Genomic DNA, 60935 nt, shown 5'->3' on the forward strand with positions numbered 1-60935 from the left:
GATCGGCAGCAGGGAGCTGCACATTCCCTAATGTGGCCTTGTCAGCCAGCTTTCTCCAGGTTTTCTCAAAAACTGTAAATTGTTCAGGTTGAAATAGAATTTGACCTGAGTGTCTGATATCAAATGGAGAGAGCAAATCTGTATTTATCACCCTTATTATCTGCATAACCTCAGCAGATCTGAGCCCATGTTGTGCCACCTTGGATTGCAGATCCTGGGCAACCTTCCAAGCAATCACCTCATGCTTGTCACGCTGACCTGAATTTGAGAGAGCCTTATACACTGGGAAAGCTTGGATCTCCCCTTTCGGGGAGTCACTACCATCCTGAACTTCTGGCACAGCCTGTGGATGGAGTGTAACACTTCCCAATGACTCCCAGAATCCTCAAATCTATTTGGCATTCCAAGTGTTTCCAATAACCCCCAGTCACCCTCCTCCAATGCTTGCATTTTAACTGGCTCTGAGAAGCGATTGTAGTGGGTCAGACGCACTGTTACCGTGCAGTCCTGAAAGGTCCAGGGGCAAGACCAGAGCAGCCTTTTCCTTTGCCGCCCGGCTACAGCTGCCTTATGACCTGGGGCCAGAACCTCATCTGCCTCACTGCCTGACAATGAGTCATCAGGCAAAGGCAACTCTGAGATGCTGGGAGAAAACAGAGGTGGATGGAGAGGGGCACTTTGGATAGGTTGGCTAGCGGCAGAACAGACAGCACAGACTACAGCTGGCTGCGCTGCAGTTTGAACAGCAGCCTCTTTACGGGATGCCATCTCAGCCAGTCCCAACCAAACCGGTACTGCAGCTGCTGCAACTGTCTCTGGGACTGCAGCCACGCCTGGCGCCGCGCTCGTCTCCTGCTCTGCGGCAGCGTTCGGCACCGTTGCTGGCCCCTGCACTGCAGCCGTGCCTGGCACTGCCGCTGGCCCTTGATCCGCAGCCACGTTTGGTGCCGCTGCCGAAACTGCTGCTGTTTCTCGCTCCCCAGCCACATTCGGTGCCGCCGCCCCCAGCCACGGCTCTGCAGAGTCACGGCCGCTTGCGGGTTTTCCCGCAGCAGCGCTACTTCCAGGTTTGCCGCCGGCCGCGCTGCTTCCTGGTTTAGAGCTGCGCCTCCCGCAGTCGGCGCGGGCCAAGCTGGCGGTGCCGGCCCCGCGCACCCCATGCGGCAGGGTGCCTCTGGCATCCGCAGCAGCTGCTTTTGCAAGCTGAGCAGTTCTCACAGCTGCTGGCATATGTTTGGTAACTCTGTCAGCATAGGCAGATACTGTATTAAAAGGTTGACAGCTCGGTTCTGCAGCGGTGCAGGACAGTCCAGCGCCAAGGAGGCAGTGGACCACACCCAGGCAGTCTCGGTGCAGTCACCGAGCGCTGTGCCGGCTAAGAAGGGACATCCGGGCGGCTTTTGCTCCGTTGGTGCATATGCAAACGGACTAGGCGCCGCCATGGTCCAGTTCGCTAAGCCGCTAATTCACGGCCCTGGATAAGCCGTGGCTGCCACCGAGCCGAGCAGCAAGGCATCCTGCATGCCCTCCCGCTGCCCCGACACCCCCGCCTCTGCCGGCACGGGGTCCCTAGAGGCTGTGGAGTCCTGCGATTGTGCAGGGTGAGGCGGTGCAGGCTCTGCCTGCGGAGCTTGGTCAGCAGGGTCCCTTTTGGACATTCCTCTGTCACTCATCACCGAAATAGGCGAGCCAGCGCTGCTATCACAGTCAAGGTCAGTCAGCAGAATAAATAATGAATGCCAGGTTTGGTATAATTCTAACACTGCTGGGTCCCCAAATGGGAGTTCGTGCTGGACAGCATAGCCAAGTTTCTGCCATAAGGCAAACTCCAGGGCAGTATCTCTGTCCATGGAAACCCCTTTTAAGGTAGCCCAATCTAGTAATTCCCAAACTGAGTTTTCAGGAATGGAGGTGGGCATTATACTAAACACACCTTTCCAGACCATTACCACAGCGTTGTTTTGTGAGCCGCTGTTCGCCATTTCTCAGTCCCATCGGACCTCCCAGTCCTGGGGGTGAAGGGGAACAGCGTACCTCTAGAGAAATTTGGCTTGGCTTGCAGCAGCAAGACACGTCAGAGAGTGCAGATCACGTTGGGGTCACCATATATTACTGCAGCCCTTTGCCCTAGGGCATATCACTGTGTCCCACAGCCGGAGGGAGGAGGAGGAGAGAAGATCCAGCAGGCAGTGTCACATGGACCGCTGCTGTCTACAGCCCGGGCTAGCTCCAGTGGTGTGTGACAGGAGTGGGGAGCAGCCGGAGGCACAGAGCTTTAAAGCGGCTCCTCTGAAGCCTCAGTTCTACCTTGTGGAGCACCGGCTCCAGACACTGTAGCAGTCAGCAGCCCCCGACGAGGGGAGAGATAAAAAGTAGCGACAAGGCTTGCCCCGGGGGCTAATCCAACTTTATTGAAGGGAACTCGCAGAGGACAAGCCCCTCCTGCAGCGCTCCCATGCCTTACAAAGGGGGGGTGAACAAGGGGAGTACACCAACCAGGGACCAATAAGCGGATTAGGAGGGAGGGACGCTGAAGGGATGGACTCACATCTGGTCCAGCAGTCTTGGTGGGTGGAGGGAGAGGGGTCACATGCCCCAATGGGGCGTTGAGGTTTAGGGGATTTCCAAGAGGGGAGGTATCCAAGGGGGCAGGATCTCGGGGGACTGATGGGGGCTATATAAGGGTAATTAGGGAGGGCTCAGGTGATGGACACCGAACCTTCGGGAACAACAGGAGGAGTTTGGATGATTGATAGGGAAAGAGCCAGAACAAGGGGAGGAGAACAACCATATAGGGAGCACCGGGCAAGTGGCTTGGGTCTGGGACAAACCAACTGGGAGTAGGAGTGGGGAAGGTAGGGATGAACCACTGGGGTACAGAAAACATATGAAAATACAATAAAAACCTCGCATCACCACAGGCAGGAATTGTGCAGCAAGATTGATTTATTTAATTATTTTACAAACTCTTTTATAGACTTTTTTCTTCATAGTCTAATTGGACAAAGGATCAGCCATCCGTTGGGGTGATTGGCTAAAATCCTAAAATATCCATTGTCAAAATATTTTTCTACTGTACCATAAACAAAGCTTTTCAAGGTTGCAGATGGTTTGGTTGTTTACATAACTGCTACCTCTTCTGTGAGAAAGAAAAGTCTCTCATGGACTTAGAAAATAGCAAGAAAATCCTTGCTAGAGGCATTTTTGTATCTACAACTGTCATAGGTTAGCAGGCATAGTCCCAGAAGGGATGTCCTTGCTAAGGGGTGCTTACAGCTTCCTCTGGGACCTGATAGAACCTATCAGCTGGCCAGTTTGAATATGGACAATTCTTTAAGCCACTTAAAGTTGTGACCGCCTCTGTGATACACACTTAAGAATAGACAAACTCCCCCCCAAGCTCTCTCTCGTTTCCGGCGCTGGGACAGGTGGCTGCAGGCCCCATGCAGGGGCTAGCAGGCCCGGCCAGGCCCTGCTTGGGCCAGGCCGGGCCGGGCCACAGCCAGCCTGGAGCCATGGGCCTGTTCCAGCCATGGAACCCCCCCCACTGCCTTGCCGTGGGCAGCCAGAGAGGCTCGGAACCACCCCCCTCCACTGCGGCCGAGATTCAGCAAAGCGGCACCTCTGTCCGGCAGAGGTCAGGTGACCAACAGCGATAAGCCACATTCCAGCTGCAAGGCCGAGGTGAGATTAACCCTTTTAGTGCTGTGAAGAGCTGAAAACCTGAGGGAAGAGAGAGAGGAGATGCTTAAAGCTGAAAGTCTGCTGTGAAGCTATGATATATCAGAGTATCCTGTTGTAATTTCATGAAGATCTGGGGGGTGGAGTGTTCAACTCGTAAGCAATAGGCAGATGCTGCCGCAGCTGTAATTTCATGAGAAGTTTGGACAGAGAGAGATGAACCAGATGAGGACTTTTGCTCCAAAGAGGAAAGGAGAAAAACCTCAATTCCTAGAGATGCTTCCAGAGATAGTCTTAAAGATGAAGATGACCCTTTGCTCCCAGGGAAGGAGAAGGGCCTCTGTTTTTTTTGTTTCTGAACAGCTCAACCTTAAAATTGTACCCCAGAAAACTTTCAAGAGTGGACCCTCGAAAGCAGTTGCGGGAAAAGCTGCAAGTCGGGGGAAGGGACTCACATTGCGAGCAGAGAGACTCCTCTTCCTGAATGGACTGAACAATATTTGGAAGTGGGTGGCTGTCTCGGTGTGATACTGTTTTCATAGCACAAGCAAAAAGAGACTTCTCTTTCTAAATGGACTGAACAAGGTTATTATGGAAGTGGTACACAGACTGAACATCTTAAGGGTTGTCTTTACATTGTCAGTGGGAGAAGGGAGGAAGGTGGGGGGAGGAGGAGAGTTCTAAAGGTGGTATAATTTTTTTTTTCTTTTCTTCTTTTAGGTCTGTTAATAAACTTCTTTATATTCATTCAAGTTGGTGCCTGCTTTGCATTTCTCCTAATTCTTATCTCACAGAAGATAAACAGTAATGAGTATTTTAGACCAAACCACTACAACAACCCACCAGTAAAGCATCTTAGTAAACCTTCTGAGCCATGCCAAAATATGGACAGGACAACAACACAGGACTACCCAGTGGCCATTTCCCAAAACAATGCTTCAAAAAAAAGTTTCACATTGCCACAGGATAAAATGTAGTGCCTCATCACAATATTCCTGAAGGCAAGGGAATCTGCCCTGCGGCAGATTTAGGCACCCCTAGTAAAGCCAACCAGCACTCCAGCAACAACAGTGAATGGTTTATTTCCACAGAGATAAACAAATTGGTGTGAAATGTGCTTGCACCGCTGAGATGCTGCAGTGTGCACAGCATCAGCAGAACCCACTGACAACAGCTATCTCATTACAGGGTATTTTACTGCAGGAGCTGCACAGGTATAAATCCCAAGTTTTGAGCCATGACTGTAGTTAAGTCTGTGCCTTCATTTTTCTGTGCAGCACAAGGATATTGACTGCAGAGAGAAAACAAAGATGTTCAGTCCAATACTTCATCTGCAGGGGAGCATTTCAGCTACTGCATCCTGAATAGGTAACACCAAGATCTGTTACAGCAGAGGCAACTGATTCTGAGTAAATACCATAAGGAAGGTAAAATTCACAAACAAAATGCAACACAACACATATTAGAAAAGAAACAGGCTGAGCTCCTTGAAAGGTTCACAGCCTAGCTCCTGAATAGACTATGCAAGGTCTGCCCAGGAATGCCCATGCTGACCACAGAGATTTACTCTCTTCAGGAGCTTTCCAAGGTGGGCTTCATTTAAAGAGGGATATTTGACCACAAACAACAACAATCAGAGTGTAGCATTATGGTATCACTAGTTCTAGTCCATCTTCTTTACAGCATAATGCCATGTAGAAGTTTCATTAATCTGCATATACATGTTCTGTATCCCTCAATAGGTCAGCCTAAATTTTGTGTATGAGAAAGAGAGGGCACAGCAAAGAGTATCAATACTGACAGAAACCTGGATCACCATCAGCTCTCCTGGCTGTGCCCCAACACTGATAAAACCCTGCTGGTTGTTGCAGGGGCAGTGGGGACATACTATTTTAATATTAAAACTTGATTCTCTATGTTTCGGCAGAAGTTCTCAGCAGTGTGTAATCCTCCCTTCAAGGAGACCAAATGAATTAGCGTGAGGTAGGGGTTATAAATAACCGGTCATCAGTATTGGCAGGGAAATTATAGGTGTTTGGCAGCAGGATAAATACTGGAGGTGAACCTGGCCAATTGCTTTCGAAACTCCTTATTTACTGCTGGCCCCAGCTGCAGGCTCTGATGGCTATAAACATTGCCCTTGAAGAATGGGTTGGAGATTCCACAGAGCATCTGTCCATAGGGTATAGAGGCAAACCCTTACACCAAAGAGAGAAATGCAGTATCGAAAGCAATACAATAATATGGGGTGTCTGTGTCAGTGAAACTGTGCTTCATTTGGCTCAACACATCATTGAAACTTATTTCCATGAAACAATACAGAAAGGGTTTTCAAAATATCCTTGAAAGGCTCCTGGAAATAGTTGTGAATGTCTGACAAGGAAGCACAGTGAGTACTCCTCTTTGTGCCAGTAAAACCAGAGGCACAGGAGCAAGCCCTGAATGTCTTTCCTCCAGGGTTTTGTTGTCTCGGCTCTGTGACAGTGTTTTTTATGTGATGACTGGAGCCTGCACAGCTAGGAATTTGTGGAGCTTTATGAGGCAGATACTCCATTTTCTTTCAAATGCCCCAGATATCTGCTCTCTAGCAATCCCTTCAGTGCCAGGGAGAGATCCTTAGGGAAGCTCTAATCCAAGCGGTCAGGCAGAGAGCAGAAAACTGGTTCATTTCTCTTCAGAAGCAGAGGTTGCAATGCAGACAGTCCATGGGCTATGCCTTGCAGGCTGTCCTGTCTAGTCCATGATTAAGGATGCAGTTAATGGTCGTTTGCCATTCCACAGCTGAGCAGGATCACTTGATGTCCTGGGTGCCTTCCTGAGGATGCTGAACACTCTGTCGTGCCTGGGTGTATTGTATCAGACCCATTTAGCACTCTGCCTCCCTTCCTGCCTTGTCACACTTGCCACTATCTGGCACAGGGGCTCTTGCTGTTTCTTTCCACTCACATGTCCTGGGCACACCAGCAACAGTTGATTTTCCTTGCAGGGGCAGATGTGAACCCAGGGAGAAACAGCCATTGCAGTGCAGTTGCCATCCTTCTGGGATGTTCAGAGCCACGCTGGGCCATGCAGGGATGCCCAATAACTTTGGCGGTTGGGGCTGGTTTTGCTTTTCTTTTTAATTCAGGGAGGAATTTGGAGCATATTTTAAAATTATTTTTAGCATACATTTAATATTTTTATATTCAACTTCATTTCCTGGGCAGCCTATGTGTCTCCGTGGGGGGTTGTGCTTTCTCTGTGACTCCTCCTGGCAAAGAGTCAGTTTATTAAAAACTGAAATGAGGACTTTCATTAAATGAGAAAAATCATGTCCATCCTGTTGGAGAGGAAAGTTTAGTAAGAAAGTTTCACAGATATGTAAGTTTGGCAGAAAGATCTGGGAATGTAGAAACTGGGGATGAGATAGAAATGAAAGCAAGTTTTGATACAGAGTAAAAGATGTTTTGCTGAAACACTGATCACTAAATAACTGAGAAGGCAAAGGTTGGAGATGAGTTGGAAGGAGATTTTTATGAATAGGACAAAGGTATGTGACTACAAGCAAAGACATGTTTTTCACCAAGTAAATAAGTCTTAAGAAAAACAAGTAAATAGAAAACATGTCTTTACCAAAAAGAGGAAGATGGCAGGCAAACAAGAAATGCTGATGTAGGAAGAAGAAGAAAGGTCTGAGAATTTTCCACTGTAAGCTTAAATTGTAACTTACTTACTCTTGTGATTGGTTAATAATGACTATAATATGGCGATGGTAGTAGCTATGATAGGCTATAGGCAAATGTAAAGGTATTGTGTATGGTGCTTATTGGTTGTTATGTATTAAGATACTCTGCAAAGAAAAGTATGTAATGCTTAGTAACTTGAACAGAAAGTGGCTTCAGGTATGCCTACAGCTGGAGCTGGCAGCTGTAGGGCTGGCTCTGGATACCCACTCCCTGAAATGCTGTAACTTCACCTATGCAATAAACAGCTTTCAAGAGAGCTGCCTGAAGTCCAGACATCCTTCGTGAAACTTTCTCCTATACATATACATTCTCCTCAGAGCTTCTCTGTCTCAAGGCACCATTTCAGAGCTGCTTAACCCTTTTTTTAGTCTCCTGCATGAACTTTTTGTGTGTGGTACCCCAGAGGCAGTTCCCAAATACCATGGGCTTTTCAGGAGCAAAAAAGACATTGAGGTACTTCCAGTGACTATTTTTTTCATCAGAAGACTTAGCATTAAAAATGCACATTTCTGACAGCAGCACCTTTTACTGTACCTACCACATTATGGATGTCTGAACAAAAAAACTACTGCTTCTGCCTCACTGCATCTTTCCTAGTTGCCCGTGGTGCTGCTGATGCCCAGGAATGCAGCAGGTATGATGGATGCTGCCTGCTTTTTACTATGCAGCTCCTGAGGTGTAGTGAGGAATTGCACTTCAATACAGTGCATCTAAATTTTAATTGAATTGTAGCCTGCAGCTAAGTGGAAAGATATTAAAATGAAATTTCAGTGTTTCACTCCAGAGTTGATGTTCCACCACACCTCTGAAATAACTGATCAACTCTCCCACTGTCTCTGTCTTCACCCCTGGTTCTGGGAGACCCTGCCAGCCGCCTGGTACAACTTCCCAGGCAAGTCACAGAGAAGTGGATCTTGTCCCAGTGATACATGTTCAAACCACTGCCTGATGCTGGCAATGCTGGACCACATGTGTTTCCTATATTTTAATGAGGATTACCATAAGGACAACGCTTTCCAGGTAGGCCCTGAGTCTAACATGGGATTGTGGCAGTGTAACCTGAATCTACAAGAAAGCCTGGGTTTTGCAATGTCACTCCATCCTGGTGCTGCCAAATAGGTGGCAGAAATAAAAAGGTAATTGATTCACCCATCCCTTTGCCTTTGGGGTTTTTGGGCACACAGCACCCCAGAGACAAGAGCAGACAGGATGCCTTGTGGTGCCTCCCTGACATCTTGCTGATACATGAGAGGTTCTGGTGACTGTGGGAGTCAGTGGACGACCTGGTCTCTCCCAAGCAGCAATTTAATATAAACTTCTGCTACAGCAACTACATCCACTGGTCCAGGAGTGATTTAGCTCCCACCACGAGTGCTGTTGTTCTCAGTTACTCTGTGCAACACAAACATGGAAAATGTGCAGAGGAGGCTTGTAAAAGCTGCTGTTTTATCTGGAACAACATAAGAATGCAAAAAAAGCACAGTCAGAAACATGAAGCAGCTATAAATGAACAGACACACCCTTGCAAGAGTGGAGATCCAATAAATATTTGAATATACTGACCTCTGAAATCAAAATGTTAAAAATGGTCTCTAGCTTTTGGTTTTCAGAAAGGAGAGTATCCCGTTGCCAGAAGATTCCTGTAGTATTTGAGAGGTCACCATCATACCTACCAGCTGATATGAACCTGCTGCTCACCAGGAGCAACAGGGAATATTTGGGTTTTGCAGAAGCTGCTTCCCACAAGGTGTATTTGCAGTCTCCACATCTGTCCCTGCTCCATCCCTGTCCCCTCAAGCTGCAGCAGGAGGAGAGGGCCCTTCTCCTGCACCCCCAGCTGCGTGTGACAGCAGGTGAGGAGGAGGAGGGAAGGGCTCTGGCAGCTCTGCTCATGGCATAGGAGGAACAATCACATTTCCCTACGGAAAAGGTTGAGGTTTTTTCCCAAAGCTTTGAAACCATCTGCAGAGCAGGGATGTGGCCCTCTGACCAGCCTTTGTTTGTATTACTTGTCTATGTGAAGTTGCGAGTGTGGGTGCAACACTGCAGTGCAACACAGCTGCCCTGTCACATCCTCTGTGGGGACTGAACTCTCCTTTTCCAGACAGTTCCACTGCCCATCACCATCACTTAGCCCAGCACACTCCTTCTCCATTTGCATTTGAAGAGTTTATCTGATATTTTAGACTTGAAGTGCGGGTTGTCTGTGCAAAGTGTGTTGGTTCCTCCAGCTCTATCGATGTCACAGAAGAAGCTGTGTCTTCATGAAACTTGTCCCACTTCCATTCTCAAAACACCACAGGTCCAGCAGTGCCACTGCTAAACATTTTCTAGCCGCTTTTCTGGTTTTCCTGTTTTTTCAGAGAGCTTCCTAATTTAAAGAAGGTCATAACAGTATAAAAAGAAACATTATATTAAAGAGCAAAACTTGCTCAGTATGTCTTGCTTCACTGTTGGAACAGGAACCATTTTTCCAGTTGCTGGTACATCATCAAGAAACTTTACAGACTATGCTGAGGCCTCCACCAGGGACATTGCTAATTCTTGCTGCTGCTGCTTCTACAGCCTTGGCCTGTAAAAGGACATTTAAAAAATTATTTCTACAAAAGCTTTTCGTTTCTATGCTACAGCTTCAGCTTTTCAGGCTATGCTCTCAAATAGGAATTCCTTGCATTCCTTGCAGGAATCTTTAAAAGAAAATGGAGTTAAAAGTGCACAGTCCAACAAGTAGGACAGATGTGGCCAACACAAACAGGGAGAAGACTATGGAGGAAAATGCAGTCAGAAACAGGGTGTAGTATGTCAGCCTTGAGATTCTGACCTGGAATATCCTTTGATCTCTGCTCCTTCTGTCCTGTTCATCTCAGGCATGGCTAAGCCACAGGCACTAACATGCTCCTGCCCTGCAGCCATCCAGCAGCGCTGAGCTCCATCCATACTGGGGGGTTGTATTAATTTGAAGTGCTTCAAGTTGCTCTCATATTTTCACATCTCTGTTCAAAGCATTTGCCCTATTTTGATTAAAATGGAGCATTGCATGGGTTGGGCTCTGCTGCTTTGGGCATCTGCACAAGGCTCAAGGAAACTTCAGGGAAGAGGGATCCCTTCTCAACCCCATCAGCTTTACACTGAGATTCATTTGAAGGTACAGGTACCATCACAGTATGTAATTGTGTTTACAAGCATGAATGAAACTCATCAGTTTTACTTATTATTTCAAGTGGTTTGGTTTTTGCTTGTTTAATGCTCCATAACTATTGTCTCTGCTGCAGAAGAGACAAAGCTATAGCTGTGTTTGCAGACACAGCTATTCATATCTTGTAATAACACTCCTCAGGATAAAAGGAAGGGTATGAAACCAATAGCGTACAATTAGGACAAAGACAAACCTTCGGGGCCTTTCTGCTCAAAAGCTGTCACTAACGTTACCACCTCACTTTTGTTTTCTCTGCTGGATTGCTCCTCTGCAATCCCTCAGCCAGATCGTCTTTATTCTGTTTATTTGAGCTTAATTCAAAGCAAAAGGAGTCCATGTTTTTGGGGACATCCGTCCCACTTTCGGCACTAGAACTGCTGACACCTCTGAGAGCCCAGTGATAACAAACCATTTAAGACCCTCTGAATGCTGGGGAAATCAGAGCCAGCACCGGTCAGGTCACACCCAGCTCTGCCTTTATTGCAGGTCTCTCTCTCTGTGGCCACTATGGGTTGGATATATCCCAGCCTCCTGGTCGGTGTGAACCCCCTTGCTGCAGAGGGATCCCCAAGGGAGCAAAGGGAGAAGAGACTGGTGGAAATCCAGACACATCTGAGCACTTGGCAGGTACTTACTGTGCCTTTTGAAATGTTTCCTCTAACTTTGAAATCACAGCTTGTCTTTTCAGGAGTTGGTTGAGATACTGCTCTGCTGCCCCTTGGATGTTTTTTTCCTTAACGATTCCCTAAGGAGAATTGGCTGACAAAAATAAGTACTTAGTAATTCTGTGGAAATCAGATGTGGATGCTATTCCTTTAAATCTCCACTGCCAACATGAATACACGTACTCCTAGCATGTATAGAGTTCCTTGTCCCCACTTGTATTCAGATGATTTTCTAATTTTTTCCCTTGCTATTAGCCTGTCTGCAGAGGATTCACAAACAACATTAGAGGTCCCACTCCTTAAAAAAAAAAAGTCTGTCCTAAAAGTGACTTGTAACGAGATGTGCCACAGTGTGTTACAGACACACACTGTGCTATTTTTATCCCTCCCTGTTTTCATCAGTGATTAAAGCTTTTATGATGTAACCCAGCACTTTGAAAGGGCTTCTGCTGTTCCACACCGCAGCACCACAGTGCTCCATCCCACGTTAATCTCTCCCTGATTGCAGGGAGATGCTGCCCCAGAAGCTCTGAGAGACAGAGCTGCGCTTCGAGCACAGCCGCCACCGCCTTCAATGGGTTTTGTTTTGAGAGGTGCCTCCTCTGGATAGGGATGAGCTGTCTGGGGTGGTCTTCCAGGTCCCTCTGGGCCTGAAGGAACACAGTTCAGGCCAGGAGATATAGGGGGATGTTCCCAGCCCGCCCTTGCTTTGTGCCTGCTTGCCAGTTGTGCCCCCCCCCCCCCAACATCACTGGCCAAACAGCTCTGCAGCTGCTGGGAGACTGAACCTCTAATCTTCCCCTTCCTCTTTTTCCTACATTTCTCCCTTCAGAATACACGCAAAGGTTGACTGAAATGGTACTTGGTTTAAAAGAAATAAAATTACATTTCCTGATAAATTTTTCAGAAAAACATGAATTAAAACTCCCACAGTATTGTGTAGGATTTTTTAAAAAACACATTTAAAAAAAAAACCAAACAGCTGTCCATATTTCAAACCCCAATGCTTGTGACCAGGATGAGGGGGCAGAGCAGTGACTGTGTGTTTCCCAGTGCATTCCCTGTTCCCACAAGCAGCACGCCTGGGGCTGGCCAGTCACTCCTGGACCCACCTGCACTTCCCTGGCTTCTCCCAGCGCTCAGAGCTGCTGCCTCAGCACCAGCAGCAGGAGGGGGTGCATTGGACCTAGATAACAAATACGCCTTGTTCAACAAACATTTGGCTAGAAATGCAGACAACGTAATCAAGACACCCATCTGCTTCAGAAAAGGCTTCTGAGGAGTTAAGGTACGCCCTTGCTACGTCACATATCCAATTATAATTCAGCTACCTCCCCCTGGGAATTAGCATAGAAGCTAATCACTATGTAAACTGCAGAATGTGTGGGATGTGATGCAGAATGTCTTTTATCAGCGCCAGGGCTATCCCTGGGAATGGGAGGGCTCAGGCACCAGTATGCTCCCTGCAGCAATTCCATCTGCTGCTCCTGGATGCTGGGTGTTTGGGGTTTTTCATGCCCCAAGCCCCGTGGGGTGGACACCACAGTCCCCTGAGATAGCTGTGGTCTAAGGTCAGGTCTGCTCCTCGCTGTGGGTGGGGAAAAAAGGATGCCAGGGCTGGTGGTACCTGACAACTTTGCAGGGAGTGGCACAGGGATGTACAAGGAGCCAAACGGGGAGGAAAGCTCCAGCCACCAGGGCTGACCCACTCCTGGTACACTTTGGGATGCACACACACACATATACACCCCACCTCCCACCCAGAAGGGCAGATTAATTCACCCTGAGCATCACCAGAGCTTCTGTAATACCCAGGGCCAGCTGTTGCTCTGTAGATAATGACAAGTCATTCCCTTCCAGAGCAGCAGCTTCCAAGCTACTGGACAGGATAAGGTTGGTTTTTTTTTTTCAATCATGTTGAGATTTTACTTGCTCTTAAAAGGTGCAATTGCAAGAGTATGAAACAAATCTACACATATGGGAGAAGATGGTGCAACTTCATTTTGAGCAAGCCCTGGGAAGTCACCATTTCCTGTCCCAGAGCAGTGCTAAAAAGTTTTGCCATTTCCCACTTTACTCTTTCTTTCTCTTTAATTCTACATTTAACAAAGGCACAACACATGCCAAATGGCCTGTCCCCATCACTGCTGAGCTTTGCTGGGCAAAGAGCTGCCCAGGCTTCATGCCCTGAGTCAGCTCTCAGCTCCCACGAGGCTGTTCAGGCTGAACCTACAAACTGGGGCTTGAGCTTTGCTGATGGACAGTGAGGCCCAGAATATGGTGGCATTGGGGATGGATGGGTGTCAGCTCACCAGGATATTTGGAAGGACATTTAGAAGAGGGTATGGGTGCCTTTGTATGCTGTTACATTACAGAAAATCTGTGGGTCATGTTCCATGATTCCTGAAGTCACACTGCAGAGCTGCCTTTGTCTTTCTACAGCCAGGTATAATTTGTGGTTTCTTGTTGCTAGTATTGGCCCACAGCAAATAAGCAGCAAAAGTCCCATTAGCATTTTCCCACAATAGCCTCCTTGAAGCCAGGATGGTGGTATTATCTGCATCGGAGCACCAGCCAGTCCCTGAGCCAGCCCTGATGTTCCCCTTGATTAGGGCCATGGTGCTGTACCAGGGGTGCCTGTGCCCAGCACAGCACTGCTGCACTGGAGAGCCCTGGGCTGAGCAGCCAGGCACAGTTCCATGCCAGAGCACTTCACATTAGTGGGCTCAAAGCAAATATTGCCGTAGTTTCACATTCCTGACTGACTTTGTGTCAGACTACATCAGCATAAGAAATTGGACGAAGCCTCCGGTTGAAGCAAGATGGTTGTTATTTAGATCTAATGAACTGCAATAGGCAGAAATGCATAAATCATTCCTGGCCAAGGAGTAAATCAAATGTAAGTGCCTGAGATGACACTAGAGCTTGAATTTTAATCTGCTGAGGGCCAGATGTATCCAACAAGAGTACAAACACTGTTTCATGACAGGCTGCTTTTCCTGGCACCCAAGTTAAATGCTTTAAAACACTGACTGACCTATGCTTTCTGCTGAGACCACGGCTCTGGGACAGCCACCCCCTGTGAAAGTCTCTGACTTGGCCATCACCTATATGGAGGTGAACAATCACTTCTACCTGTAATGTGGACAGTTCCCTGTACTGTGCAGGGTTTTGCTTTCAGCCTCACTGAGCTTCCTTTATTCAGTTTTTAATGAATGGGAAGTAATTTGAACACTGGTGTAACCCCTTGATTCAGCGGAACTGCTGACACAGACAGGACTGGATCTGGCCTGACCCTCATTAGCAGAAAAAAGGACAGATTGTCACAGTTGCCATCAGAAGTCCCCACCTGGCCCTGCGACTGCACCCCAAAGGTTTCCATCTTGGACAAATAATAAATGCAAAGGCCAGCCTCATATCTTCCCCTTGAAGACTAGACAAAGCTATGTTGAAACGAATTAAATCTGTTTGCTCTCTTTTGGTGATGAACTTGAGGCTGATGAAAGTGAACTCTTTTTAGTGCTAGCTAGAGGCACAAGTGAATGGCTGGCAAAGCATGGAGTGCACTTCCCTGCCCTGCCAGTGCATCCAGCCAGGACTGCACCACCCTGGCACAAAGAATGCCAAGAGCCTTGATGCCATGCTCTACCTTGCTGTCTTTTATTTACAGTATGCACTTCGATGCCTGTTTCACAAGGAGAGGCTCCTTCCAGCTCAGAGCCCCCTTGGGTAGGTGAGTGCCTGCCTTTCTTAGCCAGTGCCGGGGGATATGTTGCTGTGTTCAGCAGTGGGGTGCTGGCATGTGAGCCACATGGGTCTGCTCCTGAAGGAACACTGCTTTTCTGCCTTGGAGCAGCTCAACGGGAAATGCCCCAGGTGCAGCTGCCTCACAGTGCTGTGAGGCAACACTGTGACAGCATGGCCACGGACTGGAGAAGGAGGAGGAGTCTTCTACCTTTGGTTCAAGGTTGCCAATAGTAGCATGAGCATCTAAATTGGCTTCTGCTGCATGTCTTGCACCTTGCACCATGGGGTGGGGGACGATGTCGATACTGGATGAGCTTCTATTTCCTCCAAGTGCTCTGAGGGCTGCTGCTGATTTCAGATTTACTTATTGTAATGTGTCCTTTTCTGTGGGCATTTGTCTAGTTCTTTAAAGGCTATGGTCTGACATTTGGTCTTTACTGGATTCCACGTTGCTTGTGAGCATAAAGGCCCTGTCTGCTTAAATAAAGTTTTATCCAAGATGCTATTTACAAGTTTCTCCAAAATGTCAATATTTGCTTTTCCTGCAAGCTGGCAGGGTGTATCACACTTACTGCTGGATAGCACTGCAAACTACAGGTGCTCAGTGTCCAGCCAGATGGTGTTTCTGAGCCCTGTGAGAGTTTTTCTGGGTGCTGATGTCCTAGGGAGCTGCACCCTGCACACCCAGCTGTGGCTCCTCCAGTAAGGATCTGGCTCCTTTATTTCAACATTTATACTAGCAGTTACTCATTGGGCTTTTTATACACAGATATTATCTCTTAAACTGTTTTCTTCTGTTCCTTGACATATTTCTTTGTGCTGCATGCATGGAGCTTTTCTGTCTGGGATATATACTCAAAACAAAATGGGCACATCTTTCTTTATGACCTTGGTAGAATCCACTGCTCATTTGGCTGTTGTAAAAACAAATGAGGAGTTTAAATCTGGAAGACAGGAAGATCCTGTCTTGTGTTTGCAAGCAGAGTGAGCAGGACCCTATTGGAGGTATCAGCCCCAATGGCCAGAGGGAGTTGCGAGTGTGAAACGGGGTCCCTGCCTGCAGCAGCTGCAGATCCAGGCCAGCACAGGCAGGCTTATCTGCCAAATGGCACAGTTGGAACATTGCTCCATGGGCTGCAGCTGCGCCCAATCTCCTGGTGCCAGCATCGCCCTGCAAGCACTGTGCCAGGGAGGGACAGGTCTCCATGGCTTTGCAAACTGCCTTCAAAATCAGGTATTCAGACAAAACTCCAGCAGCCTGTGTGGCAAATGCTTGGGGGCCTTATACTGCTTTGGCTCTGGAGGCAGCAGGACTGCAGGGGTCTAGCAGCAGACATCCCCCTGCCTGCAGAGTGACCCTTGCATTCACACATGCTCAGTCCCCTGCAGCAGTGTCATGTGCTGTGGCACTGTGGAAACCCCCAAACTCCAGTGGCAGGAGGGGGAGACGAGCTATGGGTGCCATCCTCAGCACAGCACCCAGCACCAGACACCCTCCTGCCCCTGCTACCCAGGGGCTGCTCTGCAACAGCGCCAAGGAAGGGGGGATCTGTTTCCATTGCACCAAACTGCACCTATTTCCCCACAGGAGTATGTTTGTCCAAGTCATTCCCCCAGAAGCAATAGTGCTTTTCTGTTATACCAGAATGCCCTTTCCCTGCTGCCTGAGGAAGTGGGCAGTGAACTGTTGTTTGCTCTGCTTTAAGACATGGTGAGGGGAGATAAGCACCAGACAGCAACCTAAGCAGCACAGAAGCTCTTTCCAATAGACAGTGGCCTGCACTAGACCTCTGCTTTGTGCAATGAATCACTGTCTTTCCCAGAGATATTATAAAACATGATTTCCTTAAGTCCATGATATTCAGGATACAGAGCTAAACTCTCAGGACTTAATCTATTTAATTTGCCCTGTGATATATATTCAAGAAAACAAAGACACACTCATAAGAGTTAATCCATTTTAAATTGATTTTGCCTCTCAACCTTTGTGAAATATCTGTGCAGGAGAGCCTGGGGGCTTTCTGCATTTTTTCAGTTAGGAAAGAGCCAAGTCAACCAGACACAGGGCAGATCTCAGCTTGCTTTATTGCAGATGTTCTGTATTCAGTATTTCAACTAGTACCCAAGAACCAAACTGTTGGAAAGGAGCTGGGAAAAGCCACCAGAGTCTTATTTCTTGCAGAGAAGATAAAAAAAACCCCTGAGAGCTGCTGCAAAGACGAGCGAGTAGAAAGGTCCCAAGGGAGTGAGCATACTTAAGCTCAGCTCTCATGCGGAGGCAAATAAATGACTTTAAATTGCTTCCTTTGCCAATCCCTGAATGGAGGTGTAGAATCACAGAATGCTTTGAGTTGGAAGGGACCTCAAGGACCATCGAGTTCCAATCTGCCTGCCATGGGCACCTCCCAGGTTGCTCAAAGGCCCATCCAAACTGGCCTTGAACGCTTCCAGGGAAGGGGCATGATTAATTTTCACATAAGGATGGCTTTAGTTATTGGATACAGTGGCAAGACATGGTGCCTTTCCCCTTGGAATATCAAACCCGTGTTGACTCAGGGGAAGTAGTGGCCCCAAAGCCTCCAGCGGGATTTGATACTGGGCTTTCACTGTGCGGCTCAGTCGAGGGGAGCCAGGCTCTGCAGAGTCCCCCGCAGCCGCTGCGTATCACTTAAGGGCTCTGCGGACACCACGGGGCAGCGCACATCCCGTGGAGCCCCTCGCTGCTCGGTGTCACCGGCCCGGAGCCAAGGTGCTGCCGGTGACACCGGCCCGTCCGTCGCCCATCGCTGCCGGCTGCACACGGCGGGACCCCAGCGCCACCCTCTGGGGACGTGGCCGCAGCCACGCGGTCCCGGCTGCTCTCCCGGCCCCGCCTCCCCTCGCCAGCAGGGCCTCTGCTTCCCTCTTCAGCGTCCTTCAGCGCGGTTTCAGGGTTTAGCCCGTGCAGAGCACCAGGGACTGGGGCTGGGGCTCGCTGCAGGATGGGACTCCGGCTTCCCGGAAGCGCTGGGGATTGAGCCACCGCGCCTTTGTGCTGCCTTTTCAGCTGTGGAAAGAGGATATTTATTGGTCATGTCAGAGCCAGCTGTTATAAAAAGGTGTATTTAAAAGATTCTTAAATCTCCCTCTCTCGGTTAAGAATCTCAACCTTTGGTTTGATCTTTTCACATAAAATGAGTTTGTTTAGGGTTTTTTTCTGTCCATTACCCGATCAGGTCCAGCTCAAGAGAATCACCTCCAAGAGGAAGAACAGAAGGTCACTGCTACAGAGGAAACCTTGAAGAAGTGAGACATTCTGTAGCATAGTCCTGCGCAAGTGCTGCTCATACCAATAGATATTCTGACAACAAATTGCCGTCTAAGTTTAATAACATGTTGCAGATGTGAGCAGTTCATATCTGCTTATAAAAGACTCCTCTTGTTATTTATTGTCCCTTTCAGGATTAGCTGAGGAAGGAAATGGGAAATTGTACTCACTGGCATGTCATGAAGCTGGTTGAGAGGCTGAGGAGGAAATGAAGCAGAAGCCAGCTGAGAACAACACCTTGCCATCTAACCCCACAGCGTGGTTTTGGCCCATGTGAGGAGCCAGGCAGCTTTGACTCAGCATTCTTCGGGTGAAAGTTTAAAATCAAATCAGCACAGCAGCGAGCATTTTTGCTGCTTCCTCCCATAACCACCAACTCCTTCCTGCCAAGTCACAAGCTTGGATGGAGGACCCCACTGCAGAGCTGAAGATGGTGAAAGACTCCCGGTTGCCCCAGACCAACAGTGACAATGTGCCATGTTCTCCCCAAAATTCAGCAGTGATGTGTTCCTCCCCATTCTCATGAGGGTCAGTGGTGTTCTGCATGCTGGGGACACACAGAAGGGAAGGTCAAGCATGCTGCCTTCGTACTGAAGAGAGCATTTCCCTCCTGCACTAAGTAAGTAGCCCTCTTGTTTTTCCGGGGGTCATGTGAGGCACAGAAAATTCTGGAGGAGGCTGCTCCTTTGCCTCCACTCCTGACTGCTTCCCTCCCATTGTTGGCAGAGCCAGAGCCAGCACAATGGGGAGAGCTGGTCTTGAACATGTCACTGCTGCTGCAGAACACTCACCTGAGTGGGTGCTTGGCCTCTGAGCGGCCTCTGTGCAGGGAACTTGATGCACAGTCACAAACAGGTATTTGTGTGGTGTTTCTTTCCCTATACCAAATGAACATTTGCCAGAACTCTGACCCTGCAGTGCAGTATAACCATTGGCAGGGCAGTGATTGTTGTGGGTATGAGCTCCTAAATCCCAGCAAGAAAGAGAGAGGTGATTGCACAGCTTTTACTGCTTTGCTGCAGTCCTTGGCCAGTCCCACCAAATCAAACACCACAGGCTATCTGGAATGAAAACATCAGCTCCACACAGGGACCAGGCATCATCCCTGGGATGCACCCCCAGCCCTAAGCCATCACAGCCCAAGGTTTTAGCAGGAGCTGCTTCCGTCCAGGAGAACACTGGATCTAAAATAAGCTACATTTCCTTCATTGTTTTTTGGCTTGAGCTTCTAAAAGTTCAAACTGTTTCTATTTTCCTGGTGTTAGTCATGCACACCAATTGGGAGCCTAACCTGTAATTCTGGCTTTGCTGCTGCTATAAAACATTCACACTGCGTTCTTCTAAACCAGGAGCAGAAACCTTTAATTTCATTCCACTAGAGGAGTTTAATCTAGGACTATGACATTTCAATTACCTAGTAATACATATTTAACACTCCCAAAATTAAACCAAGAGAAGGAAAAACGTAGTATATAAGCAACTACAAGGATTTTATTTACAGCCAGTAAAAACTCTTAATTTAGAACAAACATCTAAACAAAGACCTTACAGCAACTCCTTCTGCCCATTAGGCTGCATATTTTAGGGACTTCTGTTCAAAACATAATGTCTGAGGTTTTAATTTCTCCATAGTTTAAATTTTTGGCTGATAAGGGACAGAAAAGTCTAAAATATTGAAAATTTCCCTAAGATGGGAAAACCATTTCTGCAGGATGCTGGTCCTACTCCGGAGCACACAGATGTTCCTCATCCAGAGGAGTTCAGCGCAGCAATACAGGAAACCACTCAGGTTGTTCCCATCACTGCCAAGGAACACGTGCTGGTTTTCAGCCTAACCTTCCATAAAATAATGGGATAAACAACAAGCTGGTAGTTTTGTCTGTCCCACGAAGAACCAAGGCTTGCTACTCCCTCTTTATCTCCTGGTAGCTATAGGTCCTCTTTTGGTCTTCAGTGGGGCTGTGAATTCCCTTGGGCAGGGTGTTTCTCATTGCCCCATGCTGGTGCAGATGCTGGTCCAGCAAGGTGCTGGTCTAGAGCTTGGCAGTGCTGTACCGAAGTATGTGAAGTGCTCCATGGCTTGGCTGTCTTGAATAACTGTGTCACTAAGAAATATATTCAATTTTATATTATTTAACATCTCTGCTTTCTGTGCCTCCATAGATGGTTGTTTATTACCCACAGCCAGAGATGGTTTTGGTCCTCAGCACAATAAATCAGGCTCTTTTTAGGACAGCCTCAAGAATTTCTGGAGTGGTTTCAGCTCCCCCAGAACCACAGTGTGACTCAACATAGTGAACAGAAAACCAGACTTTCCCAGTAAGCTCCTATTTCTACACAGAAGTTACTGCTGGATATGGGTTGGTTTCTTTTTCATGGTGGTTGGTACTGGGGATCTTCAGCCTCTGGATTAACCTTGCCTTGGAGCAGGGCATTGCAGGGGAAGCAGGAGGCAGTCCTGGCCCTGGAGAGCCCACAGAATGGGTGCCCGGTGGGCTGAAATGGTCGGCAAGCAGGGGAGGGGCGATGAACAGCTGAGGGATAAAGGAAGAAATCCTGCCAGGCTGCAGGGATTTGGAAGCAGCCTTGTGGAGGCAGATGTTCAGCGAGGTGAAGAGCTTCCTGGCCTGGGCTTATGCATGCACACTGGCCCACCACATGCAGGATGCAGCTGGGTTTCTGCACTGCCTAAATATTTCTGGGATTATTATTATTATTATTACTTTTTAATCAATGCAGGAAATTAATGGAGGTGAGATTGGAAGCGCAGGTGTCAGCAAAGGAGCTGCTTTGTTATTTCTGACACAGAGCACAGCAGGGACTTGGAGCTGTTGGATAAACCACAACAATATCAACAATAGTCTTGGAGCTTCTTTTATTATAAATGACTACTGATGTCTCTATTAGCTTCCACAGCAGATATCAACACCTGTAGCAGGAAAGAGATTTATACCCAATAATAATGAATTCTGTGTTAGCAATGGGGACTAACTCAAATACCATTAGCTTTGCCTAACAATAAAACATAGAGGTCACATGGTGCCCTTTGAAAGCTCTGATGTGACTGTTGTGCGAAACTCACCATACTGCTCTCCTGCCTGTCAGAGCATACAACCATGTTAATGTGGTCCTCAGCAGTCTTTAGAAGAAAAGTAAAGACTGAACTTCATTAAATATAATAGCACATAATAAGCTGATATTCATTTATTTAATCCTTATGCTATGAATAGCAGATATTGACCCAAATGTAAGAATAGCCTTATCCAGTGTTCTATCACCCAGCATTAATCCTTATCAGCTTTGTGGTCATGTTCAGAGATCTCCCTTGGTTATGTTTCCTGGCCACTATTAAACAAATAAATTTCTTCTGCTGCCTATAATTAAAGGCATATATTCAGCAGCAAAGAGGCACAAGTGGAAGTGTACAGCAGGACACTTCTGCACCCTGAGTTATCCTTCACATAGACCATGATGTTAGAATAAGACACACTCCCTGCTGGCAAGGAAAACGCAGAAAAGAGAATGAGATTAAACACTGACAAGCTGCAGTGCAACCTCTGGGGTGCCGTAGGGTTACCACAGCAAATACTTTGACATACCAGCAAACACTCCTGATCTGGGAGAGCTCAGGCTCATTTGACTCCAACACCACTGTTTTTCACTGCTGTTATTCCAGCTTTTACTGCCACCCTGCACTGACACCTCTCTGACACCACCACCACCACACCACCACCTCTCTGCCCATCTCTGTGCTCTGTCGACACCTCTTCTTGCACCAGAGTAAAGCTTATCCCAAGGAATTAGGCAGGTGGTTCAATGACTAGGGTTTTTTGGGAGATTCTTTCCATAAAAACTCAGAAGGCACATTTCAGACTTTTCTCCTGCATCTGTCCACCCAGGTTCACAGATATTCACTGTGTGCTCTTTCTGGGCACTGGAAAGAGCAGCAATGAACAATTTAATTTCCTCTGGGACCCGGAGTCTATTAAGAGAAAAAGCAGCAGAACAAATCACTAGATGTAAATAGTAATTATCATCAAAAGCACAGATTATATCTATATCTATATCTATATCTATATCTATATCTATATCTATATCTAATCTATATCTATATCTATATCTATATCTATATCTATATCTATATCTATATCTATATCTATATCTATATCTACTTGGGTTAAACTAATCCTAAGGTTTAGGCAGAAAACCATGAAAGCAGGAGAATTCAAAGCTGGGGCTGCCATGGCAACCCTGACTCATGCCATGGTGATTGGGCATTGCAGCATCTCCCTAAGACCTCCCAGCAAGTGCTGATGTGTGCTCTTCATTTTATAGGTGTTCTGTGGACAGGTAATGGAGCTGGAGAAAGCAGCTGGTGCGTTTGTGGAAGAGGATGCAAGTTTTGAGGGAAGAACTGGAAACCCAGATCTGGAGAGTACCAATAGAGGCACAGGCCTGATAAATCTGGGCTCACAAGTGAGGCTGCACATGAACTCCTGAGCCCACAGCCCCAGCAAGCCATGGGACAATGAGAAGCTGGTCAGGAAGACGAAAGTTTTAGTAGTGAAGCTTGGAATACTGAAATCCCATCTGTGAACCCTAAATCAGTGCCAGCTCAGGCATGGGTCCTGCCCGCAGAGCTACAACTTCCAGGTCCTGCTCTGCCCAGCAGGTACCTCTGTGCAACAGAACAGCTTCATTTTCCTCCAAGGAAAATTTCTTACGGTCATGGAAGTCCCTTCATACCACTGCATTCCATTTGCAGTTATTCTGTGGAGGAATTGAGTCTAAGCCAGAGACCAAGGGCTGATAAAATCTCAGTTAAAAACAGTTTGACCTGCTGGTTGTAGCCCAAGAGAGTCTGGGTTCTCCCTGCACCACATTAGACAGGTAGTGCCCAGGAGAGTAGCTACAGATTATTAAATAGAGGTGTGATGACCAGGAACTGGAGTAGATGTTTTCTTCTTCTGACTGGCTTCATGTTAATTGTATATATAAAGTTATAACTTCCGGACTCCACAGTGTCTTTAGAAATCAGGCTGATTTTTGTGAGCATTTTTAGAATGCAGCCGTTTCAGTGTGTATTTTGTCCAACATAGAAGATGTATGCAACATAATTCCTCCACTGTAATGTTGTCATCGTTTTTATTTCTCTTTCCCTTTCAATATAAGTGTTCTGCAAAATCATGTTAATAAAAGATATGTATTTGTTTCTCTTTCAACACTTACATTAATTTTGGATTTTTGAAATCTTCACAGGTAAATTACCTTTTAAAATCTGACAAAATTCACTTCAAAGCAAGCCGCTCACAATTGTTCCTTACAAAAACAGCCAATGCATTCTCTTTCAGTGTGCATGCCAGCATTCATTGCTTTGATCATGATTTTTGGTGAGCTGCTATGAAGAACAAAGGTAGATGTTCAGAGAAAAACACAACTTCTGGCTCTGCTATACATTCATACACCAAGTCTGGTTCATAAAATAGCAGTGTGCTTTTAGGCATCTAGAGACAGAGTATAGAGAAAACAAAAATGTAACAATTTTATATGCATCCACTGAGCATTTTCAGACAAAAATAAAACATGGAAATTTGGAGGACAGAACATTTGCACTGGTGGCAAAGCTGAGACACAACTCATCTGCACATGCAGGAACTGTCAGCATGCCAGGAAGAGTGATTAAACATCACGTCTGTGTAGTTAAATTGGTTTGTTTGTGAGAGCAGATGATACAGTGCAAGTCAGAGCAGCAGGAAAATTCTTTGAATAGAAAGCCATGCACAGTCTGAGTTTTGGGAGGCCACCTCAAAAGACAGACAGGGCTTTCTCAACTGTTTCTTAACCCATTCAGCAGGCACTGAGTCTGCACTTCACCTTTGATTTAATAGCTGCACTTCATCCTGCTTCACACTTTGGGCAACTGACCGTAAAAATAACAAGGTTATTTCACTTCCAACAGAAAAGGTTGATGCTCTGCTTCTGGAAACAGGGAAATCCCCCAGACATTGCCAGTTTTGCTCAGCCCATCCTGGCTCCTCCTTGCCAGGGACCAGTCATTGCTGTTCAGTTCCAGGTACCATGTCCCTACACCTGTGGGATGGAGGCAGGGATGGAGGCAGGATCCAGACTGGGCATACCCTGTGTTTGGAGCAAAAGGGCGGGTGGACGTTAAACCTCTTCTTCCCACCTTTTGAGCCATGGGAAGGAGCCTCACTGCTGGATTTTCCCAGGGTGGATCTGGCCTTTGCAGAGAAAAAGCAAGCCAACCACATCAGTTGCATAAAGCACACCCTGCTAGGCACTGCCAGGCATGGGAAGTGCATCTCCATAAGGAAGAAGTGCAGGGGCACTTCTCACTAGTTTGCTCAATGCCTCATCCAACCTGGCCTTGACACTGCCAGGATTGGACATCCATGACTTCTCTGGGCAACCTGTTCCAGTGCCTCACCACCCTCACAGTAAAGAATTTCTTCTGTATATCTAAACTAAATCTCTCCTCTTTCAGTTTGAACCCATTACTCCTTGTCCTATCACTACAGTTCCTGATGAAGAACCTTCAGAAAAAATAAGTCAGAAGACCTTCTCCTCTTAGTCACAACAGGAAAAGACTGCCCAGTCCATTCAGGGAAAATATTTTCCAGATCTGCTTTTCAGTTATGTGGGATATTTTCTTTCCTACAGCATGCCTCATGCTGAGCACTTCCCATGCTTCCAGAAAGAAAAGGCATGTGTTATAGCATCATGTGCGCCCTATCAGTCTCATAACCTGCATGAAAACAAACCTGTTTCATAGCTGCTGGTGTAAATAGCCCAGGCACAGGGCTTGCAGTGTGACTTAGTAATAAGCAGCTGGCAAATGCCACTGTCTGTTTCCACACCTGGCACATACAGCCACAGACAACATTGCCGTATCTCTCTTTGCTGCCACACCTTCTTCAGGAAGCATTTTGCTTTACATATTTTTGCCACTGTGTTTTCTGTGATCTGATTTGCTATTTATGAGGTTTTTATCACTGCTACCCAGGTGCCCAGAGCATTTCCTAGTGCAGGTTTTCCACTCCCCTGTGCCTGGAAGTGGGTGTTGGACCACGTTTTACCAGTTATCTCTGTGCTTGCATTTCTCAGTGCATTTCTTCACCCCATTGCAGGATGATTTGAGTTCCCTCATAGCATTTTGCTAGCTGGGATCCTCCCTCCCTCCTCCAGTTTCCCCTGGTCCTTCTCTTTGCCAATACTCACCAAAGTTGCTCGCCCCTCCTCATCGTCCTGTGACCCTCCTGGCACTTCTGCACCATTTTGGGTGCACACTGCACCCTGTGTGACCACGCTTCACAAAAAGCTGCCTGTGCAAGACAGTTGTGAACACACTAAACCTCCCAGCAAGCTCTCCCTGGGACAGCACAGTGGCCAAGGTGACACTGTGATGGCTGTGGTGGCAGGTGCCAAGGCAAGGTGCCTGAGTGACAGAAGTGATTCAACAGTGGTTTGCAGAACTGGGCAGGAGTGGTTCTCACAAAAAGAACCAGAAATCATGATTTACATCAATGGCTTGTCAGACAAGTTGGCAAAGATAGATGCTCCTACATGGTGCTCAAGGTATGCAACTTTCCTGTTTTCCTGCCTCTCTCAGACCTGCACAGGCTTGGTGCTCAGGATTTTGAATCGAAAGGGACTTACCCTGTTTTATCTAACCATTGGTGTCATTCACAGTCCCACATAGTTGTCACATCTGGTCATCTTGGTCTCTTCTACTCTCACCAAACTCTGTATCCCCAGGGAGCAAGGTCATACAGAGAAGCATCTCCAAGCCATGCAGGAAACCTCAATGTAATTCTTGGTTCAGCTACATGTTTTGGGTTTCACTTTGACTGTCTTCATCCCATAGTAGACCTGGGGCCAGCAGGTCTTCCAGCACTTGTGCACATTGCTTCTCCATGTGCCCAGAGGGCACACAGGAGATTGCCCACTGTCTATGCTGCAGGACGGAATCAGCTCCAAGTCATCCCTAAAAATACTTTTTGCCCTTATGTGGATACAAATATTGCTGCTAGCAAGAATTTTTCTTGCTTCTCTCTAGTCCCGTGAGATACTTTTCTCTCTCACGGAAGATATTAGCAGAGTTCTATAAGCTATGAACACCTGCGACCTTGCAAAGCTTTATTTATGGTACAGTAGAAAAATATTTTGACAATGGATGTTTTAGGATTTTAGCCAATCACCCCAACGGGTGGCTGATCCTTTGACCAATTAGACTATGAAGAAAAAGGTCTATAAAAGAGTTTGTAAAATAATTAAATAAATCAATCTTGCTGCACAATTCCTGCCTGTTGGATCTTTCTTCTCCTCCCTACCACTGCAGGATACCATAATATGTGGTGAACCCCGACGTGTCCTGCATGCTGTGAGCCAAGCCAAAATTCTCTAGAGGTGCACTGTTGTTTCCCCGCCCTGGACCGGGACGTCCGACGGGACTGAGAGAATGGCGAACAGCGGTTTAAAAACGGACTCTGTGTTACCAGGCTGGAGGGGTGTTTGCTGTTCAAAGGACACCTCTGTTTCTGAGAACTCATTCCGTGAGGTATTAGACTGAGCTATCAGGCATGGATTCTTACCGAACTCGGAGACCGCCCTGGACTTTGGGTGGTGGCAGGAGCTCAGGTCTGCTCTATTTTGCGAATTCCCGTCTGGGGATTGGTCAGTGCCGGAATTACTACGTGCTTGGCAGGGTTTGTTCAAACTGCTGATAGAGTTTACATGTCGCAGCAGAGCTGGCTCGTCTGTTTCAGAGGCATGTGATGGAGAGATATCTGAAAAAACCCCCCCGCCTCCACAGGCGGGGGATGCCGCGGAGCCTGCACCGGGTTGTGATGCGCTGCCGCAGGACCCCACGACCCCCGAGGACCCCATGCCGGCAGAGCAACTGGTGGGGGTGTGTGGGCAGTGGGGTGGCGCGCAGCCCGCCTTGCCTTTTGGTTCAGCAGCGGCCGCCACGTTTGCAGCACCGCAGTTTAGTGGGCTCGCGTCTTGGGCCTCCATGGTGGCTCCTAGCCTCTCTGCGCAGGCACCTGTCACGCCGAGGATGCCCGGATGGATGTCTCTGGCTGGCGTAGCACCGGACAGTGCTGTGGAAAAGCAGAACCAAGCAGTCGACCTTTTAATACGGCACCTGCCTTTGCTGACAGAGCTGCTGAACATATCACGGCAGCTGGCGGAGCTGCTCAGCTTGCAGAAGCAGCTGTTGCAGCTGCCGGAGACGCCTCGCCGCGCGGGGCTCGCCAGGCCCGTGCCGCCCGCGCCGCCCGCGCCCCCCATGAGAGACGTGGCAAACCTGGAAGTAGCGTGGACGGCTGCTCCCAACTCAGAACCAGCGGCGGTGGCGGTCGCGGTGTCAGCGACTGGCACTGCGCCTGCACCCCAGCCGCCAGCGGAGCCAAGACCAGGGAAAGAAGCGACGGTCATGGCAGCCGTGCCCCGCCCAGCAGCGGCTCCGGGCACTGCCGCGGCACAGGAGACAGCGGTGGCTCCGGGTGCGACAGCAGCACCGGAGACGGCCACAGCAGCCCCAGCGCCAGATCGGTCGAAACCGCCTGAGATTGCATCCCCGACAGCGGCTGCAGTTCACAGCCCTGCACAGCCGACTGCAGCCTCTGCTGTCACTTCCTCTTCTGATCGGTCGACTCTTCCCCGCCCACCTCTGCTCGTTCATGGCTCCTCAAAGCTACTCATACCCAATGATTCATTGTCGGGGAGTGAGGCAGAGGAGGAATTGGCCCCGGGGCGTAAAGCCGCTGTATCTGGGCGGTGAAAGAAAAGGCTGCTCCAGTCTCACCCCTGGACCTTCCCGGACTGCACTGTGACAGTGCGTCTGACCCACTACAACCGTTTCTGGGAGTCACTTAAGATGTGGGCTCTGGAGGAAGGCGGTTGGGATCTATTGGAGACACTGGGGATGCCAAGCAGATTTGAGGATCCTGAGAGTAATCAGGAAGCTGCTACACTGCATCCTAAGGCTGTGCCAGTAGTTCAGGATGGTAGTGACACCCTGAAAGGGGAGATCCAAGCTTTCCCAGTGTATAAGGCTCTCCCAAATTCAGGTCAGCCTGATAAGCATGAGATAATTGCCTGGAAGGTCGCACAGGATCTGCAAACCAAGGTTGCACAACATGGGCTCAGATCTGCTGAGGTTATGCAAATGATAAGGGTGATAAACACGGATTTGCTTGCTCCATTTGATATCAGGCACTTAGGTCAAATTCTATTTCAACCTGTACAATGTGCAGTTTTAGAGACTACCTGGAGGAAGTTGGCTGATAAGGCTGTATTAGGGAATATGCAGCTCCCCGCTGCTGATCCTAGATGTGCAGTGGGGACGGATGCTCTTATGGGGATTGGCCCCTTCTCTGATCCCAATCTCCAGGGTACCTTTCCCTCTAGCGTCCTGCAGCAAGCTCAACAGGTCGGCATGGCTGCCCTGTTGAAAACCATAGAGTTGTCAGCGCCCAGAAAGCGATATACTGAAATAGTTCAAGGGAAATCAGAGTCATATCTCTCTTTTGTGGAAAAAGTCGCTGCTTCTCTTGAGAAGCTGGCTGACGGTTAAGGCAGATGTTGTTAAGGCAGTTAGTGAGAGGTAACACGAATGAGGAGTGCAGAAAAATCATAGATGCCTTACCAGGAGAACCTGAGGTTACAGATATGGTCGAAGCCTGCGCTAAGGTGGGATCTGGGAACCTGAAAACATCTGCTTTGGCTGTGCTTCTGCAGCCTGTTCATGCATCTTCTGTCATGAACCAAAGCAACCCAAACAGGTGAAAAAACAGAAACGGCCTAAGCCGAGCCAAAAAGAGAACACCCTGATCCCCCAGTGCAAGAGGTGTGGCAGGCCAGGGCATTGCTCAGACTATTGTAGATCTCAGACTCATGCTGACAGTCAGCCTTTGTCGGGAAACTTCTGCTGGGGTGCAAGGAGGGGGAATTGCTCTCCGATGCAGTCGCTCCCCCAGAGGGTGGCATAGGTACAGGCACAGGCCTACTCAGCCACCCTAGAGACGGCACCCAGGGATCAGATGGTTTTGACGTCCACACCACAGCTGCGGTCGTCTTAGACTCTAGCGGTATTTATAAGGTTCCCTTGGATGCATAGGGACCCTTGGCCCAGGGATCCAGTGCGATGCTGGTGGGAAAACCTGACATTACCCATCAAGGAATCTTAGTGCACTCAGGAGTTATTGATGCTGACATTACAGGTCAGATTCATGCTATGGTCTCCACGCAAAAACCCCCTGTCACTATTCTGAAAATACCTGCCTTGATAAATTAGTGGCTTTTAAGTCTTGTGCCCCCAGGATAGAACAACAAATTCACGGAGATAGGGGCAGTGGATCTACGGGACTTCGCAGGCCTTCTGGACTGCAGACATCTCTGACCAAAGGCCACAGATGACACGTGCCCTGATCCTGCCGAACGCCTGTCTGCCTCGGACTCGGCTTCAAGGTTTGATTGATATGGGTGCTGATGTAACTATCATCTCCTTCTCTGCATGGCCTCCCTCATGGCCTTTAGCCCCAGTGGGATCGGCCATTGCAGGATTAGGAGGAACCACACAGAGCTATTTAAGTGAACGGCCTGTGGTGGTGAAGGACTCAGAGGGGCACACAGCTACAATTAGGCCTTATGTTACTACCACTTCCCTTAACCTTTGGGGGAGGGACGTGTTGGCAGCTTGGGGGGTACGGATTGGGACAAATTTTTGATAGGGGTCACTGTGCGTAAGGGCACACAGTATCCTACACTGCCTTTGCAGTGGCCGACTAACACACCAATCTTTGAGCTGCAGTGGCCCCCACCAAAGGAGAAGTTAGACGCCCTTCATCAGCTGGTTCAGGAACAGTTACAGCAGGGGCACCTTGAACCTTCTACTAGTCCCTGGAATACTCCTGTTTTTGTAATTAAGAAGAAATCAGGGAAATGGAGACTGTTGCATGATCTCCAAAAAGTTAATGCAGTAATGGAAGGTATGGGGGCATTTCAGCCTGGCATGCCTTCTCCTATTACCGCCAGCCTGGTTCCTACGGTATATCACCGTGTCCTGCAGCCATAGGGAGGAGGAGGAGAGAAGATCCAGCAGGCAGGAATTGTGCAGCAAGATTGATTTATTTAATTATTTTACAAACTCTTTTATAGACTTTTTTCTTCTTAGTCTAATTGGACAAAGGACCAGCCACCCCTTGGGGGTGATTGGCTAAAATCCTAAAACATCCATTGTCAAAATATTTTTCTACTATACCATAAACAAGACTTTTCAAGGTTGCAGGTGGCTTGGTTGTTTACATTCCCTGCCACCACTTCTGTGAGAGAGAAAAGTCTCTCACGGACTTAGAAAATAACAAGAAAATCCTCGCTAGCAGCATTTTTGAATCTACATTCTCCCACCATGATTCCTATGAGGTGGGACATCCTGATCATTATTTGAAGGATTGCTTTTTCACAATTCTTTTGCATCCTAATGACAAACCAAAATTTGCCTTTACTGTGCCTGCCGTTAACAATGCTGAACCTGCTAAGAGATAGCAATGGAAGGTCCTCCCTCAAGGGATGAGGAACAGCCCAATTATCTGTCAGTGGTATGTCGCCCAAGCTTTATCCGGAGTTCGCAAGCAGTTTCCTGATGCATGCTGCTACCATTACATGGATGATATCCTGGTGGCAGCGTCCACTCGGGACAAGCTGCTGAGAATACAGCCTCAGCTGCTTGCTGCTCTGCATGCCTATGGATTAGAGGTAGCTCCGGAGAAAGTTCAACAGCATCCTTTAGGAGTAAAATTTTAGGAGTAAAAATTTTGGACCAAACTATCCAACACCAAGAGGTGCGATTCCCGGATTCGATTAAAACCTTGAATGATGTTCAGAAACTTCTGGGTGTCGTCAATTGGATACAATCTTATTTAGGTCTAACCACGAAGCAACTTGCTCCGCTTTTTAATATTTTAAAGGGGGACCCCAATCTGAATTCACCTCGGGAGCTAACTCGGAAGCGCGATGAGCGCTGCGGGAGGTCCAACGGGCTGTTTCCACTCATCAGGTTTATCGAGTGGACCCCTCCACTGCTATCACTGTTCTCACTACTATTCCAGACCTCCATCCTACAGGTATCATTGGCCAGTGGAATGCACAATGGCCTGATCCTTTGCATATCCTAAAATGGGTCTTTTTGCCTCATCAGCCAAAAAGGACTGTGACCACAGTGTTTGAACTGGTCACTTCTCTGATAATCAAATGCTGCCAATGGTGTTTGCAACTGATGGTGGCAGACCCTGCAGTAATTGTCATTCCAATCTCGAGGGAATACTTTGAGTGGAGCCTTATCCATAGCGCTCTTTTGCAAAGCGCGCTGCAAAACTTTTCAGGGCAGATCACTTACCATCTGCCCAGCCATAAATTACTGCAGTTGGCAAAATCGACCATACTTTCCTTGGGGCCAAGAAATAGTCAAGTGCCAGTGCAAGGACTCACTGTCTTTACGGATGGTTCTGGGAAAACAGGGAAAGCCATTGTTACCTGGAAGGAGGGATCTGAATGGCAGGTGCTGAAATGCCACGAGTCAGGCTCTGCTCAGTTAGTTGAATTAAGGGCTGTTACCATGGCTTTTCAGCGATTCTCACAGGAACCTTTGAATTTGGTTACTGACTCTGCTTATGTAGCAGATATAACCCAATGCTTGGATTGTTCACTTATGAAGGAGGTGAACAATGCGGCTCTGTTTTCACTATCACAAACCTTGTTGTCTGCAATTCAGGCTCGAGTGCACCCGTATTACATTCTGCATATTCAAAGCCACATCGATTTACCGGGTTTTCTAACAGAAGGCAAGACCAGGGCTGACATGCTGGCCAACCCTGCGTGGGTAGGGCCTCAGCCTGACAAAATTGCACAAGCCAAGGCATCGCACGGTTTCTTCCATCAAAGTGCACATACCCTGCAGAAGCAGTTTCATTTAACACCAACTGAAGCACATGACACTGTCAGTGCTTGTGCTGACTGTCATGGACTCGCTGCACCTTTGCCACCAGGGGTAAACCCCAGAGGGCTAAAAGCCTTGCAGATTTGGCAAACAGATGTAACGCACATCCCCGAATTTGGCTGGTTTAAATATGTGCATGTGACTATTGACACTTTCTCCTCAGCTATGTGGGCTACTGCTCACACTGGAGAGAAGGGCCGTGATGTCATTGCCCATTGGAAACTGGCTTTCTTGGTCCTGGGCGTGCCAGCTTCTGTGAAAACTGATAACGATCCTGCCTACGCCTCGGAGAAGACGCGGCAGTTCTTGCACCTTTATGGGGTGTAGACCATACCTTTGGTATCCCACATTCTCCTACTGGCCAAGCCATTGTCGAACACGCTCATGGTGCTTTGAAGAATGTTTTGGAAAAACAAAAAGGGGGAATGCATGGAGAAACCCCACAGAGCCGACTAGAAAAAGCTTTGTATACAATTAATCACCTTATAGTACCACAAAATTCAAATAATCCTGTTATTCTGAATCATTTTCTCTCATTGCAGTCTTCAGGCGAGACACAATTGCCCTGGGCAAAAGTCTGGGTACGGAATTTACTCACTAACCAGTGGGAAGGCCCACATGAGCTTATCATTTGGGGTCGTGGGTATGCTTGCGTTTCCACAGATACTGGGGTACAGTGGCTACCTGCAAAATGTGTTCACCCTGACCTACAGCACCAGAGGCAGAACAGGCAACCTCTAAATGATGACCAGAATGCCAACCATCCAAATGGCGACCAGAATGTAGATCATCAGCCTAATGGCTCTTCTGATGATGACCAGGATGTCAACCATCAGGTGGATGGTCCTTCCACAAGCAGAGACTGAACTTTAAATTTCTTGTTATGGAGTCAGATAGTTGAAGCCCTTAAGGCTATATTTAGAATTAATAACTGATGTAAATTTCTATTTAGGATTAATACCTAGTAGAATTGTTATCTTATAAAACAAAAAGGGGGAATTGTGGATACAAATATTGCTGCTAGCAAGAATTTTTCTTGCTTCTTTCTAGTCCCGTGAGATACTTTTCTCTCTCACGGAAGATATTAGCAGAGTTCTATAAGCTATGAACACCTGCGACCTTGCAAAGCTTTATTTATGGTACAGTAGAAAAATATTTTGACAATGGATGTTTTAGGATTTTAGCCAATCACCCCAACGGGTGATCCTTTGACCAATTAGACTATGAAGAAAAAGGTCTATAAAAGAGTTTGTAAAATAATTAAATAAATCAATCTTGCTGCACAATTCCTGCCTGTTGGATCTTTCTTCTCCTCCCTACCACTGCGGGATACTGTAATACCCTTATTTTTTTTGATGTAATGATAAAAACCAGTTTTGCTTTAAAACCTTACGTCCCTAGGTGACCAGATGAATCAGGAGACTGGTGATATTTTGCAGAGGCTGAAAATCTACCTTGTATCTGTCTGCAGTGAGTATATTAAGATTTAGTGGAGCAAAGACCTATCTGCCAATATCAGCAGTGCTAGCAAATGAGCAGCAGAGAGGGACTCCTATGATTTCTGAGCCTCTGAACCACAAAAGCAGCAGCAAACTCACTCAAAAACACACAAGCCTTTATGCTTGAAGTCACCCTTGCCATGGCAAAAGACCGGGAAACTTCCACACATCAGTGGTGATTTTGGTAAGATGGTCCTGCTGACACCACAGAGTGCTTGGGACAAGCTGATACATGAGCTCTGATTCATGGGAGACCCTGGGGGAAGTCCATGTCCAAGCCAAAGAAGCTAAAAACTCTCATTACCTAGTCAGGATCAGAGAGGGTATGAAAGACCTTCAGCTGCTGGGCACAGGACTCAGCTATGGTGTACTGGGATCAGTCTGCACTCACTTGGGTGTGAAATGCTGTCATGGGGTGACTTTGTGATGCATATCCCCTATCGCTGCCCCATGCCCAGGAATTAATTTTGTGCCTTTCTATGCCTTTAAACTGAGCCCGAGAGGGGGAAGGAAAACCTGAGCAAAACTTCTTCAAAGCAGTTTGCAGCTTGTTCAAGGTCACACAGAGATAGCGACTTTTTTTCAGCTGCAGCAGGGGAGCGGGAGAGAAGGGAAGCACCGGCTTGCTCTTCTTTCCATCCAGCTTTAGGCAGTTTTTTCCCCTCAGCTCGTTTTCCTTCAGAGAGTTGAACTTTTGTTTTCCTGGGACTTCATTTTTTTCTCTTTTCTTTCTGCTGGACTGTTTCAACATCAGAATACATTGGGAGGACTTTCCACCAAGGCCTTGGCCCTGGAGGTGGGCCCACCACCCCGTTTCTAGCTCCAAGGAGGGGGAGAGAGAGATCTATGGAAGGACTCTGAAATTTTCCCAGGTTTCTCTCAGCAGATCAAGAGCTTTTTATTATTTAGCATCATTATTTTTTCCCGTGTGTTTGTTAAATAAATAGGTTTTATCTCTTTCACTTTCCTTTGAGGAAAATTTATTTTTTCCCAAACCTGGTGGGGGAGGGGTGGTAGTGCCTTCTCTCAGAGGATATATTTCTAAATTTGACCAAACCGGCGCAAATGCATAGGCTAATGGTTGAGCAGGACATGGAAGTCAGAAAACAATTCAAGTAATTCAATTGTGTATGATTTTATGTTAGCAAATCCTAGCAAATGTACAATCTGCTATATCAAGGAGTCTGCCATTCATAAGGATTTTTACCTATGATCTCATCTTCCTCTTCATGTGGGTCTGGCTTTGGGAAAACTGGGCCAGGGACAATATTGAATGTAAGTCTGAGGATTTAACAGCTCCTTACAGAGCTGGCCATTGCAGTCCCTCCAAGCCAACACATGCCACTTCCATGGCAAGGTGAGATGAGCCCTCATGGCCATGCTGGTGCTCATCCCTGCCTGCATCCTGGGAAAGAGCTGTGCCAGTTCTGGGGAGAAAGCAGCCAGGCCATTTGCAAACACTAATTATGATCTTTATCTTCTGTCTTGGGAAACTTTGTCCCTGTTACATCCAATTGTCCTCTTGCTGATCTTTACAAGCAACACAGATAACAGCAGTCAGTCAGCCTGAAAACACTGCACAGCCGCAGCAATATCCTGCAGCAGCAGCAGCCAGCATAACCCCACCAGGAACAACAACTCCTTGTTCTGGCTCTGTCTTGGCCAGTGGGTTTCTGTCTGCAGTGATGCTTAGATAATGCCTTAGTAGCCACTATTATGTTTGCCTCCATGGACAAATCAGGCTGGACTGCGTTACTGTGGAGCTGTGGTTATAATCCTCCTGATCTAGGGGCTCTATCAGCCTCTGAGAAGCCACTCTGATGCAAAAAAAAAGGGGGTTTGGAGTGGAAAGGTCAAGACCACTGCAGTAAAGCTGAATTTTAATCATCGTGTAAGACCTGACTAAATACCAAAACTGGCCTTTTATTTGAGTATTCCTTAATTCAGCAATGATGTAATTTCCTCTGCCTAATAAAACATGAAGTCATGCAGCTACCATGAGTGACAAACTGATAAACAATTCAAGATGCTTTTCAATAGCCTTTTTCTCCAGTTTCCAGAGCCATCTGCCTTCCCCAGCTAAGGTTACATCATTACTGACTTTAATAATTCAGAGGCCATCCTATGTACTCTAATGCAATTGTCATGTTTGGCTGTCAGTTACAGCAGGAACTGTGTGCAGTGAATAACAAGTCAGCAATTTTCTGTACCAATTATTTACTCAAATTCTTCAACATTGAGAGCTTAAGGTGTATGCTAGGCTCATTCTTCCTTATTTTTAAAAAGAATCAGAAAAACTGCTCATGCATTTCCAGTGAGTCTCCTCCCTATCAGCACTTCTGCGGGTTTGGCTGAGAAGCATCATGATTTTTTAAGGGAATCAGACGATGTGGCCTCATGTCATCTGCATGTGCAAGGACACGTGTGCATGTACATGCCTGCATGTACATGCCTGCATGTGCACAACTACCTCTGTGTTGACCATTTGACAACAGTATCTGTCTCAAATACATTAAGCCTTTACTCATTTTACAAAAATAAGAGAATAGACAGAGAACTCCAATTTGTGTCAGGGCTTTTGGAAACTCTCTGCTTGTTAGAAGTCAGAAAAAGAGCTGTAACTGAGCTAAGGGAGCCAAAGAGCAAGGGGGACAGGACGTCAGTGCAGAGAATGTGGAGGGAAGCCAAAATTTATGCCCAGCCTGCCACTGTCACACGTATTGTTGAAGGATTAAGTGTTTTGGCTCAGGAACAGGCACATATTGCTGAGCAAATATTAAAAGCAATGCAGGCTTCAAGGGGAAGCCTCTTTCCTCTGGGAGTGACTGTTGATCACTTATAGTTAGATGGGGGGTCAAAACCGACCAGAAGATCAAGTGAAAATTTATGGAAGGAAAATATGAGGAAAAACAAATAAGGAACCATATGATTTAATTCCTGCTGCTGGCTTAAAGCATTCATTACAGAAGTCAATGAGAAAACTTGTTTAAAAAGTTGTCATCATTTTGTCTAATAGACTATCTTAATTCTCTAGCACCTGATTCTATCACAGAATCCTTCGGTTGGAAAAGACCCAGGTGGGGGTCAGGCTCTTCTCTCAGGGAACCAGCGACAGGACAAGGGGACAAAGTCATAAGTTGCACCAGGGGAGGTTTAGGTTGGACGTTAGGAAGAATTCCTTCACAGAAAGGGTGATTAGACATTGGAACGGGCTGCCCAGGGAGGTGGTGGAGTCACCGTCCCTGGAGGTGTTTAAGAAAAGGCTGAACGTGGCACTCAGTGCCATGGTCTAGTTGACATGGTGGTGTTGGGCCATAGGTTGGACTCGATGGCCTCAGAGGGCTTTTCCAACCTATTTGATTCCGTGATTTAGCGATCCTGTGGTTTCGCGAACGGCCGAGAAGCGGCGACTCCCCTTACCCACCTCACCGCGGTCGCCAGGGGGCGCTGCAGCGCGCGGGGGGGAGCCCCTCCGGCCCGCCCCCCTCGTAGTTCCGCGCGGGCGGGGGCGGGGTCGTACCGCTCTCGCGATACCCGCGCGGCGCCGCCCGGCCCGCGGTGCCCGGAGGTGGTGGCTCCGCTCCACCATGGCGTCCGACAGCGACACCGAGGAGTTCTACGATGCGCCTGAGGACGTGCATCCCGCAGGCTCTCCCGCGCCGTGAGTTCGCCCAGTCCTGCCCTTCCTCCCTCCCTTCTTCTCTCAGCGCGGCCCCGCGGTCCCTGGGCATCTCCCGGGGGTGAGGGTGGGGGAATGGGGGGGAGGGGGGTCAGCGCGGCCTCGCGGCCCCCCCGACAGTTCGGGGTCTGCTCGGAGCCCGGAGGATGCGGGGAACCGAGCGGGGCTCGCTCAGCACTGGTGCGGGCGGCAGTGGCCGTGAGAGGATGAGATCATACCTGCCTTCCTGAGGCGGGAGCGGGTGTAGTGCTGGGAGGAGACGTGCGGAGATGGAATCGGGACCGACAGAAGTAATCCCTGAAATACGATAAAAGTAACAGGTTTTCTGAGGAAGGAGAAGCGAGCGAGCTTTGTCAGCAACAGGCAGCTGTTGCTGAGTGTAGAATAACTTCTGGTGTGCTTTGTATTTTGTTTTTAGTGGTGTCTTTAATACTTTTACTGTTTTTCATGGGGATTGGACTAGATTATCTCCAGAGGTCCCTTCCAACCCTAACAAATCTGTGATTCTGTGTCGATTTGATGCTTCTTGCCTTTAGCCAGTTGGTTCCAGTAGTGAAGATTTACCAGCGTTTTATGAAGTAGATCCCAGTGCTGCTGCCTCATAACTACCCCTGACACCGTGTTGCTGGTGTCAGCCAAATATGCTCCCTCTTGTCGTAAATCTCTCTTTCTGGTTGTGTGCTGGACAGGTTATGACTTGTATCAGTTCTGTTTTTCGTGTAGCCTGGACCAAACTTCTGCATTATTTTACTTGGTAGGATGAGGTTTCACATGGCTTGTCTATAGAGCAATAGATATGGACTGTGGGATCTATGCATTTGGAGCTTTAATAATGGACCAAGGAGCTTGTTTTAAGCTGTGACTCAGTGGTCACTGGATGCCTAAAATAAAGGAAAGACTAGGTCTTTTCTTCTCACCTCACATCCTGTATCAAAGTTTTTCTGAACTTAGCTACTTAGCTGTAGCCTGGTGAAAAGCACATATTAGCATTCAGTTCTGCAAGATGTGATAAGCCAAATTCACAGTGCTTGTACTGAAAGGAGGTTTTTCTCTAGCTGCTTACCTTCTTCTGGGAATAGTGATCATCAAACTCTTCTCTGAGTTGCTTTAATGCGAAGTAAATTGTAAACAGCTGAAAACTAGAAACAGCAAAAACTGTTCAATAAGTTAAAGCAGCTGCAACCTGTCAGGCTTGGGACAGGAGAGGGTGAAGGTAATGGATTTGTGTAACTAGAGGCCACAGACAAGAAAGGGGAAGCAGACCTTTTGGTAGAAGCAATCTATTAAATCTGCCCAACTGCACTTCCACCTTTTGTCTGATATAGATAATGCCATGTGTCCTGGCTTTGCAGGTTTCCACCACCTGTATCTAAGCAGAACTTGATAATATGAAGTCACTCACTAGAAATTAAAGTGAAATATGCTTTTAGTTTCTCTAGTGCTCTTCCATAATCTGTAATGATGCATCATTGACTCTAGTCAATAGAATTCTGTGAGCCTGAGTCAAGTAAGGAGGTGACATCCATGAGCTTAGTTTGCAGTGCAACTACTGGTCTGTAATTCAGTCTATTACTGAATCTAACAATATGGACAGTATTTTCTCAAAATAAGCTTTGAGATTTTATAAGAGCAAATTTCATGTGTGCATTGGACACTTCTAGGAAGCAGGCTGGTATTTTTTTACATGTGTAATGACGTTGAGTTGGGACCACAAAAAGAAAAAAATCAAAACCTTCTTGTTGCAGGCAAAGCAAATGAAAACAAGTGCGTGTTGCCCTCTGCAGTTTCAGATATTTTCTCCTGCATTCAGTGTTCTGATGATCAGCAAAACCAGTTGGGAATCCTTTTTGGCAGCACATGCTATAACCAGTTTTTAGCAAAGCAGTGTAGATATATTGCCCTAATTAAAAATGTGGGGTTTGTAGCTGCCTCCTTCCCTGGCCTATGTTCTATGTGGGGAAGTCTAATAACTGCTGATAGAGAAACTCTGAAAGTGGTGTCAAGTGCTTGTGTCAACTTGATGACTTCTTTACTGTTTGTTTTATTGTCAGACAATTGTCTGTCTCCACACCTGTAAGAGTGGAGTTTTCAAGTTGGATGTAGGCTCCCAATTCCCACTGTTAAGTCATTAAATTACTTATGCTTTAGTCTCTCTCAGGGAAAGCACCATATCCTCATCCTCAAGTACATCCGTAACTGATGCTTTTTAAGAACAAATTAGCAGAAATTACAGAACTTGATGCAAAATGCTTCTTTCAAATTAGAATGGTGTGAGGTAGTAGTGCTCCTGGGGTAACACTTCTGGGGTGATGACTTCTTTAAGGTAAAGTGTGTTTGGAGATGCTTTGAGACTACTGTATCCTCTCTGGCAAGGCCTTTGTGCTTCCCTTCTGCTCTAGATCTTGCCATTTACTTGTAATTCTGCTTTTGACAGGATATGTGGAGACTGTCTATTTGTTGGATAACTAAGCCCAGAGTAAAAAGGGAGAGGTAGTGTGACAGAAGATGCCCCTATGTAACCTCTGTCACTCGCTTTAAAAGCACTATAACCATGTGAAAAATTAGGAAAAGATGCTGAAATATAGAGGCCTGAACAGTCCCATGCAGGAGGATATCAGTTTTGAGAGAAGGAAAGCATGAAGTAAGGTACACTTGGTTAGATGCAGGCACATGACAGACCCTCTATATTTTATTTATAGGGAAAGTGATCCACCCAGTCTGAAACTAAAAACTGCCAAACCTAATAGGTTGGACTTCACGTGCCTAACAGTGAGGGGGGGCAAGTTTGTTCCTAGTATACTTGTGTCCTAAAAATTTTTATGAGAAACGAAACAAAAGAGGTGGTGTAGGTAATGAGAAATGTCCTCTGGTACTTTTGTTTAAATTCTTGACTTGTGACTTCAGTAGTCCTGTCTTTTAGAAGTTGCCTTGATGCTTTTCCTGAATAATCTAGTGTTCCTCTGTGTAGGAAGACAGGTTAAGTTGTGCCCCACTGACATGTGGGAGGTGCTTAGTAAAAGTTTTGTGTATGTGAGTATTTTAGCCAACGTGCAGAGCTGATCCTGGCAGCAGATAGATGGAGTGTGAAGTGTTGGTTGTGTTCAGTGCTGCAGATGAGTTTCTGCACTCAGTTTGTTGAAGCTCCCACACAGGAGCTTCCCCAGGGCAGCCTAAACAGTGCATTGCAGCTGTGAATCTCTGTAGGTTTGAACATGTGACTGCCATGGAGAGCTGCAGCAGGAGTAATAACAGCTTCCAGGGCAGCCACAGGTTAGAGGGAACATTGCATGCAGGACAGTGGTGAGCAGCTGGCTATTGAACCTTTTTGTTCTGTACAGGGTACAGCTGCTATGTGTGCACTGCAAACCTCTTCCCATCTGCCTGCTAGCACACCTGCTGTATAACAATGTACATCCTCCCAGGAAGGCAGGCAATGTCGGTTTGGGATTTGCCCATGGCCAGTATTCACACTGTTTTTTGTTTGAAGGGCTGAAAGTTTTGTTTCCTGTCACAAAACTTAACAACATGTTGAAAAGGTGAAGCCCACTTCAAACAGATGCTAGGCTGGAGCTACCTGAATAGTGAGAATGGGAGCTTCCTGTGGTTTGGTCACTATCAGGATGAGTTTGATAGTGGGATAAACAATTTTTTAAAAAGTGTCTTTGTGAGTTTATTCGACTTTCAGACTAATCAGACATCTGTTTGTGCAGGTGAAATGGGATATTTCTTTGAATTGCGTTTAATCTTTGTAGATAACCTTGAAGCCTTCCTTTGTTAAACTGGTGTAAAAGTGGTATCATGTAAGATAATTTAGAAGTTATGTGAAACGTGGTCTAGAAGATGTGTTGCTATCAGTTTATAAATCCCACATTTTAATTTGTACAAGATTAGTTTTTGCCTTATGTTTTCTGTGGCATTTGTCAGGTTTTTTGTGCTGCCTGACCTTTCAAAACCAAATCAATATTTGATCTTTGGGTTGATCTTATGTAAAAATTTCCAGACACTTTTGCCACTGTATATACTTTTTTTAAAAATGCAAGGATATCACGTACTGCATCCATAAAACTAATGGCCTTCAAGTAAAACTGGTGTGGAGAAGGCTGCTAAGTTCAGGTGGTTGGGCAGACAAGACCATTCCAGAGTCATGTTGAACTACAAAAGATTTCAGTTACCAAGCTGGCTGACTTTGTGTAAATGTAGTAGCACATAAGCATTAACTGCTCATGACTAAGGGAGTGGTGGTGCTGACAGACACACAGCTCAAGTAATCTCAGGCAAGGCACTGTACTTACCTGGCTGTATTACAAACTGATCTGAAAGTCGGGTTTTTGCTGAACAGTTGTGGAAGCTTTGCAGTATTTTAAAAGCATGTAAATTCCATGGTAAAGCTTCTCTTTAATTGTGTGTGTGTGTTACATCAGACTATCAGCACGGTGTTATGTTCTACACCTGCTGGTTCTGTAACCCTTATCACTCAAGCAGCTTTTTCCCAAGGTAGCTGGATAGCCTGAGAGTGGAAAGTAACATCTGGTTTTGAGTGTAGATTTTCTGAAAAACTAATTAGCTAAAGAAGTCTGAAACAGTAGCAGTGTATTTTGAACCTCCTATTTTAGGTAACCAGCGTAGGAATGAGTTGCCTGTACCAGAAGTGAGGGGCTAATTAGTGGGAAGTGTCACAGTAGAAAACTGAAATATCTATTTGCAGTTGCGGGATTTGTCTTAGGTTGTTAAATCTAAGCAGTGTCTTATAAAATAGGACCCTGGCTGAAGCCTAGGCATTAATGTTGTAATTATAAATATATTTCATTGTTAAAGTAATCTCGTGGATTTAATAAACTGTGACATATTTCTGCCACTCCTAAGGAAATCTAAGAGTTGATAGTTGAACTGAAAATGGTTCAGTAACCAGAAATCCCACTCAGGCTGCGGCCTTTCCCAGCAGTGTGTTTTGCAAGACAAAAAGTGTATTTGTTTTTGTGGTCAAAAGATTAATTTTTCTCTTTTTTTGCACATTGGGGTTAGAGCCTTTTAGGAGGATTATACCTCAAATCAGTGTCACAGGTATGGTGCACCTGAAGTGTTAATGTTTGGACAGAAGCATCTCGGTGTAACATGTTAAATTAGTTGCAATGGTAGAGTGTTTATGTACCAATCCACTGTACTTTCTTGTTTACTTAGGTCTGCTGTATAAATGGGATCTTCACTTTTTGTGATTAAATGCTTCCAGACGGTAAAGAGAAGAGCTGAAATTCTTAAAACCTAAATGGAAATAGTTGTGGGTTTTTTTCAGGAACTATTGTTCCTTAAAATGATTTTGGAGGCAGGAGAGGCAAATGAGCCTGAGATCTCGATATTTGTCTGTATTGCTTGGTGCCAGGTGATACCTGGTTGCAGAGTGTTGCTGATCTTGGTAGTCAGCTGGGATATGTGTGCAATCTAGGTAGTTCATTTGGTAGTGAGCTTTTAGGGAATTAATCTGTAACTTTGTCAGCCCAGGGTGGAAGAAGCCTGAAAAAATCATCTGGTCCAACCTTTCCTTTATGTATCGGTAAGATTCTATAGTCAGAGTAAGCAGTGTGACTCACTATTTAAATATCTTCTAGAATTGTGACAGTCTTGTAGAAGATGTAAATTCAGGATATAATAAGAGCTGACCATCCACTAATTGAATTGACTTGACAAGAAGTAATTATTTGATACCATTCCCCTAAGATAGCTTGTTCTTTCATGTAATTAGTGTAATGAGAGGTGGTGTATGAGTGGTTGCTAATGCAAAGTCACTGTTTTACAGTGTGTATTTTGGAAAGTAGTGCACGCTGGTTCTTTCCTGTTACAATGTATTTTGTCTCTATTTATACCAAATGTCCTGATTAGAAACAAGATCTTAGGTTTGCTACAGAGTCTGAAGTGCAAGAGTGGCTGTGATAGTGTCAACTCTATGGATCAGGATTCAGGCACTTGATTTGCAGAGTATTTGTGCTTCTGCTTTCTGAGAGTTTTTGTTTCTTTAATGTCCACCCAATGCTTGGCATACACATGCTAATTTTAAATTCTCTGTAATGCAGAATATTTTTAGTTTTGTACTTGGAGTAACATCTTTTTATTAGAAAAGGTTGATAGGTGATTTCTAGAAGATTGTGCTGACAAACTCTCAGAGTTTGTAGAAGCTGTGGATCTGTGTGTGGTACAGAGTAGGGAGCTTTTACAGAAGCAGTATGAAAAACATTCACTTTGTTGCTCATCTAAACTACCAAGTATACAGTTCCTGCAAAGGAAGGCTGTGTTACAGACTGTTTAAAACAAAGCTTACTGCCTTTGAACTCTACCTAAGTCTATCTTCTCTTTCTAACAGGTCACCAACAAAAGTTGGAACCCATGTAGTAAAGGTGAGTTTCTTCTTAAAATCAGTCAAGTGCTTGTTGATGAACACAGGGTTGAGTATTTCCACCTAATGTAGATGTGCTACAGTAGCCCTGACATCTGCACACAAAGGAAATTATAGACTTTCTTTGTTGTAGGTAGCAATTGTGCTTGTCTTGAAATTCCAGCTTTCCTTTTATTTAGGGTATGTTACAGTGTCTTTAAGCTCATTTTATTCTGAAATGTGTATGTGCAATTTAATTAAGCTGTATGTGATTACTAAACTGCCCTCTTTCAACTGATTTGTGAGTAGTAAGCAAGCCTCTGCAGCACCTGGGTTTTGGTCCTGATTTATATGAAATAGTTGATTGTGCTCTCTTCTGTCTCCAAAATAAGAAAAATCTTAATGTTTGTACTTCAGAAGCCTCTCCTCTAGGTTATGTGGAGATAAAACACTATATTTAGCTTAATGAGACAGCGTTGCCACTTCCCACACAGGTAATTGGTATTCTGTGCATAGTGACAGCGTGGCTGAATCCAGCACACAGTGAATAGGTGAGGAGCTGGAACCTTGTGCAAATAACACTCATTTCCTGGTCTCAGAAGGGCCAAAGGTGGTGCTATAGAACACTCTTGTGTAACAAAGGCTTGTAGTTTTGTCTGCAAAATGTTGGGAAATCCTGGTGAAGCTAGTGTTTCTGAGCTGTCAGCAGCAATCTGCTCTGAACCAATAGTATTTTAACAGTGATACCTCTTAGGGAACAGAGCCTTACCCCCCATTTTGTGTTCTGTTTAATATCCCCTTAATAATTAAGTATTACATGTGTAAGCCTTTCAAGAAATGTTGTTTTATCATTCTCACTAAACTTCAAAACTAATGTCTTCTTGAATTACTAGCTATGAAGCTCTCTATGTTGCTATTAGATTTTTTAATTTTTTCACATATCTTCCTAAATCACTTGTTCAAAGCTAAGTTTCTGAAGGTGGAAAAAGTAGTAGCTTCTCTGCTTGGTATCATATCAGTTCAGTGAATGTGTGACTAATGGTATAGTTTGTCTTGGAATGGGTAAGAAATATTTCCTAAGTTCAGAGTTTAATAGGTGTGTGAGTTAATGTCAACAGAATTGGAGGTTAATATAATGGGCTTCTGTAGGCACTGATTATGCTTAAGTATTTAAGCCATCATACGTTTGAAGATAGATTTTTATGATCAGGCATAGTAGAGCTTGCATTTAGATTAGAAACACTTTGTGGCAGGAGGGGGAGGGAGTGGAGAGGGAGGCAGAATTTTTCTATAATTGCAGCTGTCTGCACAATATGCCATTTCTTTAGGTCAGAAATCTTCAAGATGGATGTCAGCAAGAGTTTGAGGCAGGGTGGGGTTTCAAACGTAGTATGTTAGGATGCTCTAGAGATTGATTATCTGAGAGTCTAGACAAAGTCTAAGGAGAAATTTCTTAAATATCTGTACTAGACAGTCACTAAATAAGAAAACAGGGACAAATGATTGAAAATACCCTGTTCTAGTTGGCTTCACTTTGAGGGCTACTGGATCTCTGCAGAACTCTTCCAAAGTCAAGAGTTCCATCAGATTCCACTTTAGATATTGCTGATATGTATGCTTATAGACAATGTGATGTTGTGACCTTTCATTGGACTAAATGGTCTTTAAAGGGGTTCTTTTTCTAACCCAAACTCTTTAGGATTCTAGTAGTTCATGTAGAAGAGAAGGTGTATGATGAAGTTCTTATTCGTCCATATCACCTGAGGTTAAAGCAGTATCCTATGGTGTAAAATACTTGTGGTTCTGAACCTAAAATTTTCCAGGAATTGATTAAAATGTTTTCTCACAAATAGAATATTTTCAGTTCATCTTATTTGGATTTTGGAAGGATCTGCATGAAGATGGCTGATGGTTAAAATTGACAATGTGCACTGAGAATAATTGTAGAGTGTAAGATTCCATGTTAGAACCTCAGAAGCATATTTGTAACCACTTAATAGAGCTGCCTGCCTTAATTCGGAAATGTCTAAATAGTTTCTGCTATAGGTGGCTATTATACAGTTCTTGCATCTTTTCCTAAAAGCCGATAAAGAAAATAGAAAATATTTTAATATCGAATTTCCTTGCTGCAGATTATTATATGTGTTTGTTTCTCTAAACTTCATGCTGCCTTCAGTTTGATTTTAGTTGAGGTTGCAGCCTCTTATATATAACTGCCTATTTTGTTGCATAGTGTGCAGCCTTTCTGTGCATGACTGTGAAATACTCCTCATGTGTACTGAGCATTACTGTTTAGGCATCTGACAGTGAAAATGTGGCAGATTTCCTGTCCTTTATGCTATTTAATTTATTTGAGCTATATTTTTGTTAGATCATCTTACTGAAGAAGTTAGTACCATCATCTTATGACTTTTTTTTCTGTAGGATATGGACAATAAACTACACAAAGCTGGAAATGAAACATTTGTACAAGAAATGAAACAAGATGATTCAAAAGAGGTTAGTTAAATATTGCTTTGAGCTTCTAGCATCACACTGAAAATAGAAAATAATTTAGTGATCAATATTCATCCTGAAACTACCGTAGGTTAGAATTATTCGTTAATGTTTGTACGAATGTTCATCTAAAGGGTAAAAACCAAACTTAAGTGTTCTAAAAACGTATTTAGGATTCACCAGTGTTGAATTATTTGTGTAATTTACAGGATCATATTTAGCAGTACATGAGAACTCTGAAGAGTGAACAGCTTTTGTTTCCTAACTTTCTCTCCAAGTATGTTAAAGAAGACTGGAAATTAGTCATTTTGTTTTTATCTTTTGAATATGCCCATTTCTGCACCAAGTTTCTGGTCTCCTTTTTTAAACCAAATGCATTTCGTATATAAACCAACTCTTCAGTGGAAGAGTTCTTGTGAGTATTGTGCAGGCTGACTGGTTTGTGTACCCAGGAATTGCCTGCTGGTGACTGGTAGAATGGTTTTGGTTTGTTTCTCTAGATCATTGACAGTATTATAGAAGAAAGCCAGAAGGCCCAACAACTAGAGGATGATGCTTTAGCATCTAGAGGAAATGAATTGACTGTTCCAACTTCAGATGCAAATCCTTGGATTTCTGGAGCAGGTATCATTAGTGATATCCCAGAAGTACTAGCTGCTAAAATACCATTACCAGAAGACACTAGAGAACCAGAGGATCAGAGTGTGTGTAAGGACACTGAATTGGAGTCTGGGAAGCTTTTGTTTAGTTCTGAGCAAAAGGAATCTCATAAACTAACAAAGGTAACAAATGCAACTGACCATAAAATGGATGAAACTGAAGCACAAGGAGAAACAGCAAAAAATGAGGACATAGCAGACAAGAAAGAGGCAAATACTTTAGAAAAAATGGCTTCAGATTTATCTACCAAAGACCTGTCTACAACAGAAGAAATGCCCCCAGCAAAGCCACCAAGGCAGCTGATGGTAGAGCCTGACATAGTTGCAAGCACAAAGAAGCCTGTACCAGCCCGGCCCCCGCCTCCCACAAATGTTCCTCCCCCAAGACCACCCCCCCCTGCACGGCCAGCTCCACCTCCCCGGAAGAAAAAGAGTGAGCTGGATTTTGAAGTGCAAAAACCTGTTTTAGAAGGCAAGTATTCTATTTCAGATAGATTTATTTATCTACAGGGTTACTATTTTTGTGTTTTGAGTGAGGGATCATTCAGTCTTGTGATTTTAGTTTAGTTGATGGGTAAAAAAATCCTTCAACAATCTTAGCTTATTACAATGAAGTAATACCCTTCTGCTTTAGAAGTGTTCCTCATTCATAGACTTTCTTGTAAGTAACACTTCTTACTAAAAATAGCTGTAGCTATAGCAAGGAGAAGTTGACTCATCAATACATAAGCTAAAAAACAGTTACTTCAAATAGAATGTGTGCGATCTGTATTTGCATAGAAATGCAAGTCAGGGTGTGGACTGAGGTCTTATGAAAATGAGTAGTCCTGGGCTACTAGGGAAATGACTATTAAAAAAAGTTCATGAACCTGAAGAGGCCTAGGTGTGAAATCATGCCTGAACCTCCAATTGTATATGAAATACATGGTTGGGAGTTGGATTTGGTGGCAGTTGATCTTTAAAAAATACCCAGCTGGTCAGAAAGGATGTTCAGGACTCTGATGTTAGGATTTGATGCCTATGGCAGGTGTTATGCTCTTCTTTCTAATAAATCTCTTTTCAGTTTCTCGAGACAGCTTCATAGCTGGTGGTCTTTTAACTTCAAGTTCAGTGACAGAGGGTATGCCCAAAGATTCTCAGCCTTCTTTGGATTTGGCCAGTGCAACTAGTGGAGATAAAATCGTCACTGCACAGGTATTGGGACATGGTTATAAGTTTGATAACTGTAACATTTTCTATTGCTTCAGTGTTTCAGTAGAGATAATGTAATCTGTGTCTGCACAATTTCAGGAAAATGGGAAAGCAGCTGACGGCCAAACAACAAATGAAGTGCTTGGACCACAAAGACCCAGGTCTAACTCTGGCAGAGAGCTCACAGATGAGGTATCAATGGCTGTGGTCTGTACATAGTACAAATTTGTGCTTGCTTTCCCTGTCTGTTAAATGAATTGTCATAGTCACAGGTCACTCCTTGTTCTCTGAACCACTCCATGCTGTCTCCAGGAATGCAAATAGGAGTGAGTGATGGCACAACTGGCTTTGTCCACCTAAGCACTTTGTGGCCCTTGGGTCATGTGTGGCATTAACCTTTGGAAGTGTGAGCTGTAATAGACCTGAAATGCCATCAAGTTCATGTTGATAACTATGCAAACACCTCAAAGGATTTGCATGGGAGGGAACATCAGCAGACTTGCCATTTTGTCATGTGTCTAAAAGGGGAAGGATTCAGCAATACGAAAATTATCTTCCTCACACTAAAAAATAGTTTCTTCAGTTAATAATTCCACTAATCCTGATGATATTTGGCTTTTGTAAGTTTTCATTTGTGTCTATCACTGTATAGCTTTTTTTAACTGTTGCTGAACCTATGTAGGTGTTCATGAGATGCTCCAAATAAACCTTTGCCTTTGTGTGGTGCTAGTTAGTTCTAAATTCCTTTTCTCTCTGTATGTTAAGTTTACCTTTGGCTAAACCTAAGATACAGCAGTTGGAGTAGGGAAGGGCAAGACTGCAATGTCTTTTAATTACACAATATGTTTGATATTAGCGTGAAAGGTGTCAGGCAATGGTTGATGTCTCTATAGCTGCATTTTTGATTTATGAAATTGAAGCTTGTGATATGTAGCTGCTCATCTTTGTCTAGTGGTTCATAATGTTTGCACTAACATGCTAATTTAAACTTGGTCTTTGTAAAATAAATATATAGTCAGCATCAGAACTTCATATTAAGATAAATAATTTGTAAGCTTTTATGATTTCTGTTTTGAAGTCTAATCAAGTTCTCTTCATTTCATATCTTATTTTTTTTCCATAGGAAATTCTAGCAAGTGTAATGATAAAAAACCTTGATACAGGTGAAGAAATACCTCTGAGTTTGGCAGAAGAAAAGTTGCCAACAGGCATTAATCCCCTGACTTTGCATATCATGAGGAGAACTAAAGAATATGTCAGGTATGAATCATGAGAGCCTTCAGCTCATAAGATGCTGTTGCTCTCATTGTTTTTGCATAAACGGAGGCTGTTCTTACGCAGGAAAAAAGAGCCCCAATCCATCTGTCTGACTAATCTGAGCTAATTCGCAGTTCTCAATGAACCCGGCTCCTTACTGATTTTTCTCAAGTTAACTAAAAGTTGCTGATATTGCTGGAACTTGACAAGCAAATACATCTGAAAATCCACTGATATACAGTTAGCCTTTGATGTACTAAATGTCATTTCTATGCTGAATTAAATACAGTTTACGTTCAAGTACTGGATATTGTTCATGCCACCACCTTCTGTAGCTTTTTCAGCATTTCATAGGAGAGTGTTCTTCTTAAGATCTGTTGTCATTAGTTTAGTGGACTACTTTGAGCTTTACCTGTTCTTAATAGAGCTTTAGATCCTTCTAATGTGTAAAACTGAGTCTTTTTGCAATCTTTGATAGAAAAAGACACGTGCTTAATGATCAGAAAATCGTGTCAGTCTAGATGTTCTTTTCAAAGGCCTATATGAGTTTATACAACAGACAATTTCTAGGGTTTTTGCATTGGTGTATTATTGAAAAGCTCACTTCTCTGTGAACAAACTATTTCAGAATTAACCACTGTTAATTATTTGATATGTGGAAAGCAAGATATGAGAACAAAGTGGCATGTTACCAGTTCCTAGTAATTTAATGGATTTTGTCTGCTCTTACCTTTCAAAGTGTCAAAATAAGCTTAAGTTGGAAATTTGTGGAAGGGAATAATATATCTTTGGCACCTGCAGAGTGTATGCAGCTTTAGTATCAAGATGCCTAAGAATTGAGAGACCTGTTTATTATGTGATTAACGTGATGTCCATGTTTTTTCAATGTGTTACATAGAGGTATAAAAATGGATCCTAAAATGCAGAGCCTAGTCTACTAATGTTTCATTCAATTTAAATTCATTATGATTTCCTATTAAACAATCACTTCTGTATTTCCTAGTAATGATGCAGCACAATCTGATGATGAAGACAAAATGCAGACACAGCAAACTGACACTGATGGAGGGAGGTTAAAACAGAAAACGTAAGTGCTGCTTTATGTTTTTTCCCTTTCCCTAGAAAGAAAAAACAGATTTTACTTTTCTAAGCTGAAGCTTCCCTTCTGACCACTGAACAAGTTACCTTTTAAGTAATCACTTTACAAGTGATAACCTGATTTTACATAAGCCTGTAGCTCTGTGGTTGAACTGAAGATTGTATGAATGCTGTCAAATTTACTGCTTATTTTAAGAAGCAGTAGTGAAAAAAGATAAGATTGCATTTCAAATCAAAATTATTGTTTCATAATAGCAAAAAATGAGAATTTTCCATTATTATGTGTTGAAAAAGTACCCTTGCTTTTAAGGACTCAACTCAAAAAGTTCCTTGGCAAATCTGTAAAGAAAGCAAAGCACCTTGCTGAGGAATATGGTGAACGTGCTGTAAATAAGGTTAAGAGTGTTCGAGATGAAGGTAAGTGACACTCAATTTTTTTTTTTTTAAATAGGATAATTTGTTCATCCTTGTGCTTTTTGGAATCAAAGCTGGCAGAGTAACGTACACTGCTGCATTCTACCACTGTTCTACTGTTGATACGATTTTTTTTTTTTTTTTTTTACTTGTAGCTTAGTAGGCATTTTGAGACAGACAGATTACAAGGATAAATTCTTGTAAAGTAGTAGTTGAGAAACCTTTTCAGCTAAACCAGCTGAATACTTTGATTTTTTCTTGTGCTGTTAGAAAGAGGTTTTGATACTGAAATGTAAACATTTTTGGAAAGTTATTCCAGCAAAGGTAGAATTGGGCGTTATCTTCATTACTTTAGTAAATCAGATTGTTTTCTGGCAACCAGTGCCACAAATTAGAATTCTCATATAGCTTGAGCTCCTGTTAGATTTCCCAGCTACAACTGAATTCTCCCCTTCTTGTTTCATCAGTGTATCTTTCAGACAGACTTCTAGTGCTGCAGCAAGCTGGTGTAACCATGGCCTGAGATAAGTGCCACGGTACTGCTGCACTTCAGTGTCTTGTGTTGCCACTGGCTGTTGGCCACAGATCTTTTGCAATTCTTATGCTTCATGGGGAAATCACCAAGCCATTGCGGTGTACTCAGAGAGAAGAAACCAATAGACTCAGTTTCAGCACACATTAAACTGACACAAATCACTTAGTATACGATCTGCTGAATGCAAGACAGGTGCCAAGAAAGGGGCAGAACAAAAATTGATAGCAGTTTTTACTTTCAGTGTTCAGTGTTTGGATTCACTGTAGCCTAAAATTAGTGCAGATGTATTTCTAGACCTTGATGCAATACAATTCTTATTTTGCTTTAAGATTTTAAAATTGCCTATAGAAATTGTCTAGTTCAAGACTAATCTGCTACCAAAAAGCTCACTAACAGATTAAATGGGTGCTGCAATATGTACTGCTGAATTTGTCTTCCTCTTAGTCTTTCACACAGATCAAGATGATCCCTCTTCCAGTGATGATGAAGGGATGCCTTATACAAGACCAGTTAAGTTCAAAGTAGCACATGGCTTCAAGGGACCTTATGATTTTGAACAAATTAAAGTTGTTCAGGATCTCAGTGGAGAGCATATGGTAGGTCTCAAATTCCATCTGTGGTTTTGCTGAATCTGTTCAGCCTGAGATTCACCTTTTCATCTACTTGGTGACCTCCAAAAATGACTGTCAGGTTTATTCTCTGTGAAAAACTTCCTTCTGGAAAATAATAGTCTGGCAAAAAATGAAAATTTGACTGGTTTGACCAGGTCTTCAGGGGATAAAAAGCATGTAGATTCCCAGGCATCAGGGATTCTCCAGAGCTCTCCTTTGAAGAGTTATGGCATCAAGCGATATTTGGGTTTTTTTGGTTCCTGCAGTTACAAATTTAGGCTGAAATAGGCTATTTTCCACTACCAGAACTGAGCACAGAGCAGCAAGCTTGACCTGCTCAGCAGTAAATAAATTAGTCTATTAGACAGATGAACACAAGTATTGAACAGAAATACTTGATAGGTTCCGGAGGCAAAAGTAGGGAGAGGTTAATGGAGTATGTGGATCAAATTGATCAGGAGGGGAGAAACCAGGATAGGGTATTTGCAGAGATGCCTGTGAAGAATGAGGCAGAAAAGCTACCTATTCATCAGTGTTTGAAGTCTGCATGCTTCCCTATGGAGTCTGGAATACATTCTAGTATTCCTGGTTTCCCAAACTTTTACTGACAGCAGGTGTCTGACATTTGAAGCAATCCCCCATCTCTAAGTGTTCAGCTGAGGGTAATGACCTATAGCAGTCAGTGACCAGAGATTTCAAGCTTGTCATTCATAACTGAACTTTCCATACCTGCTGGTAATCTGTGTTAGTTTCCATTGCGCCAGTATTTGACTTCTTAAACCTAGGAGATTCCTCCAAATTGGTGGCTCTTGGTGGAGTCAAATACCTAGTAACTCTTTATTCAGTAGCAGGAGGAAATGGGATACTGCTTGTGTGGTTATGTTTTATTGACTAGTAACTCTTTGGACTTTGCAATGGAGAAAGAATTGTTATCTTCAGAGGCTTTGCAAAATCCTCATGCCAATTATGAATATAACAAATATATGTAGTACCCATTTTGATTGCCAGTTGGTGTAACCAATCAGTTTCTACTTTAAAAAAAAGTGTGCAAACCTCAAGTGCAGCTACAAGTACTTGTTGGTTCTACAAAACAAACAGGAGGTTCTGAGTCCCTCTGACAACTGTGCCAGTCTTACGTGGAATTCTGTGGTAGTGCTGACCTCCTGTAACTCCTCTTCTACAGTCATCTGCCCTGTGGGCTTTTTCTTTCAAACTGTTTTTGCACATATGTTCCAGTCTTAAAAATTACTTATCAGTGTTTTGATCTACTGTTTATTTTACTTGTGGTATCTTGTGTATGTCTAAAATCTTGTCAATTGACATCGTAGAAAGTCTTTTTGGTACGCAGAGAAGCACTTTTTATGACTTAAACAATCATCTCTTTATTTTGACAGGGTGCTGTTTGGACAATGAAATTTTCTCACTGTGGTCGATTACTGGCATCTGCAGGGCAGGACAACGTAGTAAGGATATGGGTTTTAAAGAATGCCTTTGACTATTTCAATAACATGCGCATGAAGTACAACACAGAAGGTATCTCTCTATGCATGGCTGGAGTTCTGAAACAGAAATTCTGGGTATTTGGAAACTTGATGTTGACCATGGTGTTTCTGTCTCTGTTCCAGGCCGTGTCTCCCCTTCTCCCTCACAAGAGAGCCTGAATTCTTCCAAGTCTGATACCGATGCAGGGGTAGGTACACAAGGTATTGGGAGGGGAAGAGCTGGGGGTTCTGCACTGGTTTGTAATGCCAGATCTTCACTGTTGCTTTATCCAAACACACGTTAAGGAGTTCTTGGCTTCTGTCTTTGAGATACAAACTGTCATATCAATTGATGTCTTCAATCAAATATGTTGATCCCATGTGTAAGGGGTGCAAGCAAGGAAGTCCATCACTGAATTTAAAGCATTACAAAATCTGCATAGCTGTGCTGTGGCCTCCTGCCAGAGGAGATTGCTGAGTGAATTGCAAAGGGGAAAAACCCTACATCACTGAATTTCCTGTCTTAGGGTTTTATCTCTGACCATTACTTGTGGTTAACATCTGACTTGATGATGTTTCTTCCAAGGAAGGCCAAAGTCAGCAATGGGATTCTCAGAAGCATAATGATACCTGACGTATTTAAAGTTTTCACATTCATGTAGAAAAAAATGGAACATGATTGATGAAAAGTATTCAGACACTTGTAGAGTTTCCAGATACTGTAGTAAACCTTGCCATTAAAATTAATGTATTTAAGGTGGGTTTTTTTCTATTTTTGGCTTCCAGTAGTGTAAGAAACAAATGACAAAATCAGAGTTTAAGTGAAGATCTTGGCAGTAGCGTTACTTAGTGTGTGTTGTTTTGGCAGAGGGGGAAGCAGGGAGGCCAGCAATTGTTCTTTAACTCATGTAAATAAGTGGGCTTGGTAAGCCACACCCACCAGCAATGTTTTGAGTGGTTGGGTTTTTTTTTTGTTTGAGGGGTTTTTCTGGGTTTTTTGGTTTTTTTTTTTGCTGGAAAGGTTTTGTATAGGAATGTCCAGGGCTTTTTTAATTACTGTTTTTCACTTGTTAATTCTGAACTGGTCTCTTACTAGGAAGCTGTCATTCGTGATAAGCACTAGAAACTTGGAAACCTGAACTCACAGTTTATATTCTGAAGTGGAATGCAGTTTCAAGGTTGATGTACTTTGTTCCAAAAACTTATCTTCAGATCTTTGCTTAAATTGCTGTCAGACTGATCCCACTGAAAAAGAGCTGAAAAATGGAAAATTTAGAACTTCTTAATTTTGCAATTTCAGGATGATGTTTCACAGCCCATTGTACTAGACATTTACTTTGATTGTTTATTAGTGCAATATTGTTTATTTTAAAATAGTAAGAGTTGTTCAAATTGTTATTGTCCTTATACTTTTTTTAAGCAGTAAGTGCCTCATTGTTAATTTTTACAGCTAATATTTGGTAATATTTCTATACATTTTTCTGATAGATTTGCAGTGGAGTTGATGAAGACCCAGATGATAAAAATGCCCCGTTTCGTCAACGACCATTTTGCAAATACAAAGGCCATACAGCAGATCTTCTTGATCTTTCCTGGTCTAAAGTAAGTCATCTTAATACAGGCTACACAGTTCTTCTGTGCATATTTCACTACCATATATTTAAACAATGTGAAATGATCCTTGAAGTTAAGAGAAGTTTTGTAAAGGCAACATTTATTCTATCTGAAATAGTTGGAATAAAATGAGCAACCTTCTTGGGCTTGTGTAATTAAAAGTTGTCTTAAAAAAATAAAAACAAGCCAGTAACAATTACAGTTGCATATTCAATAGTGAAAGTAAATTATTTGGAGTGGGAGGATTTTCCATTGAGGTGTGTGGTTTCTGTTTTATGGTGTTACTGCTTTTCTTGTCTTCAGTATGCTTCACTTTTTGTGCAAAGTGTACATGTTCTGAAGTTGCTGATAGTTGCATCTATCTTAAAATTAAAGAATTACCTTGTTTCACATCAGACTTATTCCAATAATTTTGCACATGGGAATGCAGTTGTACTTTTAGGAATACAGTCTGGTTGAAGCATCTCAGGCATCTCTGAAGTCTTGTCGTGCCATTTCTTCTCTGAATACTTTAACTGCATTCCAAGTATTCATTTTCACTGAGATTCTTCCAGATAATTTTCTGTGATCCAGGGTCAGCGTACAGCTCTTTAGGAAAGTACCGATCAGTAATGGTAATTTCGATAAACCTTTTTATCTGAAAAGATAAAATGTTGAATTTCATGGCAGCATAGAAGTTGGTAAGGCTCTATCAATCAAATTGCTTCTGTATTTCCAGTTACTTTTGTGTCTGTTAATAACTGTGGAATTCTCCTGTTTCACAGAATTACTTCTTACTTTCTTCTTCTATGGATAAAACGGTCAGATTATGGCACATATCAAGAAGAGAATGTCTTTGCTGTTTCCAGCATATAGACTTTGTCACTGCTATAGCTTTCCATCCAAGGGTAAGTGTAACTGCCCTCTTACTTCTAGAGAGGTAGAATTCAAAATTAGAACATTCCACTCCTTTTTTTTTTTTGAGTTTTTAAAAAATATGATTGAATAATAGAGTTTGTGCACTTTAAAAATATGCCTACTGGATAGTATTCCAGAACTTTGTGTTCATCTTCACTGAAATTCAACGGGACTGTCCATGAGGTTTAACCATGTGTACATGTGAAGTGGAAAGTGAATTGTCTGTTGGCTGTACCATCACAGCTGGTATAGTAACTTTGTGAAAAGTTAGAATTTCCAATGAGGGATATTGTGATTAAATATTTGTGGAAAAAAAATCATAATGAAATTGAACAGATTGTCCAGAGACCACAGAATCCTTGGGAATTTTTAAAACTTGACAGGATATAATCCACTACAGCCTGATCAAACTTTTGGAACTGTCCTTGCTACAAGCAGGGGAGGTGGATCAGAGACCTTCAGAGACTCCTTTCAACCTATTATTATAATTTTTTAAAAATACTGTAATCAAGCTTCCTAATATTAATAAAACTGAAGTGGAAGAGCAGTGTTTGTTAGTGTTCCCTAAACATAGAGAACTACTAGATGTATGGGAAACTGTGAAAGAAGCTTTCAGCTCCTAGCAAGGTGAGTGTTGAGAGGGTAGAAACTACCTGTGCTAACAGTGAGCAATTTTCTAACGCGAGGTATAGCTGCATGTACGTAATCTTGTCAAAAACCTGTAAGAATTTGAATTCCATTTGCCACAAATTTCTTAAACATTATAATCAGCTCATCTGAGGGCTCTTATTTGGGAAATTCTGGAGAGAAGCTGTTTGGAAATGGGGTGGGAAGGATTTAAGGAAGGCGGAAACATAGCACAAGCAGAGATTAAACCTTGTGTGTTTTCTCAGGATGACAGGTACTTCTTAAGTGGTTCATTGGATGGAAAACTGCGACTCTGGAACATTCCTGACAAAAAAGTGGCATTATGGAATGAAGTAGATGGGCAGACAAAATTGATTACAGCTGCCAACTTCTGTCAGAATGGCAAATACGCAGTCATAGGCACCTACGATGGAAGATGCATCTTTTATGACACAGAGGTAAAAACTTTGAGACTGTGGATGCTTTTATGTTAAATAACAAACTGATTTAGAAGTCATGATTATTTAAATATCAAGAAACGAACCTGTTAGAGCTTGAAGCAAACGAACATTTTTACACAATTTTTTCAAATTGGGACACATTTTATTATCTTTTCAGCACTTGAAGTACCACACACAAATACACGTGCGTTCTACCAGAGGTCGAAATAGAGTTGGAAGAAAAATTACTGGCATTGAACCTTTGCCAGGAGAAAATAAGGTACTGTCTTTCAGTGCAGCTTTGGCCCAGTATTGAAATTTGGATATTTAAATCTATTGCTTAGTAAGTTTGTGCCAAATCTTTTAACACTACTAAAATGAGCCCTACTCTTTGCTGATTTAGGCTAATACAATACTAAGTAGTGGTAAAATAGAATATATCATCTTTTAATGACATTATGCTCTGATTAATGTGCAGGTGAAAAAATGGTTACAGATGGCTAATTGTTTCCACTCCTAAATTTATTTATTTCTTTTCTAGATACTAGTGACATCAAATGATTCCAGAATCAGGTTGTATGACCTAAGAGATTTGTCTCTATCTATGAAGTACAAGGGATATGTCAACAGCAGCAGCCAAATCAAAGCTAGCTTTAGGTATGACAGTATTGTAACAATGGAGTTGTTGGATTTGGGAAATGCTGTGGCTGAAGTACAGAGGGTTTTGTTTAAATAATCTACATTGGCTTGAAACTGAGCCTCTGAAATATCCCTTGGGTCAGAATGCAAAGGTAAAAAAAGGCTCTGGTCAAGAGTGATGAGCTGGGAGCTCCTGTGGATGAGTGAATCCTGTTGCATCCTGTGGACAATATGATGTGTGTCCATTACTATTGCTGTGAGTCCAGGAACTGTGCTAGAACTGAGGTTGGAAATGACCTTGGGAGATCATCTTGCTCAGCTCCTCGCTCCAGATAAATTTCCCAGATTAAATCATCTCTACTTACTGAACTGTAGCCCAGTTAGTATCAGAGTTTAGAGATGCAGAGCTACTGTAATGCATGCTTGAGCAGCTAAGAAAAGTAATGTTTTTCCTCCTTTGAATCTTTAGCCATGACTTTACCTATATTGTAAGTGGTTCAGAAGATAAATATGTCTACATTTGGAGTACATACCATGACTTGAGCAAGTTTACATCTGTAAGAAGAGACCGAAATGACTTCTGGGAAGGCATTAAAGGTAAAAACCAGCTTTTGATCTTTGTTTTATCAAAGCTCTTATGATTTGAAAATTGAAGTATTTTATTTGCCATGCATTTAGTTTGAACAAATTATTAGCAGAATGCGTGGTAATTGGTGGCCTATCAGGAATCCTTGTTCACAGGAGACTCTCTTTGGGATGGCAAGAGACAGAGTAGCTTAGAGTTTGTCCAGCTTCAGTAAGAGATTCAGAATTAATATAATGTTTTGCTGGCTGATTGTAGAAATCAAAGTAATTATCAACCCATAATCCTTTATGGAAAAGTGACTTTGAAAACAAATGCAAGCTTTTTCTCTTTCTTAGCAGTCTAAAAACCCAAATGGGTGGGAAAAAACCAACTCTTTTATCTCCTCCACATACACACACTTTTTGGGAAATGTGGGGCCGTGTTTATATCAATTGTGTTTTGGATCTCTTGCCAGTTAGTTTTGGGCACTTGGAGTATCTTCTGAAATCCCTAAGCTTATAGAACAATGACAATTGTTCCTTGAAGTCTGAGCTTACCTGTTACCACTAGCACTGAGATTCTTGGATATTTACTAGAACTTACGCCTGCTTTTCTTGTACAATTAACAAATTCTTGAAACAAGGTAATCAAAATTGGATTGTCTTTCTGAAGCGCACAATGCAGTCGTCACCTCTGCAATCTTTGCTCCAAATCCTGGTTTGATGGTGTCACTGGAAACTTCTGAAAAGCAAGAAGCTGAAAGTAAGGGAGAAGATTGTGAGATATCAGACACCATACCCTCTGGTAGGTGTTTAAGATGAGCTCTGCTTGGTACCATGGCATGAGCAGGAAGATACTGTGAATACTTTCAATATGGGTGGGGGGTTTCTTGAGAAGAAAAGCCCTTGCAGTGGCATGGGTATATATTCCAACTTGGCATTCCACCTTGAACATTTTGGCAGCTGTCACATTCTTAAAAGCTGCGGATGTGAGATGAGGGGTACAGTTGCCATCCTAAGTACTTTAGGATTATTCCTTTTATATTGGAGGTAGAGCTGCACCAACCATTAATGAAAAGGCTTCTTTCCTAGAAATGCAGATGTTTCTTGAAGTATTGGCTAGAAATCAGGAATATGATAAAGGAAGAAGGGTATCACAGTGCTGTCACATATTTTAATGAGAGCTTGATTTTTATATATATTTTTTTAATGAACTAACAATTTATTCTCTTTCCTGTTAAGGAGCTCTGAAGACAGATCACACAGAAGTGCTTTTATCAGCTGACTTTACTGGAGCAATTAAAGTCTTCATTAACAAAAAGAAATATGTATCTTAGTTGGTTTGCAACTGACAGCATAAAGCTATGGTACTGTGGGATTAAAATTCCATAAATAATGCAGGCAAAAGCAAAGTATCTAATATAATAATGTTACAGGCTGATTTATTTTTAAATCTTTATTTTAAGGCTACTCAAGTATTGGATCCTTGGAAAGCAGTGTGCCTATTAACACCTGGGCTTGTAGGATAGAAAGGAATGTGTGAGAATAATCCGGCCAAACATTAGACTCTAAACTTTCTACAAGCAGTTGTTTTGCAGTGTCATTGTGAACCTGCACAGGTTTCTGCACAAAAATGTGTTCACACATGTGTATGCCTTTTGGCATGAATATGCACTAATTGGATCCTGTATCAAAAGTATTTTAGTGGTGCTTGTGGCCACTAGATGTCAGGAACGGGGATGGGAAGGTAAGGCTGGAAAAACGCTGCATAATGTAGTCTGATCTTTGCACAAAATTACACTTGAGAAAGATCTTGAATTTGTAGTAGCTAATATTCAGAGTTTTAAGTTATGCAAGTTTTTGATGGGTCAGCAACCATGTGTAAATGTTTTTATAAATTTCTCAACTTCAAGATGGGAAAATTTTTTTGTTGTCTTTTAATTGTTGTGGACTTCAGATTCCTTTCTTATATATAATTTTTTGCACACTGGAGCACAATACTTGTGTAAAGAATTCTCTCATTCCTTGTTCACGGGCACCAGGATATATTCACCTTCCAGATACAATTAAGCTGCATTAGAAAGTTCTTATATTTTACAACTATGTAAAATAAACTGTTTACATTTTTTAAGCATTGTAGCTTAAAGTTTTAAGTTCTTCTTGTTTGTTTAGTGCCACTGAATTTTCAAAGTCTTTGTAAATATTCATACGAAACACCTATGAAGTAACATTCTGGGTATCATAACCCATGAACTGTTATTGATGGTCAGATGTTTCAGAGAACAAATGTATCATTAAACTTGGTCACACACTTGGAAATTGTTGCTTCTTTTCCATTTTGATTCGTTAATTTGCGTTTTGTCTAAGTAGTTTTGACCTCTCTGAGATCATTGATCCTGCAAGCACTTACCTTCTGAGTTCTACTTTTCCTCATCTTGTCACACCTTTCTTTCTGAAAGAATGGGGAATGGAGTACTGCAACTGGATATTAAGCAGAATTAAGAGTAATTATATGATAGTTTAGCATGA

General features: G+C 44.0%; 2 protein-coding genes across 2 annotated transcripts; one reads left to right on the forward strand and one right to left on the reverse strand.

Annotated features, from left to right (window-relative positions):
- Positions 1-19794: 19794 nt before the first annotated feature.
- Positions 19795-27771, reverse strand: LOC138110400 (uncharacterized). Its single transcript, XM_069015238.1, has 3 exons — positions 27650-27771; positions 23551-27443; positions 19795-21250 (listed from the first exon to the last, which is right to left on the reverse strand). Exon 2 carries the CDS (start codon positions 27355-27357, stop codon positions 26743-26745), a length of 615 nt encoding a protein of 204 aa, XP_068871339.1. The 5' UTR covers positions 27358-27443; positions 27650-27771; the 3' UTR covers positions 19795-21250; positions 23551-26742.
- A 9623-nt stretch (positions 27772-37394) lies between these two features.
- On the forward strand, positions 37395-60725 carry WDR44 (WD repeat domain 44). Its single transcript, XM_069015239.1, has 20 exons — positions 37395-37501; positions 43872-43905; positions 46308-46382; positions 46880-47510; positions 48102-48232; positions 48329-48421; positions 49353-49489; positions 50490-50573; positions 50895-51001; positions 51978-52129; positions 53539-53677; positions 53770-53834; positions 55114-55227; positions 56004-56126; positions 57030-57221; positions 57382-57483; positions 57745-57860; positions 58312-58439; positions 59080-59211; positions 59649-60725. Exons 1-20 carry the CDS (start codon positions 37428-37430, stop codon positions 59741-59743), a joined length of 2724 nt encoding a protein of 907 aa, XP_068871340.1. The 5' UTR covers positions 37395-37427; the 3' UTR covers positions 59744-60725.
- The last annotated feature ends 210 nt before the right edge of the window (positions 60726-60935 follow it).

The sequence above is a fragment of the Aphelocoma coerulescens genome, chromosome 4A, assembly GCF_041296385.1.
Source record: "Aphelocoma coerulescens isolate FSJ_1873_10779 chromosome 4A, UR_Acoe_1.0, whole genome shotgun sequence".
NCBI lineage: Eukaryota > Metazoa > Chordata > Aves > Passeriformes > Corvidae > Aphelocoma > Aphelocoma coerulescens.

Coding starts and splice junctions, on each gene's coding strand:
- LOC138110400 (XM_069015238.1), bottom strand. CDS start 27,357: ATGGAGGCCCAAGACGCGAGCCCACTAAACTGCGGTGCTGCAAACGTG.
- WDR44 (XM_069015239.1), top strand. CDS start 37,428: ATGGCGTCCGACAGCGACACCGAGGAGTTCTACGATGCGCCTGAGGAC. Junction 51,002..51,977: donor TAAGAGTGTTCGAGATGAAG/GTAAGTGACACT, acceptor TCTTCCTCTTAG/TCTTTCACACAGATCAAGAT. Junction 53,678..53,769: donor CATGAAGTACAACACAGAAG/GTATCTCTCTAT, acceptor TCTCTGTTCCAG/GCCGTGTCTCCCCTTCTCCC.